Source organism: Brachyhypopomus gauderio, chromosome 3, assembly GCF_052324685.1.
Source record: "Brachyhypopomus gauderio isolate BG-103 chromosome 3, BGAUD_0.2, whole genome shotgun sequence".
NCBI lineage: Eukaryota > Metazoa > Chordata > Actinopteri > Gymnotiformes > Hypopomidae > Brachyhypopomus > Brachyhypopomus gauderio.
The window spans coordinates 28772286-28842136 of record NC_135213.1 but is presented as its reverse complement, the minus strand read 5'-3'; the positions used below and the strand labels follow the sequence as shown (position 1 = coordinate 28842136).

At 44.8% G+C, this 69851-nt stretch overlaps 2 protein-coding genes, 1 long non-coding RNA gene and 1 other non-coding gene across 7 annotated transcripts in view; 2 read left to right on the top strand and 2 right to left on the bottom strand.

Moving 5' to 3' along the window:
• Positions 1-23668: 23668 nt before the first annotated feature.
• On the bottom strand, positions 23669-51230 carry LOC143510978 (SH3 and cysteine-rich domain-containing protein 2-like). Of its 3 annotated transcripts, none has more exons than XM_077000918.1 (11): positions 50786-51230; positions 44721-45090; positions 43875-43969; positions 37194-37278; positions 35333-35445; positions 34786-34855; positions 31037-31092; positions 30475-30563; positions 27961-28012; positions 25212-25349; positions 23669-25075 (listed from the first exon to the last, which is right to left on the bottom strand). In XM_077000918.1, exons 1-11 carry the CDS (start codon positions 50873-50875, stop codon positions 24977-24979), a joined length of 1257 nt encoding a protein of 418 aa, XP_076857033.1. In that variant the 5' UTR covers positions 50876-51230; the 3' UTR covers positions 23669-24976. The 3 variants fall into 3 exon arrangements, with proteins under 3 accessions (XP_076857033.1, XP_076857034.1, XP_076857035.1); XM_077000919.1 differs by having other exon boundaries at positions 25212-25315; XM_077000920.1 differs by lacking the exons at positions 23669-25075; positions 25212-25349 and adding an exon at positions 27738-27852.
• trnar-ccg (transfer RNA arginine (anticodon CCG)) lies at positions 49290-49362 on the top strand. Its single transcript has one exon. It is a non-coding gene; the product is annotated as a tRNA-Arg (tRNA).
• Positions 51231-56989: 5759 nt separating the features above from the next.
• med1 (mediator complex subunit 1) lies at positions 56990-67502 on the bottom strand. Of its 2 annotated transcripts, XM_077000910.1 has the most exons (16): positions 67339-67502; positions 66843-66949; positions 66668-66746; positions 66434-66488; positions 66150-66282; positions 66031-66059; positions 65707-65778; positions 65517-65591; positions 65232-65395; positions 64774-64885; positions 64178-64302; positions 63925-64049; positions 63581-63782; positions 62028-62123; positions 61815-61920; positions 56990-61534 (listed from the first exon to the last, which is right to left on the bottom strand). In XM_077000910.1, exons 1-16 carry the CDS (start codon positions 67454-67456, stop codon positions 57745-57747), a joined length of 5388 nt encoding a protein of 1795 aa, XP_076857025.1. In that variant the 5' UTR covers positions 67457-67502; the 3' UTR covers positions 56990-57744. The 2 variants fall into 2 exon arrangements, with proteins under 2 accessions (XP_076857025.1, XP_076857026.1); XM_077000911.1 differs by lacking the exon at positions 67339-67502 and having other exon boundaries at positions 66434-66542; positions 66843-66876.
• LOC143510973 (uncharacterized) overlaps positions 67410-69851 on the top strand; it is a 17952-nt gene continuing 15510 nt past the window's right edge. The window contains exons 1-2 of the long non-coding RNA XR_013130125.1: positions 67410-67547; positions 68497-68695. This is a non-coding gene — a long non-coding RNA (uncharacterized LOC143510973). The remainder of the gene's footprint in view (positions 67548-68496; positions 68696-69851) is intronic.

The following is a 69851-nucleotide window of genomic DNA, read 5'->3' as shown; positions in this document are numbered from 1 at the left end:
AACACTTTGTCCTGCATGGCCACAGGTGCACAGAGCAGCGTGTCAATGAGACAGCAGCCTCACTCTAATTACACACTAATTATTCATAGCGCTTTGTGCAGTTTGAGGCGCGTGTGTGTGTGTGGTCCCCCGATCACAACAGGCCGGTGTGAAGAGGTTTGTAAACTTCACACAGATGTGAGGGAACCATTACTGTGGCTGTGATTTGTGCGGGTGGTGCCGGTGTTATGTGGTCGTTAGCGGCTGCACCACCCTGTGAGCTGACACGAGGACATGCTGACAACAGTGAAGTGAGGGGAAGGTGGTGCTGAGAGAAGGTGGTGCTGGGGGCAAGGTGGTGCTGGAGCTGCGACTGGAGCAGAATCCTGGAGCTGGAACACACTCCCTAATCACACCGTAGACGTGCCTTAGCAGCTGTAAATAACAGTGGAGACTCAGCGAGCGCACCACCCGTGAGCTCCAGCACTAGCGCATGACTGTCCAAGCAATCATGTTCCTGGATAAGCCGGCCTGGGTGCACTGCCCAAATCTGTCATTCTCTCTCTCTCTTTCTGTCTCTCTCTCTCTCTCTCTCTCTCTCTCTCTCCCTTCCTTTCCTGACCTGTCTGTACGTCTCACTCTCCGTCCCTTTCTCTCTCCCTCTTCCTCTCTCTTTATCTCTCTCACTCTCTCCCGACCTCTCCGTCTCTGACCTCCTATGTCCTCAGAACAGATATCTGGCTTCACTTACTGCTGCTTGTTCCAGCTGTGATTTATAAGTGACTGATTTATAAGTGACTGAACTGACCATTCAGTAAGTACCTAGTGTCTCACTTTGTGGGTGTTCTCACTGAGGTGCCACTATCTTGAGTGTCAACAAGCTTTTTCTGACACGACACTCAATATTGTAATTCAACAATGACAGTTAATTCTGTAATACTGATATGACACTTAATACTATTATAATGTGTGAATATGTTTTTTCCTGTGTTTATGTTTCATTGTGACAAAGTATTTATCCCTTTCTTAAAATAGCAAGATTAACAAACCAAAGATCCACAAGCATGAGTGAAAAATGTGTGTGTGTGTGTGTGTGTGTGTGTGTGTGTGTGTGTGTGTGTGTGTGTGTGTGTGTGTGTGTGTGTGTGTGTGTGTGTGTGTGTGCATGTGCTCACCTGCGTATGTGTGATATCAGCAGAGACTGATGACGTTGTCTCTTTGCTTACTGAATGAATCAGACAGCACTCTAATCTTGGGCCTCTCACCTGCTCTGTTAGGTCTAACCCTAGCTAATAGGATTGGTTTAGTCACAACAGTGTACAAGTGTGTACATGACCTCACCTGTGGTGTGTGTGTGTGTTTGTGTGTGGTGTATGTGTGAGTGTGTGTGTGTGTGTGTGTGTGTGTGTGTGTGTGTGTGTGTGTGTGTGTGTGTATGTGTGTGTGTTTGTGTTTGGTGTACGTGTGAGTGTGTGAGTTTGTGTGTGTGTGTGTGTGTCGTGTGTGTGTCGTGTATGTTTGAGTGTGTGTGTGTGTGTGTGTGGTGTGTGTTTCTGTGTGTGGTGTATGTGTGAGTGTGTGTGTGTGGGGTGTGTGTTTCTGTGTGTGGTGTATGTGTGAGTGTGTGTGTGTCCACTTTAATCCCATCGGCTCTCTGATTCTCTCTGAAGGAGTTCCTGCATCACCAGCCTCTTATCCCTCCTGCATCTTTCACGGTTGATTTCATATACAGACAGGAAGAGAATTAAAAATGGCAAGAATAATAAGAAACAGTGTAAACACACAGTGAGACTGATGGTTATTTCATCATCTCCTTCTATCGCTCTTTGATAACATGAGGTGAGAGGATTCCTCGGCAATGCAGAAGAAAAGTGAGTAAACTGAAGTGAACCCTAACCCTAAACCAGTGTCGGACTTAGCAATTTGGGGGCTCAAGGCGAATTTAGCTATTCAATATTAATATGCGAGAAATAAGTTAGCTAGTCAGGGGCCCCTACAGTATGCTGCATTGGGAGGGGCCCAAGGCAGTTGCCTAGCAATGCCTCTATGCAAAGACCGCCTCTGACCCTAACCCTAAACCATACCCGAACCATGCAGAAGAGGGAGTAAACTGAAGTGAACCTTAACCCTAAACCCTAACCCTGAGCCCTAACCCGAACCATGCAGAAGAGGGAGTGAACTGAAGTGAACCTTAACCCTAAACCCTAACCCTAATACTGACACAGGTTGCACATACTCTTACCGTATTCTGAACTGCATACAACCTACGGCTCTACAAAGGAGTAGCGCAAGCCTGATATTAAAACTGAATCAATACTTCTGAATTCCAGCCAGATGGCATTTAACACTGAATCCATACTTCTAAATGCAAGTCGTTTTAAGACATACACTATATTGCCAAAACAAGGTTTAGGAGTGTGTTTTTTGATATTTTTGACCATTCTTCCAGAAGTGCATTTGTGAGGTCACATACTGATGTTGGATGAGAAGGCCTGGCTCTCAGTCTCTGCTCTAATTCATCCCAAACGTGTTCTGTCAGGTTGAGGCCAGTCAAGTTCATCCACACCAGCCATCCATGTCTTTATGGACCTTGCTTTGTGCACTGGTGCACAGTCATGTTGGTATGGTATCAGCTCCAAAATTGATACTAGGATGGTATCAGCTCCAAAATTTTCCAACATTGTTGGAATCATGGAATTGTCCAAAATGTCTTGGTATGCTGAAGCATTCAGAGTTCCTTTCATTGGAACTAAGGGACCAAACCCAGCTCCTGAAAAACAACTCAACACAATAACCCCCCTCCAACAAACTTTACACTTTGCACAATGCAGTCAGACAAGTACCGTTCTCCTGGTAACCACCAAACCCAGACCACTCTAGAGAACGTGCCTCCACTGCTCTAGAGTTCCATGGAGTGCTTTACATCAGTTTACGTGGCCTACCACTTTGTGACTGAGTTGCTGGTGACTGAGTCGTTTCCACACACTTCTATTTTCTTATAATACAGCTGATGTTGACTGTGGAAAATTTAGGAGCGAGGAAATTTCACGACTGGTTTTGTTGCACAGGTGGCTGTAACACTTTGCGCGTTGCTGAATGAGGAGGTGGACACAAATGCTGAGGAGAGCGAGATTTATTAAAGGGAAGTCCATATTCAGGGTCAAAAAGCATAGCACGGGTCAAGTCATCGAGGAAGTCTGAACATTGAACAAGTAGCGACATACTAAACACGGGGAGTACTTACAAAGACCAGGCGAGGAAACAGAACAGGCAGGAACAAAACACTAGCATGGAATACAGAACAAATCTGGGGAAACTCACGAGAAACACGAATACAGAATACCAACCAGAGAACGTAACACTTTCACAAGGATTCATTAACTCCAGAAAATACGCGATAAGGGACAAGGGAAACACTGAGACTATAAATACACAGAGCTAACAAGACACAGGTGGAGACAATGATGACACGGGCGTGGCAGACAGAGGGAAACCATGGTAACAAACAAGGAGCAGGGAAACCGGAGTTACAGCTAGAGAGGGGGCGTAGCCCTACGTGACAGTGGCATCCTATCACAGTTCCACACTGGAATTTACTGAGCTCCTGAGAACATTCCTCTTTCCCAAATGTTTGTAAAAACAGTCTGCATGCCTAGGTGCTTAATTTTATACACCTGTAGCCATGGAAGTGATTGGAACACCTGATTCTGATAATTTGGATGGGTGAGCAAATATAGGCAATATAGTGTACCTTTCTGTTCATTCAGTGTGTAAGCATGGGTGTATGTGTGTGTGTGTGTGTGTGTGTGTGTGTGTGTGTGTGTGTGTGTGTGTGTGTGTGTGTGTGTGTATGTGTATGTGTGAGTATGTGTGTGTATGTGAATATGTGTGTGTATGGGTATTTGTGTGTGAGTATATCTGTGTATGTGTGTGTGCGTGTGTGTGTGTGTGTGTGTGTGTGTGTGTATGTGTCTGCATCATGGTGATTACAGCTTTGCGGAGTTGTATTGCTCTTTCCAGTGACCTCATCCTCAGCAAAATTATGAGCTTTTACATTAGTTGCAGCTGTTAGCACAAACAGGTATCAGGAAAAACCACACAAGCATTCCTACCCTAGAATTAGGCCACATGCCTTCACAAAATATTAATGTATCATCACTGTAATTACTACAGCTAATGACAGTACTGATCAGGAAACTGTGTGAGTGGAATCTCTCTCCCCCTAACCCTAGCCCTAGCCCTAGCCCTAATCCTAACCCTAACCTTAACTCTCTTTCTCTGAATGAGTAATATTTCTCATATAATCCATCCATGTTGGTGTCTTTGCAGTTACATGTCCTGCTTCATGGAATTCTTCTGAAAGCTCAGGTCTCCTGGGAATCAACTTTTACACCAAGCTGTGAGAGATGTCAAGACTCTGAGAGGAAGACTCGTATTCCTTAGTTCTGTGTAAAATAATGTTTTTAAGAACCAGGCAAGAACAAGACCCTCCATGAGACCTTCTCTCAAGGTTGCTGTTCACTTATCTGATTAGCTGGAGGGCACACAGAACGACTCTGAGTGTCTGCGTGTAGTCAGTGAGGAGTCTCTACATGTGACTTGAGGGGTGTAAATAAGTGTCATATTAACGCAAGATGGCCCGCCCACATTCCAGAACAGAACCATGGAACTATGGATCATTCCACCTCACCCAGACATGGGAAATAAAGGGATCCCAGTGCCTGATTATAACAGCACTGGCGGTAATGACAACACAACAGGATGACATAAAACTAGGGGTGACCTGCAATAGTCGCTGATTCGACTATAGTCGACTATACCCCCTAGTCGACTATGAACGTCATAGTCGAATGTACCATTCTAACTGCATGGGGATGCCCAAGGATGCAGCTAAGCATTAGTTGTTACATGAAATGTCTTTGTTTTCGTTATATATAGCCTTTTGTCAAATAAAATTATCCTAATTTCTGTTAATAAATATTTAAAAATGATGTTTGCGCATTAACAATAGGCATCTTCCGTACACATTCATAAATCACACCCTGCAGTTGCACAATCCAAACGAGCGGAGCTGAACACGCTACAGAATACGCAGCATCTGCCGAGATTATAATGGCTACTAAAAAACTTCAAAAGTAAGTTGGCAACTAAGATGGCATACCATTTAAAACGCGTAAGGCGAAAAAAACAGTTCAGCTGTTTGTCGTTTCGGTCATCGTCGCGTCTCGTCGCGGTTTGTCTCGAAATAAGTAAATAAATAAAAGCTGAATAAAGCCAACCTACTGTGTTTATTCATTTATCTGAATGTTTTAGGTTTTTACTTTGAAGAGGAAAAAAGTCCTGAATGAGAACGGGATCCCGTTTAAGGTGCTCTAAATAAAAAAAATAAAAATAAACCTGATTCGACTATTAGTCGACTAAAGGGAAAAGCTGACGAATCAGATTCGACTATGAAAATCCTTAGTTGAATACACCCCTACATAAAACACTGCACCCAACCTAGAAAACCCCTCATGTGTGGTGTGTGCTGGTAACTGAGCAACTGCACACTGTCCTGAGGACAACAGCTTCAACAGCCCTGATGTTGCCATGACACCACATGTAACCCCAACTGCTGACAGCAGAAATGTGTTTCTAATGCAACCTCTTTTTTTCACACGTTTCACACATTTCACACGTGTACACCCAGAGGTCCACTGCACTGCTGTTCTCAGAGAGCTGTTGTCATGTGGCTTGCTTGTTTGACATTGTTAAAACCAAGATCATTTTGATCATTACGATAAGATGTTTAGTCCATCTTCTCAAATCACAGAAACTAGACATTTGGAAAATGATTTTATTCAGAAGAGGACAAAGGTGCATTATGCAGGTGTTGTACCAGACAGGGACAGATGGGGACAGGACACTGTGATTCTGACCATGACAGACTGCAGCATCTAATTGACAGAGGGAAAGGCGGAAGGGGGAGTTATCTTCCAGACCGAAGTCCCTAATGGAGACGAAGAGAGGGGTTGTGAGATCAGTACTCTGACAGAAATGTGCATCTTATGCAAGTGTGTGTGGGTGAGAGACAGAGAGAGAGAGAGAGGGAGAGAGAAAAGAGAGAGGGAGAGGGAGAGAGAGAGAGATCAGATGGTTTTTTTCTGGGACTCTATAATGATGCCTTTTCAGGATTTTGAAAGATTTGTGACAGCTTGCTTTTATGTCCACACACACACACCAGCCCTTCCTGTGCTGCATGAGCCTGCAGAAGCCCGCCAGATTTGTACATTAGCCATGAAGAAACGAGGCACATCCTCTGCACGCTTATGCAATATGTGCAGCAGGATACAGCCGTGCACCGTGCCCAGGCCAGAGGGCCAGAGGGCCAGAGGGCCAGAGCTCTGGAGACCCCAGGACACCAGGATCAGTGGCTGCTCTGTGCTTCCAGAAGGCAAGTGCAACGTCAGCCTTGGGACTCTTCTCTTTGGTGTCACATCAGGAATCAATCAGGTTTTGATTATAGAGGCTGCGTGATGTGCAAATAATGAATTGCTCAGAAGCACAGACTGAATTTGGACAGATGTCTCTGCAACAGCGCTGGGTTGCCTTAGCGATGGCGTAAATGACATCTATGGCACGCTTAATGAAGTGTTGTCCTGCAGGGATTCTGGGTGGGCTGATGCACACTCCCGTTCCTGAGTGGTCACCCACTCCATGTCGGTATCTTCCCCCGGTCTGGTAATGCAAGGGTGAAAGTTTTCTCAGGTCGTATTAGATCACGTTCCATGTAAACATGTCGGAATGATTTCAGTTTGAGTGGCAAAGACGTGTGCATGTAAACTCAGCTACTGCATGCAAGGTCATTTTGGAAAGCACTTGGTAAATAACCACCTGTATGGTTGTATGGTTAACGACACCTGTATGATTCCTGTATGACACATGTATGACTCCTGTATGACTCCTGTATGACTCCTGTATGACTCCTGTAAATCTCCTGAATGACATTTGATAGCTGTATAACACCTGTATGACTCCTGTATGACACTCCTGTATGTCGCCTGTATAACTCCTGTATGACTTCTGTATGACACCTGTATGATTCCTGTATGTCTTCTGTGTAAAGCCATTTTGACATGAAAATGTATTTCCCAAAAGATAATTCTTTAACTTAATTTATAGTGTCATTACATTAACATTAAGCATATTTATATATAAATATCAGTAATATGTTGAATTTATCTATGCAGATATAAATATGACACTGTATTGTTCTCCTCTGTTCTGACTGTGAGTCAAGCATCTGTGACATTTAAAACTGCAAATAGTGTAAGTGAAGCTAAAGTGGTCTTCCAGGAACCAGACCAGGAGCCTGTCCAGTGAAAGTCTACTGGCCCTGAGTAATTGTCACTGGGTGCACTGTGCCCCTGGCCCCTCTCAATCGTTTCATCCTCGGGTGGTGAGGTCTCTCTCGTCTTTGGGGTGGTGAGGTTTCTCTCGTCTTTGGGGTGGTGAGGTCTCTCTCGTTGGGCACATTTCCCTCTGCCATTACAAGCTTCACCTCCAGCAGCGGAGAGTTCACACAGGAAACTGCCTTCACAGCTCCAGTGTCACAGAGCTATTTCCACATTCCAACCAAGCTGAATGCCATATACAGTACAGACTGCTGAAATACTGATGGTTTGTGATATAGAGAGAAATGTACGACGTCATTTCTGTGCCAAAACTAGGTGCGCAAAAACACAGGGTGAAAAAAATTAATGTGCAGGTTAAAACATTTCACTAGTGTAAATATTCAACTAGTGAGCATAAATATTCAACCCGTGACTTTCACATTTACGCTCATGAGTTGAATATTTACGCTTGTGAAATTAATTTGGCACAGAAATTACTCCATAGAAATGGAGAGAGAAACAATGAGAGAGAGTGAGAGAGAGAGAGAGTGAGAGAGAGGGTGGGGGGTAAAAGTAGAGCCTGAGGCAGTAAAGCTGCTAGGAAAGATGGCGGAGTGCTAAAATCAAGTCTGATGTGCATTTAACCCGCACCTCCCCCACTATCACTGGCACTTTAATGGAACCCAATTCTGCTTTCAGGATTTTTATAACCACATTGAACTCTAATGGATTTATGGCAGAGTGGCTGTGATTGGATGAGCAGAGACCTGAAATAGCCAACCAGAGGAGAGCTATCGGCTCTGCAGTGGTGGCACTGTGCCAGCATGACCTGGGGGCACATGGAGAGGCTAGACAGCACTGGGGCAAAAGACATGGGACTGGGGTAAAAGACATGGAGGGCTCCAGGGCTGGGGTTAGAGACATGGAGCTAGGGTAAGAGAGTCGGGATAAGAGAACTGTGGCCTGAAGTTCTGGAGTACTATTTAACCTAGAGTGAAAGACACTTCTAACTAGATATAAGCAGAATTGACTGGCTGAGGAATTGTCCTGATATGTGTGCACGGGCCTTTACACATTGAGTAAATGTAATCACTTTGCTATTCACAGCAATTTAGTATACCTTATATAATATGTTTGATTATCTACCAAGGACACAAGCATGGTGAATGTGCACTCTGTGTTTCTACACTGAATCTCACAGAAACAGAACTGAGTCCACTCACACAGTTATGTATTAGTGTAGCTTTACCCACTGTACAGTTATGTATGTATTTGTGTGGCTTTACCCACTGTACAGTTATGTATGTATTAGTGTGGCTTTATCCACTGTACAGTTATGTATGTATTTGTGTGGCTTTAACCACTGTACAGTTATGTATGTATTAGTGTGGCTTTACACACTGTACAGTTATGTAAGAATTAGTGTGGCTTTACCCACTGTACAGTTATGTATGTATTAGTGTAGCTTTACCCACTGTACAGTTATGTATGTATTAGTGTAGCTTTACCCACTGTCCAGTTATGTATGTATTAGTATAGCTTTACCCACTGTACAATTATGTATGTATTAGTGTGGCCTTACCCACTGTACAGTTATGTATGAATTAGTGTGGCTTTACCCACTGTACAGTTATATATACATTAGTGTGGCTTTACTCACTGTACAGTTAAGTGTATTAGTGTGGTTTTACCCACTGTGATTCTAAGTGTTCCTACCACTAGGATTATGGCAAAACGGCCAGAACTCATAACTAATCCAACAGTTGCTCTCACATTTTCAAAACAGGAAATGCACTGAAAGATAAAAGCCCTCTGACCCGAGTGTAAAATCATTTCATTAGCACGGTCGTGTGGAACCAGGGAACTGGGATTAATTTTGGGATTAATGTGGGATTAATGTGGGATTAATTGGAAGAAAGAGTGAAATTAAACTAGTGGTCGTCATGGTCCAGTGCAGAAAGAATCAAGATGTCTGCAGGGTCTGGGGTAAAGACTGAATATGTTGGCAGGGACTGGGATAAAGACTGAAGATGTCTTCAGGGACTGGGGTAAAGGCTGAAGTTGTCTGCAGGGTCTGGCGTAAAGACTGAAGATGTTGGCAGGAACTGGGGTAAAGACTGAAGATGTCTGCAGGGACTGGGATAAAGACTGAAGATGGCTGCAGGGACTGGGGTAAAGACTGAAGATGTCTGCAGGGTCTGGCGTAAAGACTGAAGATGTTGGCAGGAACTGGGATAAAGACTGAAGATGTCTGCAGGGACTGGGGTGAAGACTGAAGATGTCTGCAGGGTCTGGCGTAAAGACTGAAGATGCTGACAGGAACTGGGGTAAAGACTGAAGATGTCTGCAGGGTCTGGCGTAAAGACTGAAGATGTTGGCAGGAACTGGGGTAAAGACTGAAGATGTCTGCAGAGTCTGGCGTAAAGATGGAAGATGTTGGGAGGGTCTGGGGTAAAGACTGAAGATGTCTGCCGGGACTGGAGTAAAGACTGAAGATGTCTGCAGGGTCTGGCGTAAACACTGAAGATGTTGGCAGGAACTGGGGTAAAGACTGAAGATGTCTGCAGGGACTGGGATAAATACTGAAGATGTCTGCAGGGACTGGGGTAAAGACTGAAGATGTCTGCAGGGTCTGGCGTAAAGACTGAAGATGTTGGCAGGAACTGGGGTAAAGACTGAAGATGTTGGGAGGGTCTGGGGTAAAGACAGAAGATGTCTGCAGGGACTGGGGTAAAGACTGAAGATGTTGGCAGGAACTGGGGTAAAGACTGAAGATGTTGGGAGGGTCTGGGGTAAAGACTGAAGATGTTGGGAGGGTCTGGGGTAAAGACAGAAGATGTCTGCAGGGACTGGGGTAAAGAGTGAAGATGTTGGGAGGGTCTGGGGTAAAGACAGAAGATGTCTGCAGGGACTGGGGTAAAGACTGAAGATGTTGGGAGGAACTGGGGTAAAGACTCCAGTACTTCATCCTCCCTGAGCTTATTACACCTTAATGTGTGATCACAAACCCTGACAGATGCCTGCATTCAAGGATTAGTATGTTTGGGGTGTGGTGGGTTGGTGCTGGGTGGGGTGTGGTGGGCTGGGATTGGGTGGGGTAGGGTGAGGGGTGGTGGGGTTGGATGTGGTGGGGGGATTGGGGGATTCTCCTTTGGATCCTTTGGATTTCAAACCAGCACCATCTCAGGCCTCCTCTCCCGCCGGCCCACTGAGAGCAACAAATCAGGGTGAGATTTTAACCACCTGTGGTTTTCACACCAGTAGAATATTAAATGCATATTTAATAATGCATATTTAATAATGAATATTAACAAAATGTGTGAATGGATAACACAAAGACCAGAGAGTAAAGTGGAGAAAGTACAAGAGCGTATGAGAAGGTGCGAATGAGGATGAGATGCTGCAATTATGACTAATGAAATACCAGTCACAAACCAGTTAACAAGGTGATACCAGTAACAAACCAGTTACCAAGGTGATACCAGTCACATACCAGTTACCAAGGAAAGACCAGCCACAAATTTGGATAAGCATCACTTTAGTTTTGACCTGAAATGCCCTGATACTGTGTGTTTTAGAGTTCAGGCTGTAATCTACTACAACTGGAGCAGGAGCCATCATGTGTGTGTCAGACATAACGTACTAGTATCTCTTTAGTAATGAAGAGGTGTGTGTCAGACATAGCATACTAGTATCTCTGTAGAAATGGAGGTGTGTGTCAGACATAACTTACTAGTATCTTTGGAGTAATGAAAAGGTGTGTGTTAGACATAACGTACTAGTATCTCTGTAGTAATGAAGAGGTGTGTCAGACATAACGTTCTAGTATCTCTGTAGTAATAAAGAGGTGTGTGTCAGACATAACGTACTAGTATCTCTGTAGTAATTAAGAGGTGTGTGTCAGACATAACGCACTAGTATCTCTGTAGTAATGAAGAGGTGTGTGTCAGACATAACGTACTAGTATCTCTGTAGTAATAAAGAGGTGTGTGTTAGACATAACGTATTAGTATCTCTGTAGTAATGAAGAGGTGTGTGTTAGACATAACATACTAGTATCTCTGTAGTAAGGAAGAGGTGTGTGTCAGATATAACGTACTAGTATCTCTGTAATAATGAAAAGGTGTGTGTTAGACATAACGTACTAGTATCTCTGGAGTAATGAAGAGGTGTGTGTCAGATATAACGTACTAGTATCTCTGTAATAATGAAAAGGTGTGTTAGACATAACGTACTAGTATCTCTGTAGTAATGAAGAGGTGTGTGTCAGACGTAACATACTAGTATCTCTGGAGTAATGAAGAGGTGTGTGTCAGACATAATGTACTAGTATCTCTGGAGTAATGAAGAGGTGTGTGTCAGACGTAACGTACTAGTGTATCTGGAGTAATGAAGAGGTGTGTGTCAGACATAATGTATTAGTATCTCTGGAGTAATGAAGAGGTGTGTGTTAGACATAACGTAATAGTATCTCTGGAGTGTGTCAGACATAACGTGTGTCAGACATAACGTAGTAGTATCTCTGTAGTAATGAAGAGGTGTGTTAACATTTCTAATCTTCTCCATTGTGCTCTCCAGTTATTACTGAATTTGCTCAATAACTGACATTATTGTTTTGATTGAAACAGAGTGACAGAGTGACCCAAGCAGAAGAGGCTGCAGTGATGTCAGTAGGAGCAGGTGTGATGTCAGTAGGAGCAGGTGTGATGTCAGTAGGAGCAGGTGTAATGTCAGTAGGAGCAGGTGTGATGTCAGTAGGAGCAGGTTTGATGTCAGTAGGAGCAGGTGTTATGTCAGTAGGAGCAAATGTGATGTCAGTAGGAGCAGGTGTGATGTCAGTAGGAGCAGGTGTGTAATAAGTAGGAGCAGGTGTTATATCAGTAGGAGCAGGTGTTATGTCAGTAGGAGCAGGTGTGATGTCAGTAGGAGCAGGTGTGATGTCAGTAGGAGCAGGTGTGTAGTAGGAGCAGGTGTGATGTCAGTAGGAGCAGGTGTGTAGTAGGAGCAGGTGTGATGTCAGTAGGAGCAGATGTGTAGTAGGAGCATTTGTGATGTCAGTAGGAGCAGGTGTTATGTCATTAGGAGCAGGTGTGATGTCAGTAGGAGCAGGTGTGATGTCAGTAGGAGCAGGTGTGTAGTAGGAGCAGGTGTGATGTCAGTAGGAGCAGGTGTGTAGTAGGAGCAGGTGTGATGTCAGTAGGAGCAGGTGTGATGTCAGTAGGAGCAGGTGTGTAGTAGGAGCATTTGTGATGTCAGTAGGAGCAGGTGTTATGTCAGTAGGACCAGGTGTGTAGTAGGAGCAGGTGTGATGTCAGTAGGAGCAGGTGTGATGTCAGTAGGAGCAGGTTTAATATCAGTAGGAGCAGGTGTGATGTCAGTAGGAGCAGGTGTGTAGTAGGAGCAGGTGTGATGTCAGTAGGAGCAGGGGTGATGTCAGTAGGAGCAGGTGTGTAGTAGAAGCAGGTGTGATGTCAGTAGGAGCAGGTGTGATGTCAGTAGGAGCAGTGATGTCAGTAACGCGTTACTTAGTAACGCGTTACTCTAATCTTACCACTTTTTTCGGTAACGAGTAATATAACGCGCTACTATTTCCAGTCCAGTAATCAGATTAAAGTTACTTATCCAAATAACTGTGCGTTACTATTTTTATTTTCCCTAGTAAAAATATATATTTTTGCTTTCTTCTTGGTCAGTTCTACTTTTGTGTCTGACCATAGCGCTCGACTCCGCACGCTGCGCGCGACCCTGTGAAAGCGCGAGCACGTTTTACAAGTCATTTTTTGCGTGTCCTCCCGTAACGATATGTGGTAGTATAAAGAAACACCCCTCAAAAACAGGGGAAGGAACATTTACCTGAAGAACTTTAATGTTGCTTTGTGTTCCACGTTTGAAAAGTGCTGGAATTTTGACTAACGTAGCCTACTTTAAAATGCTTGAAATTGTAATATTTCGTTTCACAAGCTGTCTGACTGAACAGTTCGTTTGTATTACGTTTACAAATTTACAAATAATACCGCGCAGCTACACAAACGTAATGTCAGGAGATACTGTAGCGACTACTACTCCTCACGGCGAGTCTTAGCCCTTTAGTGATGCTGGAGGGGCGGCAGGGTTGCGTTATCAATAAAGTTTCCCTCCTCGGGATTTTTGGATTAAGCAGTTTCTGCCTCGGTTACCGAACCTGCTTCAATACATTGTTACTGTTAAAAATGCACTTCCAATAAAGTGAGTATTGGAAAAATTACTTTTGCTGCTGAATGTAACTACTAAAGTAACTTGTAATCTAACGTAGTTACTTTTAAAATCAAGTAATCAGTAACGTAACTAAGTTACTTTTAAAAGGAGTAATCAGTAATCAGTAATCGGATTACTTTTTCAAGGTAACTTAGCCATCACTGAGTAGGAGCAGGTTTAATATCAGTAGGAGCAGGTGTGATGTCAGTAGGTGCAGGTGTGTAGTAGGAGCAGGTGTGATGTCAGTAGGAGCAGGTGTGATGTCAGTAGGAGCAGGTGTGATGTCAGTAGGAGCAGGTGTGTAGTAGGAGGAGGGGCAATGTCAGTAGGAGCAGGTGTGATGTCAGTAGGAGCAGGTGTGATGTCAGTAGGAGCAGGTTTAATATCAGTAGGAGCAGGTGTGATGTCAGTAGGAGCAGGTGTGTAGTAGGAGGAGGGGTGATGTCAGTAGGACCAGGTGTGATGTCAGTAGGAGCAGGTGTGATGTCAGTAGGAGCAGGTGTGTAGTAGGAGGAGGGGTGATGTTAGTAGGAGCAGGTGTGATGTCAGTAGGAGCAGGTGTAATGTCAGTAGGAGCAGGTGTGATGTCAGTAGGAGCAGGTGTGTAGTAGGAGGAGGGGTGATGTCAGTACGACCAGGTGTGATGTCAGTAGGAGCAGGTGTGATGTCAGTAGGACCAGGTGTGATGTCAGTAGGAGCAGGTTTAATATCAGTAGGAGCAGGTGTGATGTCAGTAGGAGCAGGTGTGTCAGTTTGTAGGTTTGAAGGTTCAACCACAGTGATTTTTGCCAGCTGGCATTTCCCTCACACACAAAAAATAGATTAACAAGAAAAGTAAATGAAATTAAACTAAAGCAAATATGTTTAAGTAAGATTAAGTAAGTTAATCTAGTATAAGAGTAAAGAGATACTCACACACACACACACACACACACACACACACACACACACACACACACACACACACACACACACACACACACACATCACTTAGTGACAACACCAAACTACATAAACCCACATTCCCACAGTGCTGAGAAAGTGTGTGCGTGTGCCATGAGCCTGTGTGTGTTTGTGTATGAGTATGTGGAATACCTCCCCTTAGTCAGATAATCTCTGCCTCATTTTAGCGATTTCCATAAAACTACAGTAGATATATGTCATTTTGTGAATTCATTTGCATAATTTATCCCCTAAAACAGTCAGAGCCCCTCCGTATTGACTACACCAGCCTGGTCCCCGCAGGTCTGCCATGGCCTCTTCATTCATTATCCAGCAACAGCAGCATCATCATCATCATCATCAGAGCATACCATGCCAGTGCTCCCTCCAAAGCACACTGGGTCTGACAATAGGAGGAAACAACAACTGTATCCAGATGACCACTATACTTATCCAAAACAATACCTGTTTAGGTGCGCACAACTGCGCTACTGTGAATCTTCATCCATGGGAGACATGTGGCACAACCAACTGAGGTGCCAAAATCAGGAGTGTGTCCTCAAAAATCAGGATTGTGTCCTCAGGCTGATACCTGTGTGCTTTGTTTTATTTTTGAGGGATTCACACTGAGCACATAAACTCACTGCTGTGTGCATGAACGGGACAGAGAGTCCCCACGGCAACCCAGTCCCCCGCCAAGATATGTGCTGACAGCTCCTTCTACTGCAGAACCTGTCATGAGTTCCCCACCACCCCCAATCCCCTCCGTGTATGAGTCTGATCAGTGTGAGTGCTGTAATGTTGTGTGAGTCTGATCAGTGTGAGAGCTGTAATGTTGTGTGAGTCTTATCAGTGTGAGCTGTAATGTTGTGTGAGTCTGATCAGTGTGAGAGCTGTAATGTTGTGTATAAGTCTGATCAGTGTGAGAGCTGTAATGTTGTGTATAAGTCTGATCAATGTGAGTGCTTTAATGTTGTGTATAAGTCTGATCAATGTGAGTGCTGTAATGTTGTGTTCGAGTCTGATCAGTGTGAGAGCTGTAATGTTGTGTATAAGTCTGATCAGTGTGAGTGCTGTAATGTTGTGTATAAGTCTGATCAGTGTGAGTGCTGTAATGTTGTGTTCGAGTCTGATCAGTGTGAATGCTGTAATGTTGTGTATGAGCTCCACTCATGCTATAGTTGTAGTATGTTCAATGTTTCAATATGTCAAGTGCAGCACAGTTACATGATGCAGTATTTTGTGTTTGTACCTGTGTGTCTCCAGACTGGTATCTGTATTCATGGGAGGGAACACAGACTATGCCCTGTCAAATAAGAGCTGGTTTAAAAGGTGAAATATTCTTTGGTAACATCAAAGAGTTCTACATTAAAACACTGCGTTGTGGTGAACATATCAGGGCTACTTTCACAGTAGTTATTGATTTTGTGTCCTTGGCATAAAATTATGCCCAGATGCTGGGAACCCATAGCAAATGTAAGGGTCAGAAGGCGGAGTTGCAGGGGTCAGGGGCGGAGCTGGAGGCAGAGGGCAGCGGAGACAAAGAAGACGGGTCAGCCAGTGCAGACGGACACCGGCGGTCTCACAGCACCTCCCATAGCGTTTCATTTGACACTTGAACAGAGAACGACAGAGCGCTTCCGTATCTGACATTTTATGATGACGGGAGTCCAGATTCTCTAGAGACTGGTGATGTCTCGCAAAGTACGCAGCGAGTTAATAAAAAGAACAGAAGAGAAGGAACTGTGAGCTCACAACCTCTGGAGAACATCCTGGCCCAAGATGACAACATCACTGCACTTGTTTCTGGTTAGATGCTAAAGAGGCAGAAGAACGGGCGGCCTGCATGTCCAGATCTTCTGCTGCAACAGCACGTCTGCGCCATCATGATCTCTACTGACCCGAGGGGGGAAACGACCTGACAACTGCAGCCCATTCACACAGACAACATGGCACACGGTCAGGCTCTCGAAGAGAGAGACAGAGAGGGAGAGAGAGAGAGAGAGTGAGGGATAGAGGGAGAGAGAGAAAGATGGATGAGACACTGAAAGGGAGGAGGAGTATGTGAGTATTCTCCAGTCCGGAGAGATGATGTTCAGTGTGTATTCACCGCAGGCTGACAGACGGATCAGAGGGGGCTTCAGAATCCAGACCAGAACACAGCCAATGGCAAAAGATTGAACACACTGAACTGCAGTCTGCATGCCTGACCTTACAGGCATAAACAGGCCCGCCCCCACAGAAGGGACATGCACAACATACAGACACTGTTCATCAAACAACACACAAACAACACAATCGGTGGGGCAGATTAAGAGAAGGTGGTGCCAAGGCAGAGGCGGGGCCAGCGTGGACCAATCAGAGGAGTTTTCCTGACCAATAGCCAACAACTTAGTAATAGGATTTTTGGGCTGGATCCCAGTCCGGGTCTTGTTGATGTGAAAATGTCATGTGAGATCTCACGGATTCCTCACTGGTTGCCATGCTGTCCTGTGTTTATCTGGTGACCCATCTGTTTCTGGATTACACGCATGTAAAGCCAATGACCCCTTAGTGCACACAAATGCTGATGGGAAATCAAGACCAGTAAAGCAGGTTCTGTTCATGCCAATTACAACCATAATTTGACTAATGCAACCTGATTAATATCTGCTTACGGTGTACAAATGGCAGGTGCATGACAGATATTACATGACAGGTTCTTATTGTGTTGACTGAACTGAATACTGAATTAGCAGTAATTCAGTAGTAATTCAGCAACAACACACTACAGCCAGCATGTAGTCCGATCAGGATTCAAAATGTTTCTTCAGGCTTTTGACAGTTTTGAACATTATACCAGCATGATATGCTGTGAAGTTGCAATTTGAGAGCAGGGGCACCCAAGGGCACTGCACTACCAACCAGCAGCAGGTTGCAAACAGCATATTCAGACTGCGCTGGGAACAGGGAGGGGAGAGAAGACAACACCCAACACCCATCCACTCACACTCATTCATGCACTCACACCAGGACAGATTTTATGGTAGCCAATGTTTTAACTACACTCTGTGTTTTTGGACTGTGGGAGGAATCTGGAACCCAGAAACCTATGCGGACACAGTAGAACATGGAAACTCCACCCAGACAGGGACACAAACCGCAGGCCCTAGTGCTGGGATGCATATTCACCTCTGCCACAACTGGTGAATATGCGTTATAAACATCAGGAGAGGCCTGTTCGTCAATGGGATGTGCTGCTTTTGACTAAGCAGTTATTTGGCACAAAATTAACTTGACACTTGTGTCTGGACCACTAAGGGCAAGGTTAAAGGCTCAGAGATGTGCAGTACCACAAGGTGCCATTAGTCCGTGCAGGAGTATACGGAGAGGGTGAGATCAGCTCCCCTGTGGACCAGTCAGCTGCCATAAACCTGCCTGTTTGATCATTTATTTGGGTGAAGACAGTATCATCTTGCACTGGCCTTAACTGATTCTGAGAATAAAAGTGAATGTGTGCTCATTAATGCAGCAGATAAATATTCATAGGCCATTTATGAATATTTAATGATCATTTCACTTGAGACATCCTCTGTTTAGGTTTTTTTTTCTGTGCTTTATATTCCATAGCCTTAGTTAAGCCTAAATTCCCCATTGTGGGTAGGTGGGTTGTTTGACTGTGACATGCTGACTTAATAAGAACAGACACCACAAAGACACAGGACCAATATGAAACTCAGCTGTACAGAATTTAATAATTGACTTTAAAGAATACTTTTCTTACTAGATACTTTAATTAGTCAAACATAATGTGTATTTGACAGATGAGAAAATGACAACACAAAATCAGATGCAAATCAAATGCAAATCAGATGCAAAATTGTATTTCTTCCTATGTGTGATACTACAAAAAGCTTCCAGTGTGAGGACCATGCAGAGTGCCAATCGGATGATTGGGAATTCTGGTGAATCACTGAACTGAGGAAAAGAATTGTGTCCCTTCGGCTCCCTGCCCACCTCAGGCTCCTCCCATTCCAATTAGTCTAATTAATGTGTAATGAGTTAATTAAGGTTCGTTAAGGTTGGCACACACTGGCAGTTCTGCTGCTTCACCTTGTTCTAATGGGTCCTCCTGAGAGGCAGCTTGTGGCCGCCTGCCTGGCTGTGCTGGGGGAGGGGAATCATGTAAGTGCACGTCTACATCTGAGCTGTTCACACACTGAAACTTAAACCTCTCTCATGCACACTTGTTCTTTACACATACAGCTCATATTCATTTACCTATAGACAAATGTGTTTGCCTCTGTGTGCTGTTTTGGGTGTAGAGAAGGGTGTAGAGAATTGCTGTCAGATCTGCAGATCTCTAAATTCCACATATAATGAACGCACCTATAGGACATTTAACACTTAATAAAGAGTCTTTGGAATATGCACACCTGCACGTCCCTGTGTGCTTTCTCCTTTAAATAAGCTACACACAGCTACTGCAAAGAGAAAAAGGAAGCACAGAATAAAAAACAGGCAGTGTGTATAAACTGCTGTCCAGCAGGTTCGGGACGTCCAGTCTAATGACCTGAAACCGTTTTGTATCCGTTGTGCTGTCCTGTCCCTGTGGTCCGGCCCCCTGGGGTAAACGACCTCCAGCGCGCTGTACGAGGCAGCACAATGCCACACTCTCACTCTCCGCAGGATGAACCTGCCGCAGTGCCCACCTCCACCACCTCCATCTACACCTCCACCTGTTCTGCTCTGTATGCTTGGATGGCCACCCTGGACCTGCCCTGGTACAAAGGCGGTGTGTAACCCAAGTGTGCAGAGGTTCTGGGTGGGGACTCAGTGCCTGTCTCCTGGAGTATTTTCAGGACAGATGGGTTTATTTATTTATGACAGACAGCTCAGGGGGCAGAAACTCATTTTAAAATAGCTTGCGAGTGTTCTGAGCCACTAGGGAAGGAGAGTTGGTAACATTATGATTAGTTGGCATCACTGCACCACTTAAGATGGAGGTTTTTGCTAGAATGTTTATTATTTGGTAATACATTCTTTTTCTGGATTACAAATGACACGAAGATACCGCTACATCAACAGAAATGCTGGTGTCCTTGTCCATCCTGGGGACAGGTGACTGGGGTGATGCTCCTGTACTGACTCCTGTATATAGACCTGTACTTACTTCTGGATGTAGACCTGTACCAACCCCTGGATGTAGACCTGTACAGACTTCTGGATATAGACCTGCACTGATATCTGCATATAGACCTGTACTGACAGCTGGATATAGTACATGTGTACTACACACAATGAAAGATAAAACTTTGTAAAAAATAGTGTTTTACACATGTGAAGTCACGTGTACTACAGGCAATGAATGATAAAACCTTGTACTGACTCCTGGATATAGACCTGACTATAAGAATAGAGCACGAGTGTATCTGGAGCCTGCATGTCTTCTAGGCATTCATCTTCATGGAGATACTCTCTGAGAATTGCAGGAGTCAGTGGTGCACGCAGTGTCGGCCACTTGAGCTCTGACTAGTAACTCATCTCCCTAAAAGAGAGAATGTGCAGTGACTCAGCTCTTTGTCAGTATGTCTGCTGCTTCAAATGTCCTAATTCCAATCTACAGGTTTGCTGAGTCATGTTGTTATCTGTATGCATTTATATAATGGAAATTCCTCAAAAAAGAGGATTTCTTCTAACAATGGCCAGCAAAGACACAACATATAGTTTCATTTCTGCACGTTTATTGGAACATTTTCGTGTTGGTTGCTATCCAATGTTTCCACACACACGTGGAGGTGTACACATTGTACCTGCAGTCCATCATGTTCAGATCTGGGTTTTTCCACAGACCCTTTCCAGTGTATTACAGTGAGGTATCAGTACAAACCTGAATCAGTACAAACCAGTTCAAACCTGAATCAGTACAAACCAGTTCAAACCAGAATCACCTGCCAAACATGACATTCGCAAAAGAGAAGGAAGAAAAGACAAGACAGAACAATTAACAAAAACCTACAAACCTCTGTACCCCCCCCCATGTTCTAAAGGACATGAAATACACCCCGCCTCCCCCTGATAACTCCCTCTCACGTGTGTTAGGTGCAAAGAGTGATAGTGTTTGCATCATTCCATTAGAGTCTGCAGAATTCTCATAGACATAAATGACAAGATATTTTGATAACTAGTGTGTCTTACACACGTGAAGTATAGTCACGTACTACAGACTCATGCATGATAAAACCTTTTGATAACAGGTATGTTTTACATGTAAAATGTAGTCATGTGTTCTACACACAATGAAAAATAAAACTTTGTTAAAAATGTTGTTTTACACTCGTGAAGTCACGTGTACTACAGAAAATGAATGATAAAACCTTGTTAAAAATGTTATGTTTTACACATGTGAAGTGACGTCACGTGTACTACAGACACATGCTCATGGCTCCTGCGTGTTTCACCTTGTTGCTTTTGTGGCTTATTATTGTGCACTTGAATGAATATTATTGTTGAGCCTGAATCTTGAACATGTTCAAGAAAGGAGCTGTGAGTCTCACATGAAGCTTCTGAAACCTAAGACAAAATTCCATGGCGGGCAGCTATGTAATGAGAAACAGCAGGGTGAAGTCCCAGTGTCATTTCATCCAACATTTTTTTTTTTACAATTGGAAAAACATTGCAAGTTCCAGATGAAAGTATCAGTGATATCGACAACGTGTGCATGAATAAATGGGGTAAGACATCTGTAGGAAGGAGGAGGCAGTAGGCAGAGGTGTAGATGACCTGTGTCGTTATGAGGAGAGGCCTCCTCCTCTTAAAGGTGAAAAAGGTTTTTGTTGGCTTTCAAAGATCATTCAGAAGCAATTTGGTAAGTAGCAATTTGGCGAGTCTTTGGCAAGGTCTGCTAGTGATGACTTTGAGTTGTGGATGTCTCAGGAACCCTGCTGTGAAGCCCAAACCCCTCCGGAGCCCTCAGATGTAACATTGATTTCAGCTGTATGATTTCTGTCTCTGGTGTAGCTGTTGGCTCCCTGTAGAGGCTTATGGAGCTCACGATATGGGGCGCACCCTAATACACACAACACCCTACCACACCCCACCCTAATACACACCACACCATACCACCCTAATACACACCAGCCTGATACACCCTACAACACCCCACCCTAATACACCCCACACCCTACCACACCCCATGCTAATAGACCTCATTCTACCACACCCCACCACACCGTACCACACCCCACCCCGATACACCCCACTACATCCCACCCTAATACACACCAGCCTGATACACCCTACAACACCCCACCCTAATACACCCCACACCCTACCACACCCCATGCTAATAGACCTCATTCTACCACACCCCACCACACCACCTCACCCTACCACACCCCACCCTAATAGACCCCACAACCGACCACACTCCACCAGACAAGTGGGACCTTCAGGGGGAACAGGAACCCCTCCTCCTCTCCCTCCAGTGGCTGGGCAGCCCAAGTAGAAATGTGGCGTTGATGTCCCCCCTGGGCACACAGCTCAGCACAGCATGTTTACAAATGCTTCCAGATGAAAAAAACCCAAAACTTGAAGTCTTTAACTGATGGGCTGATTTTACACGCTTTTACTGGCTGACGTCCAGGTAGCTGCCTAGCTCTCTATGTACATTCATTAAATAAGAAGTGATGGACTCCATACCCTCCGCAGTGCACTAAAGCTGAACAGCTATTTGGGACTCAGGGGACTTAATCCAATGTAGGCTGTACTGGTATTAACTGGTATCAATTAAGGCAATGCTACTTTGCCATGTATAAAAGCTTTTGTGTCATATATATGTATTTAATCATGTGTCTGGGCTCTGGGTCATCACTTAAGTGTTCAGGTGTAGCTGACTTCTGAAATTTGAAAAAAAGGTACAGGTACCAGAGGCATTAGCAGAGATCATAAGCTGGTGATAATCTAAACTGCTAACTGTTAAACATGCTAAACTCAGATCTTGAGTTAAAGTGGAGCACTAGAAAATTGTTTTTGATCATTCAATGGCTGGATGCCATTGTAGCCTCGTGATTGTTTTCCAGCCTATCAGAAAGCTTTGTTCTGGTGGTACCTTTATGATAGCCATGTATTACATATAAAATTAGATTAATGAAATTGCCTTCTGAGAAGGAAAGTAGAACTGATTAGGTCTGCTACAAGCTGGGGGAGGGGGGAGAGACAGACTAGCACAGGAACAAAGATATATAGTGGTTACACAGAAGTAACATGGTGGTAATCTTGTGGTAACCCACTGATAATCCCGTGGTAACCTAGTGGTAATCCTGTAGGGAGTGGTGATGCCAAATAATGCAATAAAAAAGGCCTTTTAGGTAGAACTGCACACAGCCAAAGAAGATTCTACATGTGGCTACCACAACATGCTTAAAGTAGTTAGAAATGACCGTATGGCTCAAGTAAACTACAGGTTAACTTCAGATGGGAAAAGCTTTCTGTTTGCTGTCCTATGAGAATAGCTCCATCAGTCAGTAAGTACACGGGAAAGGTAAGATGTGATTGGATATACTCATATCAACCTCTACTGTTAAACCTCACAGTAATTCTCTAAAACGACTCCCTAAAGTTACTAATAATGAATGAAACTGTTATGCAAATGAGATCATGCAAATCAGTCTCCTCTTGCATAAATACTGAATAAAACAATTATGCAAATGAGAGCTCACAAACCAATCCCCTCTAGTGATAATTCCCTTCTAGCCATATTGGCTACTTTAACCGACGTGTCCCTTTAACAGGCTAGACAGTGTTAGTGAACACACATTCGCACCATGGACAGGGTAACACACACCTAGGGTTAGGGTTAGGGTTAGTGTACTATTCTGCTACAGTTATGTTTCCTCAAATATAAACACAGCTGATTGGCAAATACAGTGCAACAGGTCCAATGAAGGACACCCCAATAATTGTGTTTGTTAGAGGTCAGAGGTCAGCTCAGGCAGCTGGCCCTGCAGTATCCTGAAAGCCCCTTGTGTGGACCGGCTCGCATGGCCAAGAAAACTTTGTGACACTCTTCTTTCTTCTTTCTCCATTGCTTTTATTGATGACACAGGTATGTAGATTCATTGGTCCTCACGGTACAGATATGTCGGTACTGATAGCACAGGTGTGTTAGTACTGACAGCACAGGTGTATAGGTACCGATGATAGAGTTGGTACTGGTGGTACAGGTGTATTGGTACTGATAGCACAGCTGTGTTGGTACTGATGGTACAGGTGTGTTGGTACTGACGGTACAGGTGTGTTGGTACTGATAGCACAGCTGTGTTGGTACTGATGGTACAGGTGTGTTGGTACTGATGGTACAGCTGTGTTGGTACTGACGGTACAGGTGTGTTGGTACTGATGGTACAGGTGTGTTGGTACTGACGGTACAGCTGTGTTGGTACTGATGGTACAGGTGTGTTGGTACTGACGGTACAGCTGTGTTGGTACTGATGGTACAGGTGTGTTGGTACTGACGGTACAGGTGTGTTGGTACTGACGGTACAGGTGTGTTGGTACTGATGGTACAGCTGTGTTGATACTGACAGTACAGCTGTGTTGGTACTGATGGTACAGGTGTGTTGGTACTGATGGTACAGGTGTGTTGGTACTGACGGTACAGGTGTGTTGGTACTGATGGTACAGGTGTGTTGGTACTGATAGCACAGGTGTGTTGGTACTGACGGTACAGGTGTGTTGGTACTGACGGTACAGGTGTGTTGGTACTGATGGTACAGGTGTGTTGGTACTGACGGTACAGGTGTGTTGGTACTGACGGTACAGGTGTGTTGGTACTGATGGTACAGGTGTGTTGGTACTGACGGTACAGCTGTGTTGGTACTGACGGTACAGGTGTGTTGGTACTGACGGTACAGGTGTGTTGGTACTGACGGTACAGCTGTGTTGGTACTGACGGTACAGCTGTGTTGGTACTGACGGTACAGGTGTGTTGGTACTGATAGCACAGGTGTGTTGGTACTGACGGTACAGCTGTGTTGGTACTGACGGTACAGGTGTGTTGGTACTGACGGTACAGGTGTGTTGGTACTGATGGTACAGGTGTGTTGGTACTGACGGTACAGGTGTGTTGGTACTGACGGTACAGGTGTGTTGGTACTGACGGTACAGGTGTGCAGCTTGTTCCAGGCTCAGGTGCATCCTCTGTTCTGCAGCTTCCAGATGCTCTCTCTCTCTCTGCTACGTGTGTGTATGTGTGTGTGTGTGTGTGTGTGTGTGTGTGTGTGTGTGTGTGTGTGTGTGTGTGTGTGTGTGTGTGTGTGTGCGTGCACATGTATGTGTATATGAATATTTGCGTGTGTGGGGTGTGCGTCCCTGCCGTCTAGGTGTGAGAGTGTGTGTAGATCTCCTGCTGCCCCTCAGCTGGCCAGGGGGCGTGGTTTATATCTCAGATGGCCGTCCAGGGGCGTGGTTTAAATCTCCAGGACACATTGTGAGGGCACGAGACCACGTTTCCTCCCGCTGCTCAGCTTCAGAAAGCCATCGTCCTCCTCACCTTTACCGACACACACCTGAGACCACAGGTCAAAATGACAGCAAAAGGAAATGCTACTCAACCCGATCCAGTCAGTATGAGTAAGATTTTCCTGTGCTTTGTGAGTGTCTGTATATATGTGTGTGTGTATTGTAATGTATGCCTTAGCCTACCTGCAGCTCTTTCACTGTCATGTGACCTTTCTCGCGGTCACCATGGAAGCCTTCTGTGACCTTCCACACTCTTTCTCCAGGGCGCACCCTCTGTACGAAGTTTGCTGGGAAAAAACCAACTTTATTGCGACTCTTCCCCTGAAATACACATATACACATACTGTAGTTAGTTGCTACAGCAACTCCAACCAAAAAAGTCTGCAAGGTTTTTCTCTTGGGTTCTTTGATTTGTATGACTCAACACCATACTCTGTCAAACCAATCATCACTGGGGTGCTGGAAGTTCACAGACGTCTCATCTCACGATGACAATGCAGTGTCATTCTGGGTTTTTTAGTGTATATAAGTAGCTTATGTGCACTGGTGCATGACATCGTCCCTTTTTGCTTGCCTGAGGCCTGCCAGCAGGTGTCCTCTGTTAGCATGTCCTCTGTTAGCGGGTCCTCTGTTAGTGGGTCCTCTGTTAGCAGGTGCTCTGTTAGCGTGTCCTCTGTTATTGGGTTCTCTGTTAGCATGTCCTCTGTTAGTGGGTTCTTTGTTAGCAGGTTCTCTGTTAGCATGTCCTCTTAATGGGTTCTCTGTTAGTGGGTTCTCTGTTACCATGTCCTTTTAGTGGTCCTCTGTTTGCGGGTCCACTGTTAAGAGTGTCCTCTGTTAGTGGTCCTTTGTTAGCGGATCCACTGTTAGTGTCCTCTGTTAGCGTGTCCTCTGTTAGTGTGTCCTCTGTTAGTGGCTCATCTGTTAACATGTCCTTTGTTAGTGTGTCCTCTGTTAATGTGTTCTCGTTTAGCATGTCCTCTGTTAGTGGTCCTCTGTGCGCGGGTCCACTGTTAGAGTGTCCTCTGTTATCATGTCCTCTGTTAGCGTGTCCTCTGTTAGTGGGTCCTCTGTTAGTGGGTCCTCTGTTAGCAGGTCATCTGTTAACACGTCCTCTGTTAGTGGGTCCTCTGTTAACATGTCCTTTGTTAGTGTGTCCTCTGTTAATGTGTCCTCTGTTAGCAGGTCCTCTGTTAGTGTTATTTTATTTGTGGATTCTCTGCTAGTGGGTTTTTTGTTAGCAGTCTGCAGGGGGCAAATATGACTCATTGTCCCAAGAGAACAGCGCAATGTTGAACAATGTTACTGGCTGCAAATTCATAGAAAGTTGCAGGGACATTACACCAGCTTTTGGAGGGGAAGGCAATATTTTCTTGCTACTTAATTTTAAGGATATAAGCAAAATCACTATAAAATCACAAAGGTTATTATAATGGAGGAAAACCGTGCTTGTGGTCAGTGGATGCCTCTGGGATCAGGGTCAGTGTGTTTGGTGTGACAGAATGATTACGGGGCCTCCTTTGTCCTCAGGTCTGTGTGCGAAAGAGGTCACTGGGTCCCTCAAACCCAGATGGTCCATCTCAGGTCAGCATGCATGCAGTGTACTAACCTATTACTTACACACATAATGAAGGTATGCATGTTCTGTACAGACAGTGTACACATGGTACAAGAAACAAATTCAGCAAAATTATGTGTTTGCTGCACTATAAACCTCTAAATTGTGCAACTAAATATATGTTTTTTCTTTTATATCCCACTGTGAGGCAGTCTGACAAGAACTCAAGTGTAGAATGGCACTCTGTCTCACTAAGTATTAAGAGGGTAAAAAAAAAACCACATTTGTGTGTGTGTGTGTGTGTGTGTGTGTGTGTGTATGTGTGTGGGTATGCACACAAGTGCCTGTTTGTATTTGAGTACATGTTTGTATCAGCGTGTGTGTATGTGCATGTGTGTGTCTTTGCCCACAATGTGCTGTGTGTGCTCCACGTGTCCCGCTGAGGTGCCATCTTCCCAGGGTCCCGCTGAGGGTCTCACTTCCATCAGTGGAGCGGAAGCATTATTAATTTTTCATCAAGCTCTGTTTCTCCGCTGTCAGAACCCTGTGACCCACCCCGTTACACTTCCTGACTCCCTCACTGCACACAGGGTCTAGAACAGCAGCGGCAGGCGTGTCTAAGGGGCAGGCGACCATGACAACCGTAGCTTGGTACTGGCTCACGCCCGCATGCCTTTCAGCAGGATGTGGAGGAAATAGAGAAGCAATTGTAAAGACAGACACAGGAAGGTAGTGCACGCGAGAGCAGGTTGAAGAGACACATTTTTTTCAGAGTCTTCATGAGTCTGTCAGAGTCTTCATGAGTGTGTCAGTCTTCATGAGTGTTCATGAGTTTGTCAGTCTTCATGAGTCTTTATGAGTATATCAGTCTTCATGAGTCTTCATGAGTGTGTCAGTCTTCAAGTCTTCATGAGTGTCAGTCTTCATGAGTCTTCATGAGTGTGTCAGTCTTCATGAGTCTTCATGAGTTTGTCAGTCTTCATGAGTCTTCATGAGTGTGTCTGGCCTGGAGCGACTCCTGCAGGTACATCTGGCTAGTGCTGCGCTCAGACTCCATTCAGTACCATCGGCCCTAATAAGCTGTTTACTCAGAGCACTGTAAATTCAACTATGTGCTTACATCATAGCAGCCTGGGAGTGATGCGCCTGGTCTGTTTAATCCTGGAGTGGCCGATAGTGAGACGGCTACTGGCTTAGCGTTCTGCTCCATGAGAGCATGTAGCCTCAGACGGGATCTCAGACGGGGTGAGAGCTGCTTCAAGTGTACTGTGGGAACAGCAGCCTCACACAACCATCACATTTTCTGTAACATTGCAGGAACACACAGATGCAGCAATGGGCCAATACCATAGCTTTTAATATAAAAGGCCTCACCTTCCACCAGTCCTCGTTGGAGTCGTCTATCACCTGCACACGGTCACCAGGCCTGTCCCACGTACAGGGGGAGAGAGAGAGAGTGAGAGGGAGAGAGGGAGGGAGAGGGAGAGGGAGAGAGAGCAGTGGGAGAGTGGAGTTAACAGCATCCTCACCGTCAGATCATTTCAGCAGAGAAACATTCACCTCCCCATAGACCTGTAGTCATGCATAAAACACGTAGGGAACAGTCCAGAAGGGAACAGCCCAGAAAGGAATCGTCGTTCCCATGGACAGCTCAAGCCAGCAGGCAGAATGAGTCAGCTGGTTGATGCCACTTCATGCAGGACTTCTGCTTCTTGGTCCAGGATTTATGACCAGCTCATAGTGCTCACTTTACCATTTAGTTAAAAGAACATGGAATTGCAAAATTAATGTATGAGGTGAGAATGTTTTAAAGAACAATGAAAGATAAAAGGACGGTTGTCTCTTTGTTATATGTTAGTTTTATGCAATGCAAATGAAATGATTTGTGAATTCTGAAGCAAGATTGAGCGAAGAGGAATGATTGCAGGCTAACAGCACATCTGATGTAACCAACTGCACATAACACCATTCACCATCTCTACAACCAACCCCCACCCATTACCTCTACACCCAAACCCCACCCATCACCTCTACACCCAACCCCTACCCATCACCTCTACACCAAACCCCCACCCCCTCTACACCCAACCCCCACCCATTACCTCTACACCCAACCCCCACCTATCACCTCTACACCCAACCCCCCACCATCCCCCCTAAACCCAACCCCCACCCATTACCTCTACACCCAACCATCACCTCTACACCCATTCCCCCACCATCACCTCTACACCCAACCCCCACCATCACCTCTACACCCAACCTCCCACTATTATCTCTACACCCAACCCCCACCCATCACCTCTACACCAACCCCCCACCAACACCTCTACACCCAACCCCCACCAACACCTCTACACCCAACCCCCACCATCACCTCTACACCCAACCCCCCACCATCATCTCTACACCCAATCCCCCACCATAACCTCTACACCCAACCCCCACCCATCACCTCTACACCCAATCCCCCACCATCATCTCTACACCCAACCCCCCACCATCACCTCTACACCCAATCCCCCACCATAACCTCTACACCCAACCCCCACCCATCACCTCTACACCCAACCCCCCACCATCATCTCTACAACCAATCCCCCACCATCATCTCTACACCCAACCCCCCACCATCACCTCTACACCCAACCCCCACCCATCACCTCTACACCCAACCCCCCACCATCACCTCTACACCCAACCCCCCACCATCACCTCTACACCCAACCCCCCACCATCACCTCTACACCCAACCCCCCACCACCCCCTCTACACCCAACCCCCCACCATTACCTCTACACCCAACCCCCATCATCACCTTTACACCCAACCCCCACTATCACCTCTACACCCAACCCCCCACCAACACCTCTACACCAAACCACTTCACCATCACCTCTACACCTAATCCCCCCTCTATCGCCTCTACACCCAACCCCCGACCACTTCTACATTCAACGCCCTCCTCCCTCACCTCTACACCCAACCCCCCCTCCATTCAAACCCTAAACCCTAAAGATCTGCACAAGCTAAAGAACCAATGGCTTAACGAGTCATATCCGTACAGCCAAGCAGAAGATCAAATCTAGAAGATCAAATCTAGAAGATCATATCTAAAAGATCAAAGCGTAACGGGACACAGCCCTCTCTTAAAGAGGCTCCTGGATGACTTCATGATGTCTCTCTGTAGGAACTACTGTATACCTACATGTAAAATAAAACAACCTACAGGCACACTGAACCCAAACATACAGTGAAGTCACTAAACTGTGGTGTTGTGCAGGAACGTGTGATGTTGTGCAAGACTGTGTGGTGTTGTGCAGGGCTGTGTGGTGTTGTGCAGGGTTGTGTGGTGCTGTGCAGGATTGTGTGGTGTTGTGCAGGGCTGTGTGGTGCTGTGCTGGACTGTGTGATTGTTGTGCCGGTCTTTGTGGTGTTGGGCAGGACTGTGTGGTCTTATGCAGGACTGTATGGTGTTGTGCAGGACTGTGTGGTACTGTGCAGGACTCTGCAGGATTAAGTGGTCCTGTGCAGGACTCTTCAGGACTGCAGGACTGTGTGGTGCTGAGCTGTGCTGCACTGTCTGCTCTGACACGAGACATTTAGAATAAACCCACAGTCCACTGGGACTGCAGCTGTGTGCTGCTATTGCTTCCTCATCATATTTTTATACCGCAGCAAGAACTGACACTGACCTAGGAAGGAATGTGTGTGTGTGTGTGTGTGTGTGTGTGTGTGCGTACCTGTGTGCAAGAGGGCAAATAATAATAGTTCCACACAAGGACAAATAAAAACATCCACATATGCACATGCACACACACATACACACACACGCGCGCACACACATGCACACACACACACGCACACACACACACGGCGTTCACTTACTGTAGCTCCAGGTCATTCTTTTCCTGTGGGAGGAACTTGTACAAAGCTACATATGTGTGAATGGAGTGAACCTCAATGCGTCTAGGAGCCTATAAATATACTCACACATACACACACACACACACACACGCACACACGCACGCACACGCACGCACGCACACACACACGCACACACACAAACATAAGACTTGCTTAACATTCTACTTTAAAAATCACAGTCTGGCACAAAATCACTATGGTGAATATTAAATATTTTTGTGGTGTATCCGTATGTGTTGGGACTAGAATGATTGATTATAGCAAACTGGGTTCTCAACGGATGGAATAGAGAGTAACACACAGTGTGTACCTAAAGGCGATAATGCACATTCTGTACTTAAAGAGAATAACACACACTCTTTACTTAAAGAGAATAACACACACTCTTTACCCAAAGAGAATAACACACACTCTGTACCTAAAGAGAGTAACACACACTCTCTGTGGGGATTCATAAATAAATTAAATCATGAATTCATTAATAAAACATAAATACATTAATAAATATCCGCTAATATCTTACCTTTAAACTGACCCTGTCCTCAGTGTCACCCTTTTCACTGTCAGCCAGAGAAACCACTAGAGAGAGAGAGAGAGAGAGAGAGAGAGAGAGAGAGAGAGAGAGAGAGAGAGGGAGGGAGAGAGACAGAGAGAGAGAGAGAGAGAGAGAGAGAGAGAGAGAGAGAGAGAGAGAGAGAGAGAGAGAGAAGGCATGGTTTGATAGCTAGGACTAGGCTGCAGGTCACATCTGAAATCTGTTTTTGCCTACAAATACCACATTTGGAATAGAAAAGAGTTTAATTACATTTTGGAAATGATTTGCACTTCACTTAAAGAATACAAGGAAGCCTTAACATGGGGCCTTTAACATGGGGCCTTTAACAGGGGGCCTTTAACATGGGGCCTTTAACATGGGGTCTTTAACATGAGGCCTTTAACATGGGGCTTTTAACATGGGGCCTTTAACATGGGGCCTTTAACATGGTGGATACCCCTATTGTGACCTGGATTACTGACTACCTTACCGGCAGACCACAGTATGTACGTTTGCAGCAGTGTGTGTCGGACAGGGTGGTTAGCAACGTTGGTGCTCCACAGGGGACTGTCCTCTCTCCCTTCCTTTTCACTCTCTACACCACGGACTTCAACTACTGCACAGAGACTTGCCACCTTCAGAAGTTTTCTGATGACTCAGCAATAGTTGGATGTATCAGCAAGGGTGATGAGGATGAGTATCGGACGACGGTGAATGACTTTGTTGAATGGTGCGAGATGAACCATCTGCAGCTTAATTTAACAAAGACTAAAGAACTGGTTGTGGACTTGAGGAGGGAAAAGGCACCGGTGACCCCTATGTCCATCAGGGGGGTCAGTGTTGACATGGTTGAACACTACAAATATCTAGGTGTTCACATTGACCATAAACTGGACTGGGGTATGAACACTGATGTGCTCTACAGGAAGGGCCAAAGTCGCCTCTATTTTTTTTTGAGGCGTCTGAGGTCTTTCAACATCTGCCGGACTATGCTGAAGATCTTCTATGAGTCTGTTGTGGCGAGTGCTATCCTGTATGCTGTGGCATGTTGGGGGAGTAAGCTGAAGGTGGCAGATGCCAACAGACTTAATAAACTGATTCGTAAGGCCGGTGATGTTGTGGGTGTAGAGCTGGACTCGCTGACGGCAGTGTCAGAAAGGAGGACTCTGTCTAAGTTGAGGGGTATTATGAACAATGTATCCCACCCACTCTACAACACTGTGATGAGACACAGGAGTACTTTCAGTGAGAGACTCATAAATCCAAAATGCACTACAGAGCGCCACAGAAGATCATTTTTACCTGTGGCCATTAAACTATACAACTCCATTTTAAAAGCATAATGCTCAATATTCATCTGTGTAATGTTTACTACTAGTATTACCTTCAAATGTGCAATACAATTATTATAACAAGAGTATATAGCAAGATTATACAATATTATTATTACTTTTCAAATGTGCAATACCCTCTCAATAACAACAACAATTGCATCTGACACTTCACACTTTATTTTTATTTCTACTGACACTTTATTTTTATTTCTATTGACACGTTATTTTATTTATTTCTAGTTCTTCTCCTAAACTCTGTTTGATTTGTTATTTAATTATGTAAATATTTTTAGTATTTTTTTTATATAGTGTACTTTTATTAATAGGAGCAGCCGTAACAATTGCAATTTCCCCCAGGGGATTAATAAAGTATTTCTGATTCTGATTCTGATTCTGATGAGGCCTTTAACATGGGGCCTTTAACATGGGGCCTTTAACATGAGGCCTTTAACATGGGGTCTTTAACATGAGGCCTTTAACAGGGGGCCTTTAACATGGGGTCTTTAACATGGGGCCTTAACATGGGGCCTTTAATATGGGGCCTTTAACATGGGGCCTTTAACAGGGGTTTTTAACACGGGCCCTTGACAGGGGTCTTTAACATGGGACCTTTGGGGCAACACGGTGGCTTGGTGGTTAGCACGTTTGCCTCTCAGCACTGGGGTCTTGGGTTCAAGTACCTATCTGAGTGGAGTTTCCATGTTCTCCCCGTGTCTGCGTGGGTTTCCTCCGGGATCTCTGGTTTCCTCCCACAGTCCAAAGACATGGAGGTTAGGTAAATTGGCCCTCCCTGATTCCCTGACAAATTCTCCCTGAGTGTGTCTGTGTGTCTTCATGTTCAATAAAAAAGCAGTTGTCTGAATGTGTGTGTGCTTGTGTGCCCAGTGGTGGATGGTGCTCTGCCACTAGGGTCTGTCCTCTCTCCCCTTCCTGTACCCCATTCAGTCCCCCAGGGGGCTGTGGATCCCGGGAGAGAGTACGCTGTGCGCAATTGGCTGCCGCTTCTCGCCGGTGTGTGATTGGTTGTGTATGAGTTGTATCCGTGTTAAAATTGTAAAGCATCCTTGGGTATATAGAAAGGCGCTATATAAGTTGAACATTCATTCATTCATTCATTCACCTTTAACAAATTTGCAAACAGCAGAACTGTCGGAAAGGGCAGGTACAACACACAGGAAGTGTGTGAAAGGGGAGGTACAACACACAAGGAAGTGTGTGAAAGGGGAGGTACAACACACAGGAAGTGTGTAAAAGGGGAGGTACAACACACAGGAAGTGTAAGAAAGGGGAGGTACAACACACAGGATGCGTTTGTTGCCGAGCTGTGTGTCAATAAAACTTTTGGAGTTTGTAGCAGGGAGTAAAGCCTAACCATGTTTTGTGAAACTCATTTTAGCCAGTTCGCATGCTTTTGTCAGTGAAACTATCTAACTTTGGAGAGTAAAGAAATGAATGTTAATAAAAGTAAGTGGACTGTAAACACTAGCTAACTAGTTAGCTTGGTATAATCCATTTTCATGTTTATGAAACTTTCTGTAAACTGTAAACAATAGCTAACTGGCTAGCTAGCATTTATAATCCATTTTCATGGCCATTTCGAGTGGTGTAAACATTGAGTCTCCTTCCATCTTCTCTTTTAACACTAGCATGACTGAGGCAGACACAAGTGCGTGCAGAGGCAAGATTTAATAGGGGCAGTAACAGAAATACCTTCGGCAGACAAGGCTAGGGTAAAATTTCCAACATACGGACAAGAACTAGATTTACGGGAATGACGTGGCATAATGAACAGAAACAAGAAACACTGACACAGCAAAAACCAAATAAGTACAACATGAAACAAAAGTATGAACTAGAGTAATTAAATAAAGACACACCACTGTGATTATGAAACAGAAACCACCTGAACACACCTGAAATTGAGAATAGTAGAGGGAAGTAGACCAGACAAGGAACAAGAGACTTGAAACAATGACCAGCAACGGAACATTAAGAACACAGAGTATTAAGAACATGGGGTATTAAGAACACGGGGTATTAAGAACACGGGGTATTAAGAACACAGGGTATTAAGAACACAGGGTATTAAGAACACCAGGCATTAAGAACACAGGGTATACATACACTGATGAACCAGCAATGTAGCCCTAGTCCAGACTGTAACTGAATTAAGATCCACACTGTAACTGAATTAAGACTCATATTGTAACTGACTTTAGGCCCACACTGTAAGTGAATTAAGATTCATACTGTAACTGACTTTAGGCCAACACTGTAAGTGAATTAAGACTCATATTGTAACTGAATTTAGGCCCAAACTGTAATTGAATTAAGATCCACACTGTAACTGCTATACATGCAAAGCTATTAGAGGGGTTATGTGGGGCTGGTGACATGCCTCACCCTCAGAGTCACACGCAGACACCTCCTCAGTAATGGGCTCCCGATGCATATTCTCCTCTCCTCCATTACTCTATAGAGAGAGAGAAAGAAAGAGAGAGAGAGAGAAAGAGAGAGATACAACAGAAACCATTACTTGGGAGGGTGGAGGTATGAGAGGTGTGAATGAGGTAGTATGTAATGAAAGCAGTTTGCTTGTATTGTGAAAGGTGGCCAGTTACTACACTGATTCTGACTTTCTCACCCAAAATCTCAAGGTACAACGGTTAGTGCCATATTATCTGGTGATGGGGATGTGCCACCTGGATATATGATTGTACTATCTTATGCGTTTGCATCACTTAGTAACAAGAGTTGTTTCCTAGTGACAGGTTCATGAAATGTAGTAATGGGGTTGGATTACCTGTTGAACTGTGTTAGCAGATACAAAATCATAGATTTGTATTACTTCTCAGGGCTGTGGGACCTCATGAAAGATTTGTATTTTGTAGAAACAGGGCCATGTTACCTGGTGACAGATATATGATACCTGGTGTAAGGACTGTGTTACCTCATGACATGGCGATTCGGAAATGCTGCCAAAACTGGATCGGCTCATCTGTGCGAGAGATGTTCCGTATCGCAGGGCTTCATACACAGGATCTATTGCGCACTTCCCCAGTTCTACACACACACACACACACACACACACACCAAACATTTAGATGCTATAAAGAACTTGACAGGACTATTTGTATGCATATGTGCGTGCCTTGTGTGTGTATGCATATGTGTATGTATCTGTGTGTAGTAGGGATGCAAATTATCGATTAATTCATTAATCGTTAGTTGACTGATCTTATCGATCGACTTTCGATTAATCGATAAGCGGGGTTTTTCACCTGAATTTCAGTGTTTCAATAGGGCTTTTAAAAATATCAGCTAAATATACTGCTCAAAAAAATTAAGGGAACACTAAAATAACACATCCTAGATCTCAGTTAATAAAAATCTTTGAAATCAGTTGAAAATCTCTCATTTCTACCTGTTGTCTGTTCCATTTGCACAAGAGCAGTTGAAATTGATTCACAATCAGTGTTGCTTCCTATCTGAACACGAAGTGTGGATGACTTGGAGTTACATTGTGTTGTTTAAGTGTTCCCTTTATTTTTTTGAGCAGTGTAGTTAAAACACTTTGTTCAAAAAGTATATATTATATTATGATAATTATATTGTATTATATTATATATTGCTCAAGTAATTATGCATGAGGAAATTTTTATGGTATAACAAAATACATTCTTTCATTTTAAAAAAGGAATAAATTAAGGACTGGCTCAGTTCAATTTGAAACATTAGACATAAAAAAAAATGTTTTAAAAAAAGAAGAAATTAAATAGAGAGCCAAACAGAATATTATTGAGCCCATGTTTGGACAATGTTTCTAGCTTTGTAGTGAACACATGCTGTAACACGACCGGAGAGTGCCCAAGTTTCCACAACATCATTGAGCTTGTCAGTTAAACTGTCAGCGGTGTGTCTATCCGACATGTTTGTCGTAATCAGCACTGCAGATTTTAGCTGCCAGTTCTCGTCAGTGTAGTGGCACGTCACAGTAATGTAACTTTCTGTTGTTAGAGCCGTCCAACAATCTGTTGTAAGGGCTACAGTAGTAGCAGTAGATAGCTTTGTTTTTAGCTCACTCGTATTTTTTTGTAGCAAGCTTCGAAAACGCTCGCCTTCCCAGTGTAGCTGTGATTTTAGGTTGACCAGGTGCACTGGTGATATGCAGGACAGCTGCATGCATGGTGTTCAAATGATAATTGAGTGAGCTAGTGGAACTGTTGTACTTCAATACCGCATTACACAGAGAACATTTGACTTCTTAGCCTAAATTAACAATGTTGAAATTGTAGCGACTACTACTCCTCGCAGCGAATTCCCTAACAGACAGGCACTTGGCCCTTTAAGTGACACTGGGAGAGCGGCGCCTGCGCGCGCCAGGGGAGGGGAAGAGAACAGTGCTATTGTTTGAGTTGCGTGGAAAATAAAGTTTTCCTCCTTGGGATTTTCTGGATTACGCAGTTTCTGCCTCGTTTCCCGAACACGCTTCAAAATGGTCCCACACCGCACGTCTTTTCGCCCGCTTCATTTTGTTTTCCACTCTGGTCTTTCGCGACACGTGTTCACCTCTCGTTCTTACGCTCTGTTCAAGTTACTACAGGAGCGCTCTCTAATGATTAATCGTGATTAATACATTTTGATCGAGTAACGTCTTAATCGACAATTAATCGAAAGTCGATTAATCATTTGCATCCCTAGTGTGTAGTGTGTGTATATATGCATCTGTGTGTATATATATAGAGAACATGATGGACTATTATTTCCTTTTCTGCACTATTCTGAGGAATCAGAATGGGCTCCAATTTTACCTCGTGAGGGCGGAGCTTCTTTAACGACCCCAAACCGCTCATTGGTCAGCAGAGGAGAACTGAAGTTCCGTTTGAACGCCCCCGACTGGAAAATGAGGGTAGTGAAGGCCAGGAATAATGAACAGATGAAAATAAGAAAAACAGGGCTAAAGATCAGCTAGAACCAATCAGGAAGTCAGCTAGAACCTCTCCAGAGGATAACAACAGTAATCAGGAAAAGAGGAAAATGAGAAATCAGAGGGTGAAAAGATTATATATATATCAGATTATTATACTGTCATATATCAAAGATCATTACACTGGTGTGATATCACAGCTACTTCAGCTTTAAGGATAATGGGTGTCAGTGTTTTTGTGTGTGTATGTTGCTATATGGGTGTACTTGTTTGTGTGTGTGTGTGTGTGTGTGTGTGTGTGTGTGTATACACACACCAACATACACACACACACACACACACACACACACACACACACACACACACACACACACACACACATACACACACACCATATATATATGTGTGTGTGTGTGTGTTGTGTATTTCTCTATTTGTATGTATGTCCATATGTGTGCTTTTTGTGTGAATGTGTTTTTTTGTGTAAATGTGTGTTTAGTGGTGTATTCAAGCGTGTGTGTGTGTGTGTGTTGTGTATTTCTCTATTTGTATGTATGTCCATATGTGTGCTTTTTGTGTGAATGTGTGTTTGTTGGTGTATTAATGTGTGTGTATGTGTGTGTGTGTGTGTGTGTGTGTGTGTGTGTGTGTGAACAGATGAACAGATGATCACTGAATGCAACTGCTTGGAGCAATTCTTTGCATGTCTAATGTGTTAGATATCAGTGCAACACCTGCTCATTCACAGGAAGGAGAAACAGCCCCACACACTTGACTGTGTTCTGGGTTCTACCCTCACACACTGGACTATGTTCTATGTTCTGCCCCACACACACTGGATTTTGCTCTGGGTTCTACCCCATACACACTGGACTGTGTTCTGGGATGTACCCCACACTCACTGGACTGTGTTCTGACACAGGTATCCTGTACTGCGAGTGTGCATGTGTGGGAGACACGCACGTGCATTTGACACGTGAATGAGATGCGTGTGCATTTTGACACGTGCGTGAAACACTCCTGCCGAGTTACAGGAGTCACTTCACTGCTCGTTGTACTTCTTCACCTGCCTCTACTCACACGCCTGGCCAGGACTGCACCTATCAGACGTTGCGGAGCTCTAAACTGGCCAATCAGGAGATGATGCATAAGTACAAGTGGAGGCAGATTGCACACAGCAAATTTGTAAACAGTGTGAAATGCTTTGGCTCTATTTTCTCTTGTTTTTTTTGCCAGAATTGGCAATATTTTAAGCGAGAGAGAGAGAGAGAGAGAGAGAGAGAGAGAGAGAGAGAGAGAGAGGAGAGAGAGTGAGAGAAAAAAGAGATTGAGAGAGAGATTCAGAGAGAGAAATAGAGAGAGAGACCATACAACAACCTCTACCGCCCAAAAGGTCATGGATGTCACACTCCTTCATAAGCTGATATTCTCTCCAGTCTCTCACCTAACAAACGGCCATGTTGCCCATAAGGGAGCGGGGGAAAACGCACTGTGTCAGAAAGAGGTATCAAACTCAGTGAACAAGAAGATCTCATAAGTGCTGAAAGTGACACAAAATCAGATGACATGGCAGGAGCTAGAGCCTCCCATGAGTGAGAAAGAGAGAGAGAAGGAGAGAGAGACAGAAACACTGGAAGCCTGAGAGAAAGAGGGGGACAGAGAGAGAATCTTGGCTCTAGGAGGTGAATCTGGCTCATTATACCTCTTTCATGTGCACATGCTGAAGTACACACACACACACACACACACACACACACACATATAGTGCTCAGAAGACTCACACACACACACACACACACACACACACACACACACACACACACACACACACACACACACACACACACACACACACACACACACACACACAGTTCATACATGCATGCAAAAGCACAAATACACTTTTCCACTAAGTGTCTGAACAAGAACAAATGTGGAGTTCACACTACAAGCTTTAAATTATTCATTGAAATTGGCAGACAGTCAGACTTCCATACTTCAGTAAGTCCAACCTAGGGCCATGTTGTCTGCTGCCTGGATGCTCTAAACGCAGCACATTCTGTTACAGGAGCCCTCAGCCCTGTCATAAATGGCCACGAAATGCCATCTGAGCACACCCGTAGAGTGATACCCGTAGAGTGAATATCGGGATGCTGACGGCCCAGGTCTCTATGTCTCTGTGGACTCACTTACACAGGCCAGATTTCATTTTTCTCTATTGCTGAAACACTGGACCACAATATGAGAACTGAATGGTCAGAACTGAAATCAGAACTGAATGGTCAGAACTGAATGGTCAATGACCTGAACCCATTCATCTGATCTTTGGCAAAACCCTGAACAGTTTCCACATAGGCAGACAGGATCTGCTGCTCGTGCTCTTTCTGCAGTGCTCTACACATTCCCCTGACTCGCTGAAGCCCAGTGAATACCACGGTGCACTTGTGATGCATAAGTGTGACCACAGGTGTCAGAAGTTAAGCACAGTTACAGCACAGACATCACAGGTTACACACAGTGACTCAGCACCGTCCACACTGCTGCTAATGATATGATTCAACCAGTAAAAGCCATTTCAAACTGCAGAGGCGGGTGAGTAGAAGGTTGATACCAGCGCTGTAGGAACTGGTCAGAGAGGTAGAGGGATAAGAGTGTGTTAGAGGTGGGGTGTGAGGATGAGGAAGATGACGAAGAGCAAGAACATTTCAGATTAAATTGGAGTGGCTGTGAAACGTTCTTGTTGGTGGAGTAACAGCGAGGCAAGCAGGATAATGAGGTGAAGCCACTCACAGTCTCCAGCGCTGAGCTGCAGAAGACCAGGGACGTTATCGAGGAATCAACCCTGTCATGCCTTCCTGCAGTCACCACAGCATCCACTGCACATTCATACAATAAACATCTGCTTTGTGGAGCTACCTGCCCTGAACACTGTGGTACAGTTTCTGGTTCAGTATGAATACTCAACAGGGTTTGATTCTGGGTTTGTGTATGATCTGAAAAAACTGACACTGGGCACTAGAGTAGATGAGTTAAGTTTGGAAGAAGACTGAAGGTTTGTGTTTAGTATTGAGAAAAGGGCCAAAGGTTTTGAGACACGTGTGTTAGCGCTGGTGAAACCCTGTAACACTGAGGCACTACACCATCCCATCAGCCTTAACAGCAGCATTACCACCTCCCTCAGACCTCCTTATGTAAGAGGTTGAGCATTTCACAACATTTACATAACTGCAAATGACACGCATCGCAAAACAGCTGTGACAAAGCAGCAGTCTGATCCCCTGAGAGTGAGCGATGGAGAGAGAGAACAAGTGTGTGAGAGAGAGGGAGAAAGTGATAAACTGATGATAAACTGAAGAGATGTGAAATACTCAGTTGCGTTCTGAGATAATTAGGATCCAGTGTTGGAATGCAACACCATAAAGTGACATACTGAAAGGTAAACACAACTCAGATAACGTAACACAACTTAGATAATATATCACAACTCAAATATCATAACAATACTCAGATAACCTAACAACTCAGATAGCCTAATAACTCAGATAACATTACACAACTTAGTATAACAATTTCAAGGAAACAGGATGCCGAGCAGACAGCGTTTCGCAAATGTACATCGTAAACATTTACGGGATGAAGTCACCAGAATGACTGACAAAGAACGTAGACAACATGCACACGTAAATACTGACAATAACAAGACACGAGTGTAACACATAATGATAACAAGAAAAGAGACTGGTGATATGAATAACACAGATGAACACACACACTCTAAGGAACATACAAAAAGGTAAGTACACATAGACACAGACAAACGTATACACAAACACCAACAGGTCCAAGGGAGGAGTCAGGGGTGGACCATGACACTTCAATAACATAACACAACTCAAACATCATAGCACAGCTTGTAACTCATAACAACAGACAATGTAACAACTCAGATGACGTAACAACTCAGTAACACTAACCTCCTGTGTCCTAGCCACCAGTCACTTTAATACTATTGTCAGGACTGGCCCCTCCCTACCTGTCAATTACTTCATTGTTTTCATTATTCCATGTGCTTTTTGGTTTGGGTTCAGTTTCCATGCCCCCTTGATTAGTTAGTTCTCCACCCCTCGTTATTGTGTCCACCTGTTTCAAGTCTATTTCCTCATTAACTTGTGTATTTATATCCCATGTTTTCAGTTCGATTTTGCTGGTCTAAAGACTCTGTTGTTAATCCTGTTATCCTAGCCCCGGTTTATGTCCTAGCCTTTGATGTTGTGTAGCCTGTTGTGTTTTATTTATTTATTTATTGTTATGTTATTTCTCTTTGCGTTCCCCTCATTCTGTGACTCTGCACCATTTAAATGACTCTGATACTTTAGTGAGGTTACAGTTTTCACTGATAATGATCCTCTCAAAGGGGATCAGAACTTTTCCACCCCTGTAAAACCCTTCATTTACAGTACAACCCTGTACTGTGGGATTCTTATATTTAGACATCTTCCATTAACAAACCAACAGATGGTGTGTCATGGTAAATACTGTGAGTGACTTTGGAGGCATAAGAGTCATATGTAGAGGCTGAAGTGGTTTTCTCATCGTAGTGTGCGGAACGTGGGCTGAGCACAACAACACAGGGCGCCACCCCTTCATGAGACCAAAAGATCTCTCAGAGCTCTTCCTTTTCTCCAGATGCAGGGTTAGCTCAGGGCTCGCCCAAGGAATATATCTGATGGAAAATCCAGTCAGACCATTGTTCAACTGTCTCTCTTTCCACATACAGAGCTGCCTCCACATACAGAACTGTCTCTCCACATACAGAACTGTCTCTCCACATACAGAACGTTGTCTCTCCATGTACAGAACTAGACACAATGCCCACCACATGGACAACACATGGACTTCTTCACTTGCTCCTGGTAATATGGTGAGGTTAAAGAGAAGAAGAAAAGAGAGGAAGAAAAACAGGGAGGACTAATTAGAAGCTGCAGACAGCAAGATAGTAGTAGGAGGAGAGGGCTTTAAAATAAGAGAGATAAAGATCTTCAGCAGCATTATCACTAACCTGCACTGAACGAAGCTGCTTGCTGTCCCTCTCCCACAAATCCATGCTGGTCAAAGACCGTTTAATCCTTATCTTATCTTCTCCTCTCCTCTCACATCACATCACATCTTCTCCTCTCCTCTCCTCTCACATCACATCTTCTCCTCTCCTCTCCTCTCACATCACATCCTCTCCTCTCTCATCCTCTCCTCTCATATCACATCTTCTCCTCTCCTCTCCTCTCACATCACATCTTCTCCTCTCCTCTCCTCTCACATCACATCCTCTCCTCTCTCATCCTCTCCTCTCATATCACATCTTCTCCTCTCCTCTCCTCTCATATCCTCTCCTCTCACATCACATCCTCTCCTCTCTCATCCTCTCCTCTCCTCTTAAGTCATTCCCCCTGTATGAACTCTGCCATGTCAGTTCGTGCTTTCTGGCTCAGTGCTGTCTGCCTGGTTAACTCAGCTGACCCAGTTAGGAAGCCCAGCCTCTCCAGCCTCAAACGTGGGACAGAGGTGGGCCTGTCTGATGATGCAGAGGTGGGCCTGTCTGATGATGTAGAGGTGGGTCTGTCTGATGATGTAGAGGTGGGCCTGTCTGATGATGCAGAGGTGGGCCTGTCTGATGATGTAGAGGTGGGTCTGTCTGATGATGTAGAGGTGGGTCTGTCTGAAGATGTAGAGGTGGGGCCTGTCTGATGATGCAGAGGTGGGCCTGTCTGATTATGTAGAGGTGGGGCCTGTCTGATGATGCAGAGGTGGGTCTGTCTGATGATGTAGAGGTAGGGGCTGTCTGTTGATGCAGAGGTGGGCCTGTCTGATGATTTAGAGGTGGGTCTGTCTGATGATACAGAGGTGGGGTCTGTCTGATGATGTAGAAGTGGGTCTGTCTGATGATGTAGAGGTGGGGCCTGTCTGATGATGTAGAGGTGGGTCTGTCTGATGATGTAGAGGTGGGTCTGTCTGATGATGCAGAGGTGGGCCTGTCTGATGATGCAGAGGTGGGTCTGTCTGATGATGCAGAGGTGGGCCTGTCTGATGATGTAGAAGTGGGTCTGTCTGATGATGTAGAGGTGGGGCCTGTCTGATGATGTAGAGGTGGGGTCTGTCTGATGATGTAGAAGTGGGTCTGTCTGATGATGTAGAGGTGGGGCCTGTCTGATGATGTAGAGGTGGGTCTGTCTGATGATGTAGAGGTGGGTCTGTCTGATGATGCAGAGCTGGGCCTGTCTGATGATGCAGAGGTGGGCCTGTCTGATGATGCAGAGGTGGGGCCTTTCTGATGATGCATCATGTGTGATGATGCAGGGGCCAGGCCTGTCTGATATTGTATGGGCAGGGCCAGTCTGATAATACCCAGAGCACCTCAGCCCACATTACACTGGGTTTGTTCAGAAGAAGGTGGGATGTCAATATATAGGCCCAGAGTGTGTGTGTGTGTGTGTGTGTGTGTGTGTGTGTGTGTGTGTGAGAGAGAGAGAGAAAGAGAGAGAGAGAGAGTGTATGTGTGTTTGAGACTCACCTTGCCATTGCAAGCTTGTTGCGAGAGCTCTGATGAGCACCAAAGATGAGCTCCTAGCTTACACGCTTTACATCGCAAACCCTGCTTAGAGTTCCCTACAGAGAGACAGCACAAGAGACAGAGAGACACAAGAGACAGAGACAACACAAGAGACAGAGAGACACAGCACAAGAGACAGAGAGACACAGCACAAGAGACAGAGAGATACAGCATGACAGAGAGAGAGACAGAGAAAAAGCTACATGCATTACCTGTAATTAGCATTCATTTATTCTCACTAAAACTTTGTATGTATTTTTAGACTTTGTACAATAACTATAACAATTTTTTTTTATTGTAGAGGACAGAACTGACTTTCCTGACACACAGTGTGATGTGGTGTCATGGCAGGACAGCATCTCCCAGAACGTATGAGATGTCCTGACATGTCCTTAAAACCCACTGAGGGCTTCTTCTCACTAACCACTATGACTCAATACAGTTTGGCCAGTTCACATTGCTGCTTCAACCCAAATTCCAGTATTCCTAATCCAAGCCATCAGGAACACTGAATACCCGAAGCAGGAGTCATGGGAGCTGAGTTAAAGGAACCATGTGGACTGGGTGGTGAAGCGTGTGGACTGGACAGAGTAACACTGCAACAGAAAAGTGGGAATGAAGACTAATCCCAAGTAATCCTAAGATGTCTTGAGAGTTCTGTGCTAACTTGGCTTTGTAAAATGTGAAAATGTGATCTGTGGGTGTTGTGTATGTATATATGTGTGTGTGTGTGTGTGTGTGTGTGTGTGTGTGTGTGTGTGTGTGTGTGTGTGTGTGTGTGTGCATGTAGTGTGTAGGTGTGTATACCTGTAATCATTTGCTTGCACTGTTGGCACACAGTTGGCCGGCGAAACACATACTCTTGGAAACAGTGAGTTTTCTGTGGGCGGGAATGTGACTGGACTTCAGAGTTGATTGACAGGGAGGGGCTGACTGAAGGCGATCGAGAGGACAGCGAGGGATTGGGGCTAATGGATGGTGACAGCGATGGTGACCTATCAAAAGGCGAAGAACGCTCCTGGAAGGGTGGAGGTGAGGGTGACTCCATCACAGGGGGAGGAGGCTCTGTAATTAGGTCTGGAGGCGGAGCCTCGCTAATGGCCCGATGGAAGAAGTTGTCAACACTTTTACTCCGCATCACTGACTTGAAGGACAAGGAGCGCTTCAGCCTCTGAAGCTGAGAGAGGGAGAGAGGGAGAGGGAGACAGAGAGACAGAGAGAAGGAGGGAGGGGAGAGGAGAGGGAGAAAAAGGAGAAAGGGAGAGAGACAGACCACTATTGAGATGTTCTCAGTGAAATCACATCCTATTGTTCTGAATTTCCACTAATTTGAGACGTGATTGCAAATCTAATAAGACGGCATGACTGTCATATAGGCCAGATCACGTGACTGCATGCAGGCCAGATCATATGACCATGGGAGGACCATAATTTGCTGTTTGTTCTCCCTAGTGTAGGCAAGATCTTCACTGATGATGGCTTTGGTGAAGAGCAATGATGTTGGAATTTTTCTGTGTCACAGTAAACAAGCACATAAATGTTCGTTTCTAGATGTCAACATCCAGGTCTAGAAGCAAACATCCAGTTGTAGATGTAAACAATCAGTTCTAGAAGTAAACAAGCAGTTCTAGAAGTAAACGGCTTCGGGTCACTGAGCTGATTTCAGTGGTTCATTCTGTATGCTGACATCAACCAATCAGCAAGTCCAGGCTGCTGGGGGAAAATCCTTGGGGAGGCTTTTATTTTGTGAGCCTGAACACCCCTGTGGCAATTATAGAGGGGGTGTTCTTCAGAGAAAGACTAAGGTGAAGCATGGTAATAATGCAGAGCAGATAGCAGATATGTGGAGAAGACATCGTTCAGTGGGACACTGACCCTGGCTGACTGCTGTGCTACAACTGTGTCTCAGTGCGGTGTGTGTGTGTGTGTGTGTGTGTGTGTGTGTGTGTGTGTGTGTGTGTGTTTCTTAAACACACTGGTAGCTATTATTAGACAATGATCCAAAGACCTTCCTTAAAGTCTGCATGCACTCAGGGTACGTGGAAGAGGCTGACAGACAGACAGGGCGTGATTAGAGACTGATGCTGATATGATGAACATATCTCCTGCTTTCTGAAGCCACAGCAGTCACAGGTCGTTCTGCTGTGACACTCAGGGACAGACGGTACACCTGCATGAGTGTGCACCAGTGCGCACACACACACACACACACACACACACACACACACACACACACACACACACACACACACACACACACACACATACACACACACACATACACACACACACACACACACACACACATACACACACACACACACACACACACACACACACACACACACACACACACACTGTGGCCTTGTTACAACTGCGTTTGAAGGCGTGAAGCAGCGTCTAAAAATAGTCCATTAGGGATGCACAGATAAATGAAAGATAAAGGCAGACAACACTGCTACTAGCAAGAATTTCAGCACAAGCACACACACACACACACACACGCATGCCCACAGACACACACACACACACACACACACACACACACACACACACACACACACATGCACACACACACACAAACACACACAATAATAAGCTGCAGGTTCACTACCCCTTTCATCATATCCTGCTTGCTGCTATGATCCTGCTGTTTTTAACCCTGCAACTCCACTGGAGGGCTCTGCTGTGTGTGTATATGTGTGTGTGCAATAATAGGTTTATTGATATGTCTGGCCTTGTAAGTCAATTTTCACACACGCTCACTTGCATTCAGTGGGACGTAATGGAGAAAAATGATTTTAGCTCCATTAAAAAATATTCTGCACTGAAACATGATACATTACAGTAATATAACCAGTCGAAAATGACGCTACATCTGAGTTCTATATTGGCATTCTACATCGGAGTTCTACATCAGTTCTATATCAGCATTCTACATCGAAGTTCTACATTGGAGTTCTACATCAGCGTTTTATATTGGATCTCTATATTGGAGTTCTGTATCAGAGTTCTACACTGGAGTTCTATCAGTTCTTCATTAGAGTTCTACATTGGAGTTCTACATCAGCGTTTTATATTGGATCTCTATATTGGAGTTCTGTATCAGAGTTCTACACTGGAGTTCTATCAGTTCTTCATTAGAGTTCTACATTGGAGTTCTACATTGTTTACTTTGGCCTTTGATTAATCTGTTACATATTTACCACATCACATATCTTTCTTCTCCGAGGTTCACCTGTGGAGTAACACTGCAGTCGGAGCCTACAATACAGTATCATCACTCAGACACGGAATGAAAACCTGGCGTTCATCACAAGACATTTACATTGACAATATCAACACCCAGAACTTTCATTCATACTTAGACTGATTGTGTGATTTGTTTGTAACTTGTGTATTCATCTGTATAATTTGTTTTTGTGTAATTTGTGTGTAAACGGGCCGCCCAATGGAGGATGGGTTGCCTTTTGAGTCTTGGTCCTCCCAAGGTTTCTTCCTATTCCCCACCATCATAGGGAGTTTTTCCTCGCCACTGTCGCCTTTGGCTTGCTCATTAGGGATTTGGACCCATAGTATTGTTAACCTTGTAAATCCTGTAAAGCGCTTTGTGACAACATGTGTTGTGAAAAGCGCTATACAAATATATTTGATTTGATTTTGATTTGATTCTACATCAGAGTTCAATATCAGCATTCTACATCGGAGTTCTACATCAGTTCTACATTGGAGTTCTGTATCAGAGTTCTACATCAGAGTTCTACTTCGGCATTCCAGACCAGCGCTCTACCCAACTAACCGTAACCTTGACCCTAACCCAAAGCTGTGTGGGTGTGTGAGGGGTAAGAGGGCTGAAAGCTTAAGAAGGGTTAAAGGTTAAAGGTTACTGCAGAGTCTGACTTCATCTCATATTTATAGTATTATAGCTAGTTAAGCACATAGCAGAGACGTCTTTGCCCAGACATCCATGATCCTGGATGCAGTAGTTTCTTCATTTCTTTTGCTCTCTGTTGGTCAAATTCCTGTTATTATTTTTAAAACACTCTACAACTTGTCTGAAAGGTCAGCACCCATTAAGATCATTCATCCTGACAAGGAGACCAGTGTGTGTGTGTGTACATACATGCATGTTTGTATGTGTATATGTGTGTGTGAGTGTGTATGTGTGTCTGTTAAATCCTTATCTTTGTACTTAAGGACCTTCAAACTCATTCTCATGTCACGTCACTCTCACCAGTCCCAACGAACAACCAAACCAGTTAAACCAAAGGCAAAATCTACAACCATGTAACAAAACAAACCAGTACGCAGGTAAACCAGCACACTAGTAAACCTGTACAACAGAAACCACTGAGCGCACACACTGGGAATCCTGACAATAATTCCCAATGAGGACACTGTGAAAACAAACTGTATAGGTAAGTGTCATATTGAACATGTAAGAACGTCTCAGAGTGTCTGCTCTCTCCACATAGCCACCAGCCTCTCAGAGACCTGGTCTCTCCTGCTCATCTCTCCTCCTCCATGTCAGCCCAGGCTCTTGCTGAGTTCACACTCTCAGGGTGTGTCCCCTGCTGTTGCACTGGAACACATACAGATGGCATGGGAACTGAGATTTCACACCAGACTTCACCCCCCTGGGGCTCACCCTGCCTTCTTCACCCACTTGTGTAGGCTTGTTCTGTGGCCCACACTTATGTGCAGTCCCGTGCTGTGGTTGGGTGAACTGTGTGCTGTGGTTGGGTGAACTGTGTGCTGTGATTGGGTGAACTGTGTGCTGTGGTTGGGTGAGATGGGTGCTGTTTTTGGGTGAACTGTGTGCTGTGGTTGGGTGTTGGGTGGTTGGGTGAGCACAACTGTTCTGTGGTTGAGTGGGTGTGTGTCTGCTGTCAGCACAGACTCTCTATCAATCCTGCTGCCCGGGTGTTGTCCATGTGATCCGTGATCTGTATCCGTGATCTGTGTGGCTATGCACAGGCTGTCATTTAATGATAAATATTTGGCACTATCTTAATCTAAGGGCCCTGTCAAAGCTCCAGAAATAGACAATGCACAATAGCATTTTGAAGCTCGTTGATGGAGAGGTGTGTGATAACACCGTATATACGTTATACGGTTCACTACTGTCCACTGTCATGTCCTGCTCTCCTCACACTGTCCAGACGTGTCCTGCTCTCCTCACACTGTCCAGATATGTCCTGTTCTGCTCTGTCTAGACATGTTTTGCTCTCCTCACACTGTCCAGATGTGTCCAGCTCTCCTCACACTATATAGACGTGTCCTGCTCTCCACACACTGCCCAGCCATGTCCTGCTCTCCTCTGGCCACACATGTCCTGCTCAACTCACACTGTGCCGTCCTGCAGAAAAGGCCCGTGACCCAGTGGCCTAATGGATAAGGCATCAGCCTCCGGAGCTGGGGATTGTGGGTTCAAGTCCCACCTGGGTTGATTATTAGTTTGAAAACAAAGCAACTGGTGAGTTTGTTTCTAGATAATGGACACTTCACTGTTTCTTTTTGAGGTGTTTCAGAGGCACAACACCTCCACCTGATGAAGTCATCTAACATCACACATATACCAGTTCACAGCACCACACACTTTCTAACCCATGCAAGCACACACAATCTTGTGCATATAAACATCCAAAAACATCCAAAACAAAACGGTTTGCAGACACACTCACTCATGCTCTACACAGTTTATGACAGAATCACAAATCCAACCAAATACTCACATGGTGAGTGACCCCATGTGTCATAACCACTGTGACCCTGTTACCTCTATTACTGCCTGGGCCATCTAGAAATGTGCGAATACATTTACAGAAACTTCAATATGTTTTCTTCATTTTAATTTCAGTAACATTTGTCCAGGATAAAGATGTCCGTTTTCTACACATTAAAATATATCAGGGTCCATTCTGCCCCCTGAAATGCTGCTTGATAACCTCCTACTGTACACAATAAAGGCAGCATGCTATGTCTCTTTGGCCATAAAAATGACATGATTCAGTATTAAAGTTGATTGTCAGCACAGATAACTCACACAAAAAGCATAAAGAGTTAGAACCAGGTAAGCCTACACGTGTCTAGAATGCTAGCACATCACCTGCTGTTATATTGGAAATATTTCAGGTGTGTTGGGTGGGTGTGTTTATAAACACGTTTTGACAAACACGTGATGATAATATTCCTTATGTCCACTCATATTTAACACAGTGCTGTGAACATCGTGGTGTATATACATGCAGTCTGATGCATGAAGATAAAACCAAAAATGTCAGCAGAACTCTGGACAATACCACCCTCTCTATGTCCCTCAACCTTCAGTAGATAAAGTCTTTGATCTGGTAAGTGTAATAACGGTTTGGTCTTTCTGTCACTGGCTTTACGGATAACGAACTGAAAACGGACTTTGGAGTTTTGTGGCAATGGTGCATTCTGCTCCGTAGCCCTCGCTCTGATGTAGTTTACACACCAACTGTCGATCACTGCCACAGATTTTGACACGCATCCTTTGTTTCAAAGTTTTACAACACTGATTTTCAGAGACAGTTAGTGTCTCCAGCGTTGTGAGCAAAACGTGACCATCTCATGTAGTGAGTTAATATTAGAAACGTTCCAATAGGCCTATCTGAAAATAATTTGGGCGTTATTTATCAGTTAATTTTTCAATCTAAGCACAGGGTCATTTCCACATATTTTCATGTCAAAGTAATCGACAAAATGTTATACAATCTCGCATTTTACATAACAAATCTGTCGAAATAGTTATTCACGTCGTTGCACTGCTCTCGCATCGGTTCTGTGATGTTCGGTGGCACGAGCTCGCCGCGAGCGACACGGCGCGTGGCGATGAGGTCGCTCCTTACCTTTGATTCAGGCTGGACGTGAACCGTCCCAGGTAATCGCTGCAAGTCTCGGTCGTGCGGCTCATTTTCTTTCTCGCTGTTTTCCGTCATCTTTTACGAAACAGGTGTATTTTGAAAGAAGCGCGTGAGGTGATGCGGGCTACCTCCCGGACGTCAGCCACCAGCTGGTGAACCCTGACGGCGTAATCTCAAGAAGAAAGTCCGAAAAAATTGAAAAGACCACAAATTACCTCTTCTGTGAATACATTAGTAGATTTAAAATCTAAATATGCACCAAAACAGTGCTTTAATTGCAACTCCAAACTCGTGATGCATTAACGATCCATTCACGACTATACGCGCAGACGACAGCCGTAACGTATCGTAACTGTAGCGCCACATCGCCGGGCAAGGTAACGCTCTCGCGCTCTCACAACTTTGATTTGACAAAATCGCACGCGCTGGTTCGTGGATTGGACATAATTCCCCGTGGTATTCAAATTCTCCTGTAGTACTACTATACGACTGGACCAAAGTAGTGACGTTGGTGTGGGGGGCGGGGCTATTGCGCAGGTACTCTCACTTTGTTTTAGGATGACGCCAAAACACCAACAATAGCAACATCTGGTCGATGTTTCGTCTCCTCATTCGACACTTAAAAGTCTAATGTCTTGTATATGTAAGAACTTTGTGTTGCTTTTGCCTGTGCATAATTTCAGCACCGGACAGCGCTCGGTCCCATTTTAGGTGCAGGAGATTAACTCTCCATGTCCTTTTTACTAGTCGTTTAGGGTCATGGTTTATCATGTAGTAGTATAATGTATCATCTTTTTTTTCCTTATCACAACCAAGTCCACGAGGTGATGTGTTTAGGATGTGCTGCCGGTAGCGCTCGCGCTATGTTTAGAAGCTCTTGAGTTACATGGCGAGGCGGAGGGGCGTATCATTAGGCTATTGTTATTCAGACATCAAATAAGAAAAAAAAAAAAAACTCCGCGACCATGCGGATGTGCCTTGAACGCGTGATTATAACAATTAATCTCGAATATAGCCTACCCTATTAAAAGCCAAGAGACAGATATAGTCATTCACTTGCTGCTCCATACACGTGTAATAGGCCTTGGCTCCATATATTCAGGTCCAGGGCGTGTTTTCGCGTTTTCTTGCTGCTTTTGGTACGAATTGTGGTAATATCAGAATAAAGCTTGCAACATTACGCATCCAATAATAATCAGAATGGTCACAGTGGTCTGTACTGACACTGTATAGTGAAGTAGCACACTGGGTGTCTACACACAGACAGCACACTGCGCTCTAGGATAGGAAGCAGTGTTTACATCGCACGGATTTCATCTAACGGATGTGGACCAGACCAGGTAATCAAGTACAGAGCAATCAAGTGTAGTACACCTAAGTTGGGATTTAGATGAGAGACGAGGGGGGTTTCAGCCCTGCCTCCACAAGGGGCCTGATGTCACTACACTGCTCCTGAAAAGCCTTCACGTGATTGGCTAACACAGAGGTACCAAGCTGATCATGAGGCAGATATGGCAAACCCTTTGTTCTGCTGTAGTAAGAGTGCTGCACACATTTAACATGCTGCACACATTTAACATGCTGCACACATCTAACATGCTGCACACATTTAACATGCTGCACACATTTAACATGCTGCACACATTTAACATGCTGCACACATTTAACATGCTCCACACATTTAACATGCTGCACACATCTAACATGTGGCACACATTTAACATGCTGCACACATCTAACATGCTGCACACATCTAACATGCTGCACACATTTAACATGCTGCACACATCTATCATGCTGCACACATCTAACATGCTGCACACATCTAACATGCTGCACACATCTAACATGCTGCACACATTTAACATGCTGCACACATCTAACATGCTGCACACATTTAACATGCTGCACACATTTAACATGCTGCACACATCTAACATGCTGCACACATCTAACATGCGGCACACATTTAACATGCTGCACACATTTAACATGCTGCACACATCTAACATGCTGCACACATTTAACATGCTGCACACATCTATCATGCTGCACACATCTAACATGCTGCACACATCTAACATGCTGCACACATTTAACATGCTGCACACATCTAACATGCTGCACACATCTAACATGCTGCACACATTTAACATACTGCACACATTTAACATGCTGCACACATCTAACATGCTGCACACATCTAACATGCTGCACACATTTAACATGCTGCACACATTTAACATGCTGCACACATCTAACATGCTGCACACATCTAACATGCTGCAAACATCTAACATGCTGCACACATTTAACATGCTGCACACATCTAACATGCTGCACACATTTAACATGCTGCACACATTTAACATGCTGCACACATCTAACATGCTGCACACATTTAACATGCTGCACACATTTAACATGCTGCACACATCTAACATGCTGCACACATCTAACATGCTGCACACATTTAACATGCTGCACACATCTAACATGCTGCACACATTTAACATGCTGCACACATCTAACATGCTGCACACATCTAACATGCTGCACACATTTAACATGCAGATTTCAAATATTGATTTGCCCTTTGTTAAAACAAACTGATATACTGCCCAGATAGGTAACAGACTGATATACTGTCTGCATAGATAACAGACTGATATACTGTCCTGATAGATATCAGATTGATAAACTGTCTTGATAGATTCATATCAGACTGATATACTGTCCTAATAGATAACAGACTGATATTCTGTCCTGAAGGTGACAGACTGATATACTGATAGGTAAGAGCGATATGTTTGCTTCCAGATGAATTTGCCATTGCAGCTCTGCGTTCGCATGGCCTGGTGGAGTCTGGAAACCAGCATCTGCAGTGGTGATGAAGAGTTCGTGTCTGAGTGAGAAGTTCGAGTGGACGTAGGGGAGCTCAATAATGTCTGATGACACCTGAAATCCTCCTATTAGTGACTTTGTGATTACTCTCTGTCTCATGTTTGAGAGCAGTGTGTTGATCGGCTTAGTTGGTAAGAGGTGGTTGGTAAACTCTTATATTAGTTGTGAAAATGCTAGTCTGTGTGCATAAGGATTGTGTTTGTGTGTGTGTGTGTGTGTGTGTGTGTGTGTGTGTGCATACATGTGTGTTTTTGTGTGTGTGCATGTGTTTGTGTGTGCCAATCAAAAGTCTGTAATTAAATCAGTGTCAAATACAGTAATTCGTTTCACTCTAACCGCGTCTACAAATAGCAGCACGTGAACGGTGGAAGTGCTTCAGAGGAATGACCTCTGTCCTCTGTTATAAATGAAGTTACAGATCAGCTAAGCACTGCACCATTAATTTCACAGGCTCAGGACTATTTTTTGTCTGTATGTGAGTGTGTGTGTGTGTGTGTGTGTGTGTGTGTGTGTAAGGCTGCCTTACAAAAGAACAGGACCATATACAGTACCACACACAGGCCCACATATAGTTCCTTCACCTGCAGGTTTGGCAGAAATATTCTCTGTACTGATGAATTTAGCTGAGTGGACGGATCACTGCTGACCTTGTCTGAGAAGGATTTAATGGTCTTATTCAGTGTTAAGAGCCAGACGCAGGGGTCAGCATCTGTGCCACTCTGCTTTTATTTTGAACTTAGTTTCACTTAGTGCAGAGGAACTAAAATGTGAGGCTTTAGAGTGGAATGGTTGGCCACGTCATGCGTAAGGTCCTCCTGACAGAATGTGTTTCTGTCGTGGCCAGCTAAATGCCACAGACCGTGTAGAGTCCTTGAAATGTATCACAGTTGTCCTGGTGGGCGTATGGTAAATGCACAAATATTTGTGCTATTGAGATAGAAGTGGAAGGAATTTGCTTTTCTGCAGAACATCACAAGTAAAGTAATTGAGTTAAAACATGTTCTGCTTTCAATTAATCATTTAAAAATATATATAAACCTTGAAAGAATAATATTAGAGTTTGGAGGAAGGCATTATTTTGGTTTGCAGGACTTAAAAAGCCAACTAAAACTAAGAGGGGAGTGATTTTAAAGTAGAGTGCTGTGCACTGCAGCTTCCAGAATAGATCCATAGAGATGTTCATCTGGGTGCTGACTCATGCTTGTTTTCGAACACGCTTAACAACTGCACAACACCGTGGGAACAAGAACTCTGTGCTCAGTCTTGCCTTCCCTGCAGTCTTCTCAGCAGCAGATTGGCACTGTGGCCCGAGCCCAGCTCCTTCCTCATCTCCTCCTCTTCGTCGACCCGTTGTAATGCTCACACCTGAGCTGGCAGACGGAGTGCTCAGAGCATTCTGGAACCAAACAGCTCATTAGCGGGAGGGCGCTGTGTCATGGCAAGGTCTTTCGAAGGCGTCTGTGTAGCAAAGCAGGTTAAAGCAAGAAAGTACACAACACACCAACCACACAGATGCATAAAAACAAACAGACAGTGCTGGTTATAGAAAACACAGCATGTGTTAATGTGAATACAAACACACAGTGCAGGTTAAAACAAAAGTAAGAGGTGTGTGTGGTGGTGATGAGGGGTGTGTGTTGATAAGGGGTGTGTGGTGGTGAGTGATATGGGGTGGTGATGAGGGGTGTGTGTATGTTGATAAGGGGTGTGTGGTGGTGATGATGGGTGTGTGGTGGTAGTGAGGTATATGTGGTGGTGATGATGGGTGTGTTGATAGAGAGGTGTGTATGTGGTGATGGGGGTGTGTGGTGATGATGGGTGTGTGGTGGTGGTGAGGGGTATGTATTAATGGGGTGTGGGGAAGGTATCCTCTTACACTGTACTTTGACAGCTGGTGAAAACCGCCTCCAGATTGCTACACAGTAAGTGAGTCTACTGGAGTAGTGTCGTGTTGTTCGGGAAACTCACAGCCATTTTAATAGAAACACCTACTTGGTAACAGTGCTCACTGGAAACTTTATAGCTACAGCTAGCTTATACACTATTAGATGTCAATGATGCAACTAGGATATACACGATACATATGCAAGCAAAGCAGTTCTGAATTAAAAGGAGGATGTTTGCAGTTTACAGTTTAAACTGAAACTGTAAACTGCAACATATATATTTATATAAATATATATTTATATGAAATATATATATTTTATATGAAATAAATATATATACAACTTATTACAGTTTATATATGAAAAATTAGATGTTTAAATCATGACATTCACTCCATGGGGTTTTACACTTCTAATAGTGTAGATCAGTTCTTTGAATTTCAATTTCCTAATTTCATTGCTGCCATAGCAACAACTGGCTATGCAAAAACATATGTCATTAATACAGTGTTCAATTGTTCTAAAATGTCTTGCCACTGGAAATGACAAACCCTTGATTCTGAGGGTCTGGAGGTGTTCAAAAAACAAGCAAGTAGTTATGATTCAAACATCTCTTTCTGATCTACTGAGGTAGTGCAGGTTTGACAGATTGTTAGTTTACTGTGTTCATCTCCAGGATGACTGTAGCCCACTGCTAGACTTGTATGAGCTATTCTACACAATTGTGTCAGAAACATTAGCCGAGTGTCTGAAAATGGATGCGTCTTCAAAGACTGTGTGCTGTTAAAAAGTGAATTATACTGGTCAGCCTAAACCTATTAGATGTGCTAAAGTAAGACCCATAGGCATAGACTCCAGAAGAGAAGTGCGGTAGTGAGGAAATTATACTTAGGACTCCATACCAACCAGAAACCTCTAATAAATAATAAAGTGTACAGGCCATAATTAAGTATTAATCACAGCACAGTGAGTGTCACATTATTGTTCAAAATCACATCGCTCAACTTTTTAAATCATTTTTATAAAGCTGTTTCATTTCTCCATTCACACTCATGTAGATGTGAAACTGAGTTACTAAATGCTGTTTAACTAATATTGATCAGACTACTCGGGTCCTTAATGTAATCTCATTATTTACACCAGTGCTTCACCTTCTGGGTGTCTACAAAAATATTTTCTAGCAATTTGTAATGCATCTTACAACTCTCTCATTTAACCTCTGAAAAAAGCACCCACATTAATTTAAGAGAAAATAGTACCTTGCACAACATTCAATGAAATGTATTAGGTACTATAGTGCCATCTGCTGGTGAGAAGCACACACACGTGCGCACACACGCGCGCACACGCACACACACACACACACACACACACAATAAAGCTCGAGATGCACACTTCCTCAGCATTGAAACATTTATTCCAATCCACAAAATTTCTGTCTACTGTATTTACAAAGCCAAAAAAAGAAAAATGCTAACCGTATCTAGAATGCTCTTCTTCAAATCTACTTGCACGTCCACTGTTAAATAATCATGATACAAATAAAATGAATAAATGTATTAAAATACTGTAACAAAATTAAGGCAATTAGGCCTAATACTATAAAATTTGGATATTTCAGCTTAAAACACAAAGTGTTTCAGAGAAGGTTTTTTTTTTTTACTTTGAAAAATACAGTGGATTCCCCCAACCCCTATTAGACAAAAGGTTAACAGATTAAACAGACAAAACGTTTGTTCATATCAGCTGAGTACTAATCATTAAAATAATTAAAATTATTTTAGACAGCCCAATCAAGTTGAATTTCACAGTGTACCATGTGATTGACAGGTCTAGAAAGTTCATTTTGTGTTCAGTAATTAAAAAGGCTTGATGACAAATTAAACGTGAAACATGACAGCAACTTAAAATCGTACTTCACAAATCTGGATTCAGTCTGTTTAAAATTTTTTTTAAATCCTCACCTCTTAAAAAAAAGTCAATTCATAGATTTACAGACTGCATACTGAGGCCCAAGTTAAAAGCGGCTTGAGTAATATTAATCAAATAACAGGATCTTTGTCGAGTTACAGAAACACAATAGGTAAGTAGAAATCAAATAAACAAATGACAGCAAAGATTTACATTCCAAGTGGCCTTCTCCATCAAACAGTCCTATTTGAATGGTTCTAGATTGCCGGTAAGGGCAGAATCCATGAGGTCGTCATCATCTGTGTGCATGTACACAGGACTCGGTCGAGAGGTCCGCTCAGAACTCATCATAGACATAGAGGGATCTGAGCAAGACATAGGAGACCTGGACCAGCTGTCTGCTTTCATTGGGTGAGAGGAAGGACCACAGGACATTGTTGACTTTTTCTTCTCCTTTTCTCTGTCCCTTTCTCTGTCCCTTTCCCGGTCCCTCTCTCGTTCCCTTTCTTTCTGCTTCTTTTTTTCTTTTTTGTGCTTCTTGTGTTTTTCCCCCAAGCTGACGGACATGGAGCTCATGTAGTCTTGTGGTGGTTGGAGGGGTCTCATGGTCTGGTCGTCGTCTGAGCTAGGACTATTCTGATGGGATTTCTCTGCGACCGAGCTACTACCAGACTCACTCTCGCTGTCTGGGTTCAAAGGCGTGTACCCAGGGGAGCGGCTATGGCTGGGGGAGCTGCGGTCATGTTTGGGTGTCGATCCGCTGAACAGGGGCGATGCTTTCAGGCCTGAATGCTGCGGCCGCATGGAGCCTTCTCCTGATCCTTCCCCAGGCTTCTGGAGGGTGACTTTAGACTTTATGCTCGGAGAACCTCCATCTGGCTTGCTGATGATGATCTTAGCCACACCAGTGCTGCTCACCCCACCACCCTTTTGGTCCATCAGCTTTTTGTCACTCGAGTTGCCCCCTGAGGCAGACATGGACTTTGACTTGCTTTCCTTGTCTACTTTGTCTCGTTTGCTGAGGTAGTCTCCTCCCTGCGAGGACATGCCATGCTTGGAGGACGGAGGGCCAACGTTTGGGGGCAGTCCTGAACCTCCACCACCTCCGCATCCCTCGCCCTCCTCCCCTCCAATCCCTCCACCACCCACGCTCTTCAGCTTGTCTATCACTGCGGTCAGAGACGGCTTTTTGTTTCGACTAGGGGACTTGCCCTTGGCATTGGGATTGTTCCCGCCCCCTCCCCCTGTGCCACAGCCCCCTCCTCCACCACCACTTCCCCCATACTGAGACTGACTGGAAGAAAAGGACATGGACCCAGAGGAAGAGGATGAGCTAGCAGAGGATGTAGAGGATGAGGAAGAGCCAGAGGAAGACCCACTACCCAATTGCTTCTGGGAACTCATCCCACATCCAGAAGAGGACTTGGTCCCTCCTGAACTACCACTTCCAGAACCAATTGGGGACTTTGCTTTTGAGGATGGTGGTGTCCCAGGAATCTGACCCTGCTGAAGCTTCATTGGGGAGGAAAGTTTGTCTGAAGAGACAGAGCGTGAGTGTGATGGGGAGATGTTGGGCTTAATGCTGGGATTCATCAGAGATCCAGGAGGCTTGCCTCCTTGGGCCTTCATTTTATTCCCACTCACTGCTCCACCACTGCCGCCACCACTTGATCCCGACATTCCATGCTTGGTGATTGGGGAGGAGCCTGGTTTGCCTGAACCCATCCCTAAAGAGGAGCTTTTGGACTGGGGAGGCAGGCCACTCCCACCCCCTCCTGTTCCAGGTGGCTTGGAGCTGTTGCCTTGTCCCATGGAACCCTCCATCTTGTTGCTTTTGATCTTTCCCAGGGACGAGGAGGAGTGGGAATGATGGCTTTTGCTGCTACTCGTGGCAACACCAGCACTGCCGCTGGTGGAACTGCTTGATGTGTAAGCTCCATGAGAAGACGTCTTTGCTAAGGTCCTGGGGATCTGTATTGTGATTTTAGGAATAGGGGGTGTGGCACCTCCTGGTGGGGTCTGAGAACGACCTGAGCTCCCTGGAGATTTGGATCCCCCTCCACCGATAGATCCTCCAGTGCAGACACTCCCACTCGGAGGGGTATAGGGTCTACCCCCTGAGCTGTGTGAGGGAGACTTGCCATCAGGATCAAGCTTCTTCCGCTTGGGAGGTTTGTCTTTCGACTTTCCCTCACTGGAAGGGGTACGACTGCGTTTGATCTGTTTCCCTTCAGAAGAACCCGTACCTCCCATCACCATCCCAGTGCTTATTCCTCCACTGTCCTCCTTCGGTCTCATCGGCTGCTGTTTGAGTTTTAGTTCGCCTGTTTTGAAGTCACTGCCCATTCCTCCCATGCTCAACATGAGTGGGCTCTGGCTTCCAGCTCCATGAGATGAATGGGAGTCTCCCATATCTGGCACCGGTCCCAGCAATGGTTTTCCTCCTCCGCTGTTGCCACTGAAAACCAAGTTCATGTCAAAAGGGTCCTTTATCGAGGTATCAGGGGTGCTGCGCCCATGTGAGGTGGGATTCTGAGGAGTGCCCGAGGGGGTGTTTTGCTGACTGCCTCCACTGAAGCCCTTGACCAGATCCAGATCCGGCTCTGGGCTTGGTGAACTGTCTTCGAAGTAGCTCTGTGAAAAGGTCCCCTGTCCAGGGAGCAGCTCTGGGTTGAAGTCTGTGTCTGGGAAGAAATTGCTTGAGGAGGCATCACTGTTTGGGGTTGCGGCAGTAGTGGCCTCTGCAATCAGGTCTGCTGGATCAGTGAAGGGATTCTCATTGCTGTTGGCACTGAACAGATCAGCCTCGAACACAGCACTGCCCTGTCCTGAGCTGGAGGAATCTCTTAATGGTGTTCCCAAGGATCCACCTTCCTCCCCAGCCATATGGTGCTGTCCGTGACTCGCACCGCTTCCTTTAGGAGCCTGATCAGGAAGATCAGACAGGATGTCGTTGATGTCTGTGCCGATGCTGTCAGAGCTAGACAGACGCACCATGCGAGGAATCGACCCTGAAGGCTGGGACTGAGCTTGTGTCTGAGCTTGAACATGAGACTGTGGGTGGTACTGCATCCCAGCACCTGTTGGTGGTGTCCCACACTGGCTTGGGGCTGGCGTGATACTGTGAGGCGTGTCCAGCCCGTCTCCTGGAAGACCGACATCAAAGATGGGGTTCTGTGAGGCGTCGACGTCCATGGAGAAGAGTTCACGATGGAAATCGTCTTCTGTCGGGTGGTGTGTGTGGTGGTGTTGCTGACTCATGCCACCCACTGGCTGTTGTGGAGGTTGCTGTTTCATCCCCATGCTACCTGCAGCGCCTGCTGTAGCTTTATCAGAAGCCCTTGGACGCTTCTTCTTACCCTTGGTTCCTCCACCTTGACTGGGCTGACCTTGGCTGTCTGTTCGAGGGGAACCAGAAGAGTTCTGCCTCTCTAGAGGGCTACTACCATACAGGGTAGCAAAGTCCTGTGAAGGGTTGTCCTTCAGCAAGTTCATCAGCATGGGGTGGTTTTTGGTGTTGCTTGCTGGCGAGGTGGTGGACGGTGGCGTCTGGTGTGGCTGTGACCCTCCCGAAGTCTGGGGGGTAGGACTGGACCCTACGCTGCCCGTTATCTGCAGCAGACTGGTCAGTATTGGGTTCTGCGTCACCTTGCTGAAGTCGTCCGATCCGTGACTGTGCTGCGCGACCTGCTGCTGGAGCTGTTGCTGCTGGCTGCCCATCTGCCCCATGGGGTCCACGACCCCGCCCTGACGGCTAATGTTAAACAGGGACGTGATGGGGCCCTGGAATGCCCCACTTGGGCCTCCTGCCCCAGCACCTCCTCCGGTTGGGGTGGTACCTCCTCCAATGCTCAAGGGGTGGTTCCCATCGGGCCCTGTGCCCATGCCCAGGTATCCTGGGCTGCCTGTGGGAGGCAAGTTCTTCTTCACCACCTCCACCGTTTCAGCTATCAGGGACAAAGCAGGGGTGTCTGCCTGGATGGTCTCTGCTTTGCGACGGATAGCTCTCATTGTCACAGGGATGGACATGCATCTAAACACAGAAAAGAAGAAAAAGGAAAAACTTTTGATGAAATGGAAATTCACACGTACTGCGAATTAGTGCATTTCTTACAAACTTATCAAGGTAAATACAGTTTTTCTCAGCCATCACTATTCTGTGATCTAACCCAGTGGTTTTATGATTCCCAAGTCCACATTTAACTCAATTTCAGCTCCCAGAGCATCTACAGCAGGTCTTCGTGGCTCTGCTGAATCACGATGTGAGTTGGGACTGAGTGTAACTGCACACACAGCCATACAGCAGCTCTCACCTCTGCACGACTTTAGTGATGAATTCATCTGTGCAGATCAAAGCATCAGACGAGCCCTTGTAGAGCTTACAGGCCACCTGTCTAGAGTCAATCACGTCCATAACCACTGAGGACAGAAGATGGAGGCGGCGAGAGGCCATTAGACAGGATCAAACAATCTGATCTTGTAAATGTGAAAGGTGATGAAAATGGTGGATTGCAATGTGTTCTCACCACAAACGAGCGACTCATTCACAGGATGCTGGAAGGACACACTGAGGCTACAGTCGGTCAGTGGGCACACTTCAAACTGCAGGAGTCCTGGGCTGTCTACAGGGAAGAGTCACAGTGAATAATAAATCATAACTGCTTTATTATATATATATATATATATATATATATATATATATATATATATATATATATATATATATATATATATATATATATATATACACACACACACACATACATACAGTCATGTGAAAAAATTAGGACACCCCATTAAAGAGTCAGCTCTTTATTAAAAAATGTTCACATACCAATGTCCAAAATTGTTTTTATTTATTTCTCAAAAAGAAAATTATTTAATTGCAGCCAATCAACAAAAATTACCATTGTTTTACTCATGAAACTAAAGTTATGAACAAAAATGCATATTATAATGGAGGAAAAAGTTAGGACACCCTACCCTCTAATAACTAGTGTTGCCCCCTTTGGCTGAACTAACTTCAGTGAGACGCTTCTTGTAGCCACGTACCAATCTCTGACATCGATCTGAAGAAAGTTTGCCCCACTTCTCAATGCACAATTCTTTCCGCTGTGAGATGTTTTAAGGGCATCTTGCATGTACAGCTCGTTTTAAATCACTCCACAGCATCTCAATTGGATTAAGATCTGGACATTGACTTGGCCAATCCAGGACTCTCCACTTCTTAGTTTTTAGCCAGTCCTTGGTGGATTTACTGGTATGTTTTGGGTCATTGTCCTGTTGCATGGTCCAGTTCCGCTTCAGCTTAAATTTTTTTTTACAGATGGTTTCACATGTTCCTCAAGCACCCTCTGATACACAGCAGAATTCATGGTAGATTCTATGATGGTGAGCTGGCCAGGTCCAGCTGCAGCAAAGCATCCCCAAACCATGACACTTCCACCTCCATGCTTCACAGTTGGTATGAGGTTATTTTCTTGGAATGCTGTATTTGGTTTACGGCAGACATGTCTTGTTTTCCAGTATCTAAATAATTCAACTTTACACTCATCTGTCCAAAGAACATTATTCCAGAAGTCCTGGTCTTTGTCTGCATTCTCTCTGGCAAACTTCAGCCTGGCCTTAATGTTTTTCTTAGAGAGCAAAGGTTTCCTCCTTGCACACCTCCCATGAAAATTAAACTTGTGTAGTCTTTTTCTGAGAGTCGAGTCATGCACTTTCACATCGACAGTAGCTAAAGCCTGCTGTAGGTTCTGTGATGAAATTTTAGGATTTTTCATTACTTCTTTTAGCATCTTACAGTCTGCTCTGGGGGTGAACTTGCTTGGACGGCCAGACCTGGGCATGGTCACAGTTGTTTTGAATGTCCTCCACTTGTAAACAATTTTCCGGATGGTGGAATGACTGATGTTGAAATCTTTGGAAATCTTTTAAAATCCATTTCCAGACCCATAAGCAGCTATGATCTTCTTTCTAAGGGTGTCAGGTAGCTCTTTGGATCTCACCATATATATATATATATATATATATATAAATGTGTGTGTGTATGTGAGATTACTGCAGATAGACATCCCACCTTCCTTTATGTAGGTGTTTTTCACACAGCTGCCGATCAGGGTGTTGTACGCAGCCTGGTGTCGTATGATGTCCAGCAGGGCGGGCACATGGGCGGGGTGTCGGAACGGGATTTTTGACACAAGTGCCCCCTGCAGGGATCTTCCATCATGCACTGGGGCATTCCCATTCAGGAAGTAACAGTGCTGTTGTCCTGGCAATGCCTAGCCAAGCAGGGAAAGACCAGACACATTACACAGGAGGGTCCCAGCACAACATCCCATAATGAACCATCAGCCTGGGCTCAAGTGTGTATTCCCACCAATTACACAGACGTTTACTACAATGAAGATGATGAGTATTTACTGCATAGAAGCGCATAGACTGGGCTGATGCTGTAGAACTGATGCCCTCGTCGTCACGGCGCTGGCTCTTAATGATGAGGTCATACAGTGGAGACAAGGCAGGGACAGACTCGAACACAGGGATACCTACAGAGACAACACACACACACACACACACACTTGTACAAGGCTTTTCTGAGTAGTAACGGGCAAACAGCACCAGATCACAAAACTGCGCAGGAGATGTCTTGCGTGGTTTTCCATGCTTATCCTACCGGTTACGTTGCCCATTTTGTGAATAAAGGACAGGGAAAAGGGCATGGGGAGGTTCATCTTCAGGAAGAAACACGCCGGCAAGTCCACAGAGTTGGAGTTTGTCACTGGAGAAAACGTGGGAGTCCTAGGATAAAAAGCAGAGGAGAGGAAAACTCAAAACTCTTCGCCCCACTCGCCGCTCCACGATAGACCTCAGAAATGTGACGTTTAGTTGGCCTGTCAGAATGATTAGTTCTACTAGATTGGACTTGAAAAAAAAAATCATTCAGAGGTGCATAACTTGACAAGATCTGCACACTGCAACTGAATATTACAGCACCTCTAGAACACTGCACTAGAATCCACGAGCGAATCCAGAACACTGCACTAGAATCCATGAGCGAATCCAGAACACTGCACTAGAATCCATGAGCGAATCCAGAACACTGCACTAGAACCCTGGAATTTACCACAATGTTCCAAACACACAAACTAATCATTGTGTTAGAAACCTCTTTGCATAATATCACAACATTTATTCAAGATCACTATCACAAAGGCCAATAATGTGATTTAAGCAATATATTGCACTACACCCTAATGGTGCTGGACTTACCCTTTGTTGTCCACCGGGTGGGATCCTGTGATTAGTGGAGCAATGGGAAGCTTACAGATGGACGATGTTCCCTCCACGGTTACGAACACGCTCACTCCCAGGGAGCGTGGGACTGCACCGCAGACATGTTGAGCACAGTAGTGCACAAAAACACACAAACGGTACAAAGTGACCTAGCTCAGCCTCATCAGCGCGAATTCTGACGTGGTCAACCTCATAAGACTATTCAACAGCTGACCTTAGGATTCCAATAAAAGCACGTTTGTAGTCAGCTGATTTTAAAAATACATTCTTAATAGGTAGAGACGCAGCTGATGGGGGATTACTTTGAAAAAGGCTGGAAACTTTCTAAAAGATGAAATACTGGACCATTGCTTACACTTACAGTGACCTGAAGCACAAATGTCCTGGAACACATTTTGTCCCTAACCTAATTGTGAGTGGGTAAAGTTGCTCACAGGTCGCGTCGGTGAAGGAGAGCTGGGAGCCTGTGCCCTCCTCAAAGATGTCGTATGGGGAGACATAGCACTGAAGGGAGAGCAGGTGACCTCCACTGCGTGCAGTCAGCGCACCCACACCGCCATGCAGGACCGTGTCCACGGTGCTCGCGTTGGTGGCCAACCTGGAGGAGAAAGACAGTCAGGAACGCAGCACAGCACTAGATCCTGGAGGAGAAACACACTCAAACACAGCATGGAGCTCCAATAAGAGCTACGTCATGCCCTCCAAGCACCATCACATACCTGAACATGTGCATCATCTTGGTGAGGTCCAGCTCCAGCGACTGGAGGGCCAGGTACATTTTGGTCTTCAGTTTACTAGAAGGAAGAAGCAGAAGTCTGGAGAGGTGGTTTGATTCAAGGACAAATGTGCTCGAGCCGCATGGACACGCGCAGCACAGACAGACACGCGCAGCACAGACAGGCAACTCACTTGTCTCCAGGAAGCTTGTAAAGGTTGACCAGACCCTTCAGGTGTTTGGAGAACTCCTCAAAGTTCTTCTCTCTATTAAAGATTCAAGATTCAACACAAGCATAACAATTCAACAGGAGAGCAACTAGGAATTACTACACATAGTCACAAACACACAGATTTACTACATACACTCTGTAAAAGTACACTTATAGTCCAATATGAATTACTAGACAGTCAAATGATTAAAAAAGTCGAATCCAAGTAAGTCAGGCCCTGACCTTTATGACTAGTGGAACAGCCTTAACATTGAGATGTTAGCATATCCAGATTACGTATGCTTACCGTAGATGTTGAATCAGCTCTGGACAGCTCTACAAAAACAATGGGAACAGGGTGTTAAAAACAAGGTCTCGTGTCTCACTACTATTCTGAGTGTGTTTGTGTCAGTCCTGCTTCCGCACCGCAGGGTTCTCTCCATGGTGTGCTACTTTGACATCCACCAGCTGCCCACTTGTGTCCAGCTGAACTTCAACGTAGAACATGTCGGAGGTGATGTAGCACTCCGTTTCCGAGGGGCTCAGGTGGGACCCCAACCTGCGGAACGAAGGGCACCACAGGGGTGGGGCTCAATAAAAGCAGGACGTACAGAACTGACAGGCAGCAGGTTAGTGGTTTAGCCACGGGGAACAAATACCATACAAGGAGACAGAGACATAACAGAGAGGATACTGCAGGTGAGACATACATGTTCTGACGAGCGATGGACTCCAGGCGATCCGTCATAGAGGCCAAGGAGCACACTGATGGAGTGGTGAAGAGCAGAACAGATTCACGCACACTTCACAGACAGCATCCTTTGAAATATAAGTTTGAATAACTTTACAGATGGTCTTTTATTTTTTTTTTAAACATACAGCTTATGAAACCTTTAGACCATTCTGTGCTGTGTTATAAACGTGACCTGCAGTTACAGCCTTACCCTTCAGGGCCCTTTGCAGTGTCTCTAGACATGTGAGAAGGAGCTGGTGTCCAGCAGAACTCATCACTCCACGCTTCTCCTGAGCAGACAGAACAAGGGAAACAGACAGATCACACTGAGCGCAGAGTGTGGGCTTAACCTGTCCAGCTAACCCAGTCTCCGCCCTGTCTCTTACCATTGCCTGTCGCACGACCTTACTGGTTTCCTGCCAGGGCCGAGATACATTGTGCTTAGCATGCAATCGCTCCAACAGAGCATTCACACGACTCTGCTTCTCCGCCTCTGTAAAGGGAGATAACGTGCAGTTTGGTTAGAGTGCCATGTACCGTAAACAACAACAACAAGAAACTCTTATTCGTGGGTGATAGACGTCTTAGGTAGTTCTCCCTCTGAGGGGAAGGAAAACGGCTAAAATGATCTCCAACAACTACAGATGCATCTCCGAGATGTGAGTGGAAGCAGTTAAAATACAAAGTCTCTCCACGGCCGTGTAAGACATTCACCTTTAACCGCACACGACAGTTTACTCTAGTGTTCTCTTCATAAACCCGCTAACACGAACCAGCGAATGTAACTCACAGCGGGCTAACCAGCTAGCAGCATCATGCTGTAAACAAAACCCTGCACACCTGCCCGTCTACTCGGTGTTTTACGCAGGATGGTACACATACCCGTCCCTTCCTCCAGTTTAACCCGGTCCAAAGGTGCAGGAACCGCGACGCTTTGGCTTTGGGCTGCGTGCGCCGTTTCTCCGGCGGGGCTGCAGCTTTGCATCGACGCCGCCGCCATCTTCGCAACTTCCCGTCGCTTCTCCAGCGACGCGGTGTCGCAGTGCGATGACGCGGATCGCCACGGACGATTGGGGGTTTACTGACAGAAGGTAAATGTTAAAGTTTATCATGTAATAGACGTCTAGTGTGGTTGGAGAAATTGTATATGTGCTAAAAAGGGCAACTATTATCTAGAGTTCACGATGCTTAAAATACAACGTACTCAACTGTTCATTCAGCACCAAATCACTGGGTTAAATATTTGTGGATATAAATAAATTAGCTATATTTATATTTGAGATAAATTGGAAAGGAATTTTATAACAAGAATCATTGTCATTGTCTGTTACAAAGATTTAAAGTAATGCAAAATTAATTAATTCATAGTACAGTGACAGGTTCAAAACACTAGAGGGCGCAGCTGACAGGCTCGTCACCATACACAGCCATCGCATAAATGATTTCTGTCAGCGCAGCTACCCTATAAATGAATCATTAACAAATACGTGGTCTTAGAACAAAAGCCATCAACATTTTCTTACATTTGTGCTGCATATACACAATACATACCCATACAAAGCCCATGGAAAGTCTCTGTGTGTGTGTGCATGTGTGTGTGTGTGTGTGTGTGTGTGTGTGTGTGTGTGTGTGTGTGTGTGTGTGTGTGTGTGTGTGTGTGTGTGTGTGTGTGTGTAAGAAATAGAGATGAGAGATAGAGGAGATGCCCAGTGTAATTGATGTGTCTACTGGGAGCTGGCAGAGGATAAGCTTGATATGAGTGCCAGCATGTCTGTGGAATGGTAGTAGTGGTGTGTGTGTGTGTGTGTGTGTGTGTGTGTGTGTGTGTGTGTGTGTGGCACTGAGGCAGGCTCTGAGCTGAAGCTGTGCCATCAATCAGAAGGTACTTCACCCCGGCCTTGCAGCAGCCCCCCTGGCCATGGGCTGGGGGAGAGGGGCAGGTTCACTGGTGGTAAATAACCCTCTCCTGCCCCTCGATATGCAGCTGGCACACAAAGTAGGTACCGCGGTTGCTGATCTCTTTGATTCCTTTCCATTAAGGTCTTCACTGATCCGCCATTTTGGTTCTGAGTCCGGGGCACGCTGGCACACCAGACCAGTCTTGATCCGCCATCTTGGGTCTGCTGCCACGGTGGCATTCTATGCAGTGTAACTGAGGCTGACTGGGGCCAGTGAGTGAACGCCAGATCCGCTGTCCAGCACCATCCCACCACAGTGGTGATGACATGGGACCATTCAGGTAGGTGGTGGGCGTCTGCGTTAATGTGGTATCGTCTGAGGCAGGAAGCTGAGCTACTCAAAACACATTCCTGAGGGCACCTGAACCTGTGACATTAACCTGAAGAAACACAGACTCTGCTATTGACTCCACATACTCTGGGAAATTCATATATTTCATTTTTAAGCTCAAATTCATACTTTGGTCACCAGGAATAAAGTTAAACTTTTTCAGTTAAATTGATCCTTTTGTAATTTTGGTAAAAAAAAAAAAAGTAAAATTTAGCCACCAAAGTTGATGGAATATTTCATATTCTTTAGTAAGTTATACATTTTCACATCACTTTTAGCTTTATTCCATAATTTGATTTTAGTTTAATTTTATTGGAACTGTAATATATTCCAACAGTACGTTTATTCCATATATATACCAGCCATAACACTTCAACATGTTCATTTGGAAATTCTGGAATTCTACTGTACAGAGCAATATGACTTGGTTATTTCTGGATTTGTGTATATTTTCCAGCCCTGTTGTTTTGCTTCTTAGGTGTGATTCTACCCTTCGTCTAAATTTACGGCTAATATTGCCAATACAGGGAACAGCAGCAGTTCCAGTTTGTAATGCTAGTTCTGGTTGTATGTATGAAGCAGACTGAAGAAGTTTATATATAAAGGACTTCAGTCTGCTTCACATAAACAGTGTTGTAAGGTATAATGTACCACTGCACATATTGAAGGACAGCTGATTCATTAACAGATCCCCCCCTTCTACACCTCAGCTCTGACATCTCATCCTTCCCTTGAATTAAAAAATCCTGTTTGTATAGGTGTTAATGATCAATCAATTAATTGATTGACTCCTATGCATTACATGAACATATGTGTAATAAATAAATATGTCTATTTTCAGCACGAGTGATAATGGTTCCTGCAGATCATATCTACATATGAAAGTGTTCTGAGGCTAACTGGCATGATTCTTAAAGACTTTCTCTACAACTATATTTATCGTTGGACAATTCACAGACAAGAGCATTTGGAAAGAAGAATCTAACCCTAGCAGAACTGAGTCATAGGAGAACAAAACTCTAGAAGAACTGAATCCTAGCAGAATCGAATCCTAGCAGAATTGAATCCAACAGCATCAAATCCTAGCACAACTGAATCCTAGCAGA

Excerpts from the sequence above, each read along its gene's own strand:
- med1 (XM_077000910.1), bottom strand. The coding sequence starts at position 67,456 with ATGGCGGCGGCGTCGATGCAAAGCTGCAGCCCCGCCGGAGAAACGGCG. Across the intron at positions 65,779-66,030 it reads GAGCTGATTCAACATCTACG|AGAGAAGAACTTTGAGGAGT; the intron begins GTAAGCATACGT and ends AATCTTTAATAG. Across the intron at positions 61,535-61,814 it reads ATCACTAAAGTCGTGCAGAG|ATGCATGTCCATCCCTGTGA; the intron begins GTGAGAGCTGCT and ends TTCTGTGTTTAG.
- LOC143510978 (XM_077000918.1), bottom strand. The coding sequence starts at position 50,875 with ATGACGGAAAACAGCGAGAAAGAAAATGAGCCGCACGACCGAGACTTG. Across the intron at positions 34,856-35,332 it reads CCGAATCGCCATGTCATGAG|AGTAATGGAGGAGAGGAGAA; the intron begins GTAACACAGTCC and ends CTCTCTCTATAG. Across the intron at positions 25,076-25,211 it reads TGACAGTGAAAGAGCTGCAG|GTGTGTGTCGGTAAAGGTGA; the intron begins GTAGGCTAAGGC and ends CTGTGGTCTCAG.